Genomic DNA, 72,089 nt, shown 5'->3' with positions numbered 1-72,089 from the left:
ATTTCTGCACAGATGTTTTGGGTTGTGAACAGCATGATACAAGTAAACAGTTAAAAAAAAAAAGAAATAGAAGTGGAAAATGGACACAGGATTTGGCTGACACGTAGCTGGCTAAGATTTTAATAATCCGCTTTGCTCCTTAATAGCAGATATATACACAGTCTTGATTATAATGTATCATACATACATTTATAGCAAGTTAATTCTTTTAAAAACTTAAATTTTAGTTATTTTAGAGTTATGGAAATAGCACATATACTACCTGTCTAAATGTTAGAATATTTTCTATAAAAGTGGCAACTGTTAATATGCAAATACCATCTTTATCTCTTTTGACCTTGCACTAGATTTTAAGAAACCATTTTTAAGAAAATAAACAAACACTCTAGTTTAAAATAGACATATTTGGTGAGACATTCTTTGTTTAGAAAATGAAATAAGTGTGCTACCAAGACAAAGATTTAAAAAATCACAGGCGAAAAGACCACCTTACATAAAAGCATATGAAAATATACACGTTAGAATAAATACTGAGAGGAGCAGAAGTAGACAAAGTGTGGAGAAAAAGAATTTTCAGAAATTGAAAAAAAAAAAAAAAAGCCAGAATGTTGAAAGAACTGAAAATGATATGAAAGGTCAGATGGAAGAAGCCAGAATCCAATTAAAGCAAGGTATCTGAGGGAATGTTTAGAGAAAAGGTAGATGGCAGAGGAAAAATAGCTAATCAACAACTGGAGGTTATAGAGAACAGATTTGTTTGGAAAAGAGTTGAAAAAAGGTCAAATGTAAGTTCAGACATAAAAGTGAGCACAGCGTCTAGAGAAAATAATGAAGAGAATAACAAGGGGAAACTCTTCGTGGGAGCACCAAACAATCCGGCCACCAGCTCAGCCGGCCAGGCCCATTCAAGGATGGAACACAAACGTCCCCTCCGTTATCTGGGAATTAGATGACAACATAATTGCTTGCTCTGCAGATGCAGAGACATTTTTGTAAATGATAATACAGCTACGCTTCCAACTTTCATTTCAGAATTTTAGAAAGGGTAAGTTGAACTTCCATCCTCCATTTATTCTGATTTTCAGCTTATTTATTTGTTAATCATTTTCTATTTATTTTCTAAAAAGTGACAGATGTTCATTTTGCAACAGTTTCCAAGAGAAATATTCCTAGTTGCCGTGATGTAGAGCTACACACGGACCACCTGGAGATCAACGCCCTGCACTGACTGATGGGGGAATAGATACTGGGACATTGCATCTCTGCCTCAAGTGGATACTACAGGAAACACTTATTTAGAAAAAAAAAATAAGTTAATTTCTATGAGGAAAACAAAACAACATTTGAGCAATAAAATGAAAAAGTTGAAGTGGTGCTTCCTTCCCATTTTAGGAAAAAGGAATTTTAAGGAACAAACATTTTCCTCCTCATGTATTTCCTACAACTGAGTAAAATAATGAGGGTAGGCAGCGTTACTGGTGTGAATCCCCATCTGGGTCTGATTTTTCTTTTCAGTTGTCAAAACACACTGGTAATTACTCTCACTATTCACAGAAATGGGTGATCTGCCATTGTGTTTTCTGCAGTCCCATCTCTTGTTTTTAAGTATTATTTCAAGTCTACGTCTTGTCTAATTTTGATCTCCGCTTTATTTATTTTCTTTATTCATAATTATTCTCTGAACTGTCTCTGTGTCATTCTTCTCTTTCTTTCTTTTTTCTTTATCCTCACCGGAGGATATTTTTCCTTTTTTTGTTCAGATAGAATGGGAGGGAGAGAGAGGAAGAGAGAGAGAGAAACATCGACGTGAAAGGGACACATCGAGTGGCTGTCACCCGCACGACCAACCAGGGCCAGGAACAAACTGCAACCGAGGTACGTGCCCTTAGTGGAAACTGAACCCAGGTCTCTCTGGACTGTAGGCCGACGCTCTAACCGCTGAGCAAAACCGGCCAGGGTGTCTCTGTGTCACTCTTGAAATGTTAACTACATGTTAGGAAGGATGCCCATCACAAGATAGCATGTTCTACTATATTATTATTTTTTTTAGAGGAAGAAAGAGGGAGAGAGAGATAGAAACATCGATGAGAGAGAACGTTGATTGGCCGCCTCCTGCATGCCTCCCCACTGGGGATTTGGCCCACAACCTGGGCATGTGTGTTGACTGGGAATTGAACCAGCAACCTCTTGGTGCATGGGTCGATGCTCAACCACTGAACCACACCAGCTAGGCTATTCTACTATATTAAATGGTCAGCATAAACAACTTCCTTGAATGTTAATTCATTTAGACATGAAATAGTACTTTTTACTTTTCATTTAATATTATGGAATTGCATCCTGATTTTTATAACTGAGGAAATCTAAAAATAAATGTTTTTGTTGGAAAATATTATTTTCACAACCTCCCAACGACCTTACCTTTGTTATTGAAAATGTATGTTTTATGAGGTATAAAAATGACATTCATATATATCTCCATGAAATTTAATTGATATATTAAACCTGCATACTTTTGAATCTTTGATTTCAGATATGGGTACAACTTAAGTCTTAATAAAACCACACAGCAGTGTTCGTGTTCATTGTCTCGCAAAATCGAAGAATGAGTTTATGGACCAAGGGTGAATGAAAGGAAAGTTTATTTGAAAGCCAGACAGACTCCCTGCAGCAGGGAGGGCACCCAAGTGGGTTGCCCGTGGGCTCTGTTGTGTACGGGGTAGATGAATACTTTGCGAGCCTCTGATTGGCCCTTTCAAGGAATTCTGCCTTAGCAACATCCATACATTTTAAAGCTTGTGTTTCCCACCTGACTGGGTTCAGCCCTAGGTCATCTATAGGGCCTTAGTGGCTTCCCTTCCTATGATCATTTCAACTTCTCCTGGCTATTAGTGAGGAGGAGGAGGAAAACCCTATGTTTGTTTTTGGTCTCTCCCCCAGATCCATCCTTGGTTTCCTCTAATCCTTCTAAGGTGGCCTGGCTCTCTGCAATAGGAACACACTCTATAGTTGCGCAGCAGAACTCATTCAGCAATCCTGTGGTCTTGCTCCCAGAAACCAGTAGGTATGTTATTAATTGGAATAGGTCAGAATTGCCAGCATTATATGCTTTAACTGTCAATAAATGCCTTTGCAAACCCAGAAAAAGGAACTGTACTCAATCACTGTTGTTCTCCTGTTGGCTGACACCTGCCCTTCTGAATTTTTGGTATGTAATTGACCTGTGCTCCTTCCAGGAACTTCTAATTTGCATTCTATAAATGGGGGCTGGAAGTTTCTGCCCTGTGGCACCATCTCCCATGTTAATTTTATTTTATTCTGAGATCTGTAGAGTCTAAATAAACCTCCAGATGTGCTGTGTCCTGGCTGCTCCCTGTGTGCTGAGCCCCAAGTTCTCTCAAACATCTCTGTGTCTCAGCTTCTCCTCACCGTGGTCCCGCCTCTCACTGCCTGACCTGCCTGTCTCCTCACTAATGCTCGAAGCAATGGAAAATAACTGCATCCAAATTCTACTTGTGTTTTTAATAAACTACAAAATTAGAAAGTGCTGTACACAGTTGCATAACTTACGGTAAGAAAGGTAGGTAGAGATAAAAATATACTCATATTAACAGTAAGACAACAATATACCATTTATTATTAAGATAAATAAAACGTTAGGGTTAGACAAAACTTCATTTTAATAAAATAATATTAATAAAATAATATTTTGAATATTACAGTGTGTAAGATAATTTGATGGATTTCAAAATAATTTCATTAATTTATGTTTTAGTTATCATTCAAAAGCATTACAAACTACATTACTTTGTGTAATTATTTATCAAGTTATACTGAATATCATCTTTCTCAGGTAACATTATTTTAATATACATTCTTTCCATAAATTTCATTTATGGAAAGAATGACCATTAATTACTTCTATGGTCAAATATAAAATACATTTGTCTCTCTCCAATAATGAATACTAATACTCAACAACTCAATATATAAAACAATTAAAAAATATAATGCAGAAATTTTTTTTTATTTCAAAATAAATGACTTCAAACTATCTTGATGCTGAACTACTGTGGATATATTTCATCAGTTATTAACATTCCCTTTTCAGGTTAATATCATGTCATCAAAAATTTGAAATACTCTTGACCCTTTTCCCAATGTGTAAATTAGTAATGTAATGGCAATATTCAAACAGGCAAATATAGACCGAGCTCCCTTTGATGAAAACAACATGAGGTAAAGCTACCCTACTGAGAATCATCTTAGTCTGTGAAATAGTAATTTGGAATGGCTATATCACAAAGTATACTGAAAGAAAGAAAATGTGCAACACCACCAGTAAAACCTGTAGGTATATCTAGTGATTTTATTTCTTTTATATTATATAATTTGAAATACACACAAAGGATAAAGAGTTTCAACAAATTGTCAAAATAATTTTTTGAATTGTTGACAGTATTATAGATATCTCCTGTTCCCTACCTTTTTGCCTCCCTCCACCAAAATATTTTATTTTATCCAAAATATTTTGAGTTTGGTTTTTGGTTTGCTTGCCAAATTTAATTTGAGAAAAAAAAAAGTATTTTGCATGAAAAATAAGAGACGATGTCAGAAAATAACTAAATGACTTAAACAATTGTACAATATAGAGCAAATATTCATAAACATTAAGAATCAGCCCTGGCCGGTTTGGCTCAGCGGTTAGAGCATCAGCTTGCGGTCCGGAGAGTCCCGGGTTCGGTTCCCGCTAAGGGCACGTACCTCGGTTGCAGTTTGTCCCCGGCCCTGGTCGGTCGTTCGGGTGGCAGCCACTCAATGTGTCCCTTTCACATTGATGTTTCTCTCTCCACCCCCCCCCACTCTACCTGAACAAAAAAATGTCCACGGGTGAGGATTAAAAAAAAAAAAGTTTTAAAAAAAAAGAATCAATTTAAAATTTGCAGGTTTGTTTTCTATTATGATCATTTTTAATTAAATGTATTGTGGTGACATTGGTTAATACTATTATATAGGTTTCGAGTGTACAATTCTATGATACATCAACTGTATATTACATTGTGTGTCCACCACTCAAAATCAAAGTTTCCATCACCATATATTTGGCCCCCTTTACCCTGGCTGCTATTAAATTCTACCCTAACTCTCTCATTTCCTTCTCTCTCTTTCATTTTAAGCATAAATTAATGGTTCCCCAAATATCTATGAATGTTTTGAATATAGCATTTTCCAACAATGCCAAATATAATTTAACTCATAAACCAAATATTCATTTCTAAGAAAGTCAATATTTTATATATATTTGAAAACAAAAGAAATCAAAGCATTTAAATTCAGAATATTTGAAAATAATTCCACAAAGTTTTCCTTTTTATAAAACTGTTTTATTTTTTTTTATTTATTTATTTATTTATTTATTTTTTTGTTACGTGTCCCTAGCGGGAACTGAACCTGTGACTCTCTGGTCCACAGGCCGATGCTCCAACTGCTGAGCCAAACCGGCCAGGGAAGTTTTCCTTTTTTTAAAATAATTAAATTGTAAATTTATTTAAGAAACTCTGTATCTATAAATGGCCTATGTATCATCTACAGTAGAGTAAGAAAATATTTTTGAAATAGCAAAGAAATTGTCTAAATAGTCTATCTATAGAAAGAGTGCTTAGAACTATTAAAAATCTGACAATAAGACACAAGTGTTTTTTGAACTATAGAGCTCATATATCAGCATCCCTATATTGACTTTTATTACAGAATAAGTTATTAAATCTTCATTAACCCTCATCAATTTTTTATAGGACGCAGCTTGGAAAAACTAATCCCTTACAGAACACATAAATAATTTTCATAGTTTAGCTGGCAGCATGCTGCTAACAATAGATTTGTAAATTGAAATAATCTGTTATACTGGAAAACATTATAGATACAGATTAGAATAGATGCAGATTAAACAGCATATAATAGAGATGATTAATTAAACAGTTTTATGCCTACTATTTTAATTATATCATCGGTCTAAAATATGTTTATATGGGCCTTGTTCTGTAAATATTTCCTTTATTTCCATATTGTTTTTCAATCTTTTTACAAGTCCAGATAAAAGTTAACTTGAAATTGATGAACTAAAGATAAAAACAAATGGTTGTAAACTTTGAGTTCCAAAAGGCAGGCAGACATTTCTGAAATTATGTATTATATACACAGGTATGTGTCACTTAGCAAGGGGTATACATTCGGAGAAATGCACTGTTAGGCAATTCTGTCATGTAAACATCATAGAGTCACTTACACAAACCTCGGTAGCCTATACGGTACAGCCGTTTGCACCTAGCCTACAACTCTACAGAATTGTGGTACTGAATGCTGTAGGCACCTGTAACACAGCGGTATTTGTGTATCTAAATGTATCTAATCACAGAAAAGGTACAGTAAAAATATGGTATAAAAGATTAAAAGATGGCACACCTTATAGGGCGCTTACTTCAGAGGAAGTTTTATTAACTAGAATAAGCAGATTAGAAGGAATTCTTTTTCATAAAAAAAAGAAGGTATGAGAGTCAGCCTGGAAAGATGATGAGGTTTTAATGAAATGAATTGTGCAGACTCAACAAATAAGGATGGATACCGCTAGGACTCAGAATTGGGAATGGGGTTGTACCAGGACCCAAAAGAGCCTCTTGAATATTTCAATACAGATGGAGGACTAAGTAACTGTGGGCAATGACCCTCCATCCTAGATGCTGAGGAAACAGTTATTGGAATCTTATGGACTTCTAAACTTAGAACTCTGGAACGCTCCTGATTTACATTAATGTATTAATACTGCCGTTGCCCCAGAATAAAACATCTAATACCCATGGCAGGGATCAAAGCTCTTCCGAATACTATCTGTGTTCTCGTGGGAGCGCAGCTGCCCTGCTCTGTGACAGTGGAAACCAGCGAGGGTCAGTAGCAGCCTGAGAACTGAGGCAGGGTAACTAGCTGTAGCCCCAGCTAACTTGGAACTCAGAAATAACCATATCAGCCCTGGCCGGTTTGGCTCAGCGGTTAGAGTGTCGGCCTGCGGTCCTGAGAGACCCGGGTTCGGTTCCCGCAAAGGGCATGTACCTCGGTTGCAGTTTGTCCCCGGCCCTGGTCGGTCGTGCGAGTGGCAGCCACTCGATGTGTCCCTTTCACGTCGATGTTTCTCTCTCTCTCTGTTCCTCTCTCTCCCTTCCGCTCTACCTGAACAAAAAATGGAAAAATGTCCTCGGGTGAGGATAAAAAAAAAAAGAAATAACCATATCATAGTGAACTCTATGGACGGCTATTCATAATAAAATAGGGTATAAACTTCTGGTTACATTCAAAGGCCAACATAGGCAATTCTGTGTACCATGTTTCAGGAAAAGCACATGCTTGATCCCAGTCTGCCCTCATGCAAAGGTTATTATGCAGTCCTTACCTAATGGGGTTTTCCTACTACGCTACCAAGTTGCTTGGCCCTTGAGCTTTGACTTGGGCCCTTTGCCCTTCAGAATAGGAAGGAATCTGACCCCCTCCACGTCAAGACCAGCGCATGCTCTCAAGGTCAGTGCTAGATTTCTATGTACTTTTTGTATTGCCTGTTCATTGAAGCATGGAAGCAGTGTTTTTAAAAATGTTTTCTCCAACTTTTAAAAAACTGTTTTAGTGGTTGGACTAGTTAAGGTTTCTTGTCTGTAGACGTAAAAAGCAAAGATGACTTTCAAAACTAGTCCATTCTTTTGTATTAAGGATATGTGATGTATTATTAATAAAATTAAGATAAAAAGTTTGCATTTGACTTTTAAGGTTACCAACATAAGTCAAATTTCTCAGACGACATGGAGGGACCTGGAGAGCATTATGCTAAGCGAAATAACCAATCAACGAAAGATAAGTACCACATGATCTCACTTATTTGTGGAATATAATGAACAAAATAAGTTGATGAACAAAATAAAGCCAGAGACATAGAAAGGAGTGTGGTTCAGACTGACAAACCTCAGAGGAGAGGGGCGGGTGGGGGGGAGGGTTGAGATAAACCAACTTATATGCATGTATGCATAACCAATGGACATAGACAACAATGCTTGTGGGGTGGGGGTGGGGGGGATAGGGAGGAGGGTGTCTGGGGGGAAAAAGGAAAAACATCTGTAACATAAATTAATTTTTTAAAAAAGTGATATTTCTCCTGGAAGTTTAGTTCATTTCTTTCTGAGTTTTAAATAAATGTGATAATATATTTTCAATGTTTAATATGAAATATTATTAAATCTAATAATCCAATATCAATCTCAATTATTAAGGACATTTTGCCATATGCAACATATGGATCTATTGTAGTTCAATAACATCCAAAACTATGCACATTTTGTTCAAACATTACATTTTCCAGTATTGCAAACCTATATATCTTCTTCATCCCATTAAGAAAAGATTTAAAATTATAGCTAAAGAATTCCCATTGATCTTATAATTATAGTAGATCAAAATATTACTCCAACGTTAATATTGATTTTATAATGAAATGTGAGACTTTAATGAACCTGTTGAGGAAAATTTACAGTTTTCTTTAGCTTTTATATTATATTATATTCAGAATATATGCCAAAATATAGTTGGAATAAATGCTCTCATTTAATATTTTTTACATAAAATGTGTTTTAGATTATAATAAATCCAAAGACACTTAAAGTACATTTTTAAAAGCATGGTTAAGGGTAAACCACATTTAATTATTTCTACACTTCACCTGGATTATCTCAAATAAAGTTATTGTTTATAGTAAAAGTGATTACAATGCACACACACATTTGAGTTGGCAGAGTTTTTTATTTATTAACTCAAAGCTGTCAAATTAAATATGAGTTATCACTAAAATATGTAAAAATAAAGGTTTGTCAGTGATATCAAATGCAGAGTATTCTTACTGAACAAATGTGATTCCCCGTGACAATTTCAGAGTCTCTTTTATTTGTTCCCTATTATCAACAGGGGAAATTTTCTTACTTTCTTTCTCACTAATCATTTTTGACAAATAGTTGGCAAGCTTGACAGTAAAGAGCTGTCCATAGGGTTCTAGGTCAATCTCACCCTTGGGAAGGCACACAGGATGTCTATCAATAAATGCCCTCTAACAGAGGAAGAAGGCAATGTTTTACATAGCATTTGTATAACTTTCTTTTTTTTCAAGTATAATTAGCTAATCTCTTTGTGGTACAATTTGACTGTTATTTCAGATGTTTGACATGACTCAACATTTTTCTTCCTATTAATGAATATGATAGTTTTGCATTATATTGCTCATTATATTATCATCTTTGGTTTGAGTTAGCCTTGGTTGAAAAACAAAAACAAAAATACCTGCTAAACACTATTTTGAATAGTGAAAATATCTTACTGAAAATAGCAGCAATGACTTCATTGTGTGTGTGTGTGAGTATATCTTTGTGTGTGTATGTGCAATTTTTTTTCAATCTAAGGAAAGAAAACGAGAAAGCTTAATCATTTGTGAGAAAAGAAACTAAATAATTCTAGTAAAAGTTATTTACATATTAAATTTCCTAAATGGTTGAAACAGAGTGAATATTTAAATCTGATGACCTATGTGTAGGTTTAATTCAAAGCCCATTCATTATCTGAATTTTTCAACAAGTAATAATTGCACTCAAAATAACTATGATGACAACCCTAAAATTATATATCTTTCTAAATCTAAGTGCAAGTGATTTTGTTCATTCATTCAAAAAATGTATGCAGTATTTAAATTGTAACTATGGGGCTAATCTCAAAATAAATAAAAATAGATACAGTTTGTGACCTCCTGGTCTAATAATACCTGTTACAATGATGAAGTGAACTTCTATTTTGCTTTCTTATTTTTTCTCTCACTGCTAAAAAAAAACAATGAGGAAAAAAAAATTGTTATCAGTCTTTCCATTGATATAATTATTAAGAAAGTATGCATATACTTTTATTATTACAACATGAAATTGAAAGACTTGGGAATAATTGATAATGTTTTTTTCAGAGTATAATGTCTTATATCCATATAAGTGGACACAAAATAGTAAAGGTACTTTTACTGAAAACATACTGGGGATAAAATGCTCTCTATATGAATTATCAACATAGAGTTTATAGCGAGGATAAGTTTTAGTCATTCATTTAAATGAGACAAAAAACAAAACAAATATTAATTAAAATAGAGAAAATTAAGTGGAAAGATGAAGTGGTAAAGAGCTTAGAGAAAATTGCTTGGTTTGCATATAAATTAGGTAATTAGCCTCTCACCTGCCCAGGTAAAAGTTTATAACCCTAATTAAAATAATTATATAAACTTCCAAGGCTCATTAGGAAAATGTTAGAAAATAAGTAAAATGCATTATTGCCCTTTATGTAATTTTACTTGAACTTAGTTCATTAGACTTACATAGATTAAGTTGATTTAAACATTTTCATGCACACAGCCTTTTCATAGTTGAAGATTCTAAGACCTTTACTGAAGAATAAAAGATAAAAATTGTAATCTATATAAAAATGAGAGTAAATAGCATGATAAAAATTTAAAAGACTTTAAGTATTAATTTTATTGTTTACTCCAAATTGCATGTGGTTATCCTACAGTGCTTCTAGGATCCATAATTTTATAAATAGAAATATTGATTTTTAATTCATTCCGAAAAATGAAAATTTTTTGTGGTTAATGTTGTGGGACCTTGAGATTGGGAGATTACCTTGAATCATCAGGGTAGGCCTAAATTAATCAGGATTCCTTAACAACCGAGAACCTTCCTTGGGTGCAGTGAGCGGGAGAACTGTGAGGACAGAAGAGGCAGGAGAAATATGATCTAGGAAGTGGACCCGACCAGCCAGTGTTTGCCTTGAAGGGGGAGGAAAGGACCGTGAACAAGGGATGCAGGGGGCCATGGGCAACAGCATGGCCCGGAAACAGTCCTTCCTAGAGCTGCCAGTAGGGGCATAGTCTTATCAATACCCTGAGTTTAGTCCAGTGAGATGTGTCAGGTTTCCGGCCTACAGAACTGTATGGTGATAAGTCTGTGTTGTTTTAAGATGGTAAATTTGTAGTAATTTGTTGCAAGGTCAATAGAAGACTAGGAGGTCTTTGGAGGCAGAGATCGGTGCCGTGAATGCAGCTCTACACAAAAGACGTTGCTTAGCTGCCTTTGCCCACAGTTTTAATCAGAAATGTGTCTGCAGAGAAGAGGGCAGGCAGGACAGGAGGGAAGGTGAGTGTGAGAGAGTGAGTGAGTGTGAGAGAGGGTGAGTGGCCGTGAAGGTGGACGACCACACCCGAGCAGTGCAGAGCCGCGGAGCAGAAGGTCCCTGTGATGTGGACGGAGCAACGGCTACCACGGTAAGTGGCCCTTCAGGGCCTTCTCCCAGCGCTGCGGGGAGGTCCCACCACTTTGGAAGATCCTGGGTCTTCCCTGGGAGGACGCAGTGGGAGCAGCTAGGGCCCAGCAACCTGAGCCCACCAGTGCACATGGCACCATCGGACCAGTGGACACTCTGTGTCAACACACACAGGTGCACAGTAGTGGAGATCCCAAGGGGCCCATCATGGAAGCTGCAGACAGCCCGGAGCCCAGCACCATCCCCCATAGTAGCAGCCCGATCAGAGTGGAGATATACCCCTAGCAACAGAGGCTGGGGAGCAGACATCCATCCCCAGGCAACAGAAGCACAGACCAGCAGCTGAGACCCATCCCCAAAAACTACAGCAAAAGCTGAGCAGGAGTTGAGCCCCATGGGTCAGCAGCACTCCCCCGCCGCCAGCGGTGGGACCTGGGGCTCCACAGAGGCCTGTGCGGTCCAGCAGCTCACAAGAGCTGTGGGAAGCCAGAGCCCCAGAGAGACTAGTGGGATCCAGCTGTCTGCCCGCATGACCTGCAGGGTGTGGAGGCACCAGAGAGGCCTGTGTGACCCAGCAGGGACTGTGCTATCCAGTTACCCACTGGACCTGTGGGGTGCTGAAGCACCAGAGAGGCCTGTGCCACCCAGCAGGGACTGTGCCACCCAGTAGCCCATAACACAGGCATAAAGCTGGGTACCCAAAAGGACTGTGTGATCCAGTTACCCACTGGACCTGCAGGGTGCAGGGGCACCAGAGAGGCCTGTGTGACCCAGCTGCACACAAGATAGGCTTAAAGGATGTGAAAATGGAGGTGGAGTAACTGGAACCTACACAGACTATCTCCCAGGACCAAACGGGAATTACAGTTAAAATAAAGACAAATCCTTGGGAAAAAGCAACAGAAAACAGCAGGACAGGACCATATAACCAGGACACTGGTAAGATCAGGGGAGGCGCAAGAGGGTGGCAGGCTGGGAGCCCACTGACAGCATCAGTCTTAGCTGTGAGCAGCGCCCTTGGGGAATAAAGACCAAGCCCAATCCACAGCACAGAGAGCCAGGACAGGGCCCTAAAATAGCCACAGCCACTCACCTGGGGGCTACAGCAGAGGGAGGGCAGGCTGGGCTGGAACTCTGTGGGACACCCGGGATTTGGAGGGCACTCAGAGTTTTTGTTGAGTTGCGGCCACAAAGGACAGTGGCCAGTGTGATCCTTCCCAGAACTGTGGGGAAAAGCAGCAGGCCCCCACTCCTCGGAAATTCAGCCTTCCCCAGGTGAGACAGAGAAATGCAAATTGAGGCTCATTAACAACCAGCATCTATCCTACCCTCTGGAAATCCTCTTATGCAGAACACCAGGGCTACATTCCAAGGCACTGAGTAAAAGACTACTAGCCTCCAGGAAAAAGCTAGAGGATAACTGAACCTTTCCTGGGCTTGCAAATCTACCCAGGAAAGTAAGACTTGACAGTGGTGTTTAACATGGGCCCACCCAGGCTCATCCAAACCAGTAGAGGGAGCCACAAACAGCAGAACACCAACACCCACAGGGAAAATTTGGCAGGCTCTAAAACCCACTGAGTTACCCAAAATGGTGAAACTAAGAAACAAATTCCAAATGAAAGAATAGGAGAACTCTATGCAGTTAAGCAAATTATCAGAGGTAGAGTGCAGAGCCATGATCTTGAGGAAGCTCAACAGTATGAGTAAGGACATCAGGACCATGAGTAAAGATATAGAAACATTGAAAACCAACCAAGTGGAAATGAAGAATGACATAGCAGAAATAAAGAACACATTGGAAGAACTAACCAGCAGAGTAGAGGAAGCTAGGACCAGATCAATGAATTAGAAAACAGGGTAGAAAAAATCAACCAATCAGAAAATCAAAAGGAAAAAACAATTAAAAAAACAGGAAGATAGCTTAAGAGAACTGTGGGACAACTGGAAACGGTATAACATTTGCATCATAGGAGTCCCCAAAGAGGAATAAAATGGGCAAGGGTTAGAGAATATATTTGAAGAAATAGTGACAGAAAACTTTCCTAACTTGGCGAAGGAAGAAGGCATTCAAGTTCAAGAAGCACAGAGAGCCCCAAGTAAGAAGAACCCAAACAGGCCCACACCAAGACACATAGTAATTAAAATGCCAAAAATTAAAGAGAAAGAATCCTCAAGGCAGCAAGAGATAAGCAACAGGTTACCTACAAAGGCAACCCCATAAGGCTCTAAGCTGACTTCTCAACAGAAACACTACAGGCCAGAAGGGAATGGCATGAAGTAATCAAGGTCATGAAAAACAAGGATCTGAATCCAAGACTACTCTATCCAGCAAGGCTATCATTCAAAATAGAAGGTCAAATAAAGAGCTTTTCAGATGGAAAAAAAGGCTAAGTGAATATATTAACACCAAACCAGCCCTGCAAGATATGCTAAAAGGACTGCTGTAATTAGTAAAAGAAATAGGAAGAAAAATATAGCCACACAAAACAAAAAAATATATAACTACACTAAACAAAAATGGCAATAAATAAGTACATATCGATTATCACCTTAAATGTGAATGGTTTGAATGCTCCGATAAAAAGACACAGAGTAGCTGACTGGGTAAGAAAGCATGACTCATCTATATGTTGTTTACAAGAGACCAACCTCACATAGGTTGAAAGTGAAGAGATGGAAAAAAAAAAAAACTTGCAAGCAAACAAAAAGAAAAAAAAAAAGCTGGGGTAGCAATACTCATATATGATAGAGTAGATTTCAAAATGAAGACCATAACTAGAGACAAAAAAGGCCACTACATAATATTGAAAAGATCCATCCAACAGGAAGGTATAACCTTGGTAAACATATATGCACCCAATATAGGAGCACCAACATATATTAAAAATCTTCTGGAGGACTTCAAAGGAGAAATCAACACCAATACAATCATAGCAGGGAACTTCAATACCCTGCTGACATTACTGGATAGATCATCTAGAAAAAAAAATTTACAAGGAAACACAGACTCTAAAGGAAGCACTAGATCAAATAGTTTCACAGATTTCTACAGAGAATTATACCCCCAAACTGCAGAATTCACATTCGTCTCAAGTGTACATGGGAAATTCTGAAAGAGAGATGTTGGGGTACAAATTAAGTCTCAACAAGTTCAAGAAGACTGAAATCATATCAAGCATCTTCTCAGATCACAATGGCATGAAACTAGAAATCCATTGCAACAAGAACATGCAAAGACATTTGAAAACATGGAAGCTAAATAGCATGTTATTCAACAATGAATGGGTTACCATGGAGATCAAGGAAGAAATTAAAAACTTCCTGGAAACCCATGAAAATGAACACACAACAACACAAAATCTATGGGATGCAGCGAAAGCAGTTCTGATAAGGAAGTTCATAGCATTACAGGCCTACTGCAAAGAGCAAGAAAAATTTCTAATAGACTATTTAACCTCACAACTTAAAGAACTAGAAAGCAAACAAAAAGAAAACCCCAGAGCAAGTAGAAGGAAGGAAATAGTAAAGATCAGAGCAGAAATAAATGACATGGAGACCCCCCCCAAAAAAACTATACAAAGTATCAATGAAACAAAGAGTTGGTTCTTTGAATAGATAAAAAAGATTGATGGACCTTACCTAGACTCACCAAGAAACAAAGAGAGAGAACCCAAATACACAAAATCAGAAATGAAAGAGGAGAAATAATAATTGACACCACAGAAATACAAAGGATTGTTAACAAATATGAACAATTATACAGCAACAAATTCGACAATCTAAGCGAAATGGACAAATTTCGAGAAACACATAGTCTCCCAAATCTGAAACGGGAAGAGATAGAAAACTTGAACAAACCAATAACAACATAAGAAATTGAAGATGTAATCAAGAGTCTCCCAGCAAACAAAAGCCCAGGCCTGGACAGCTTCAAGGGGGAATTTTACCAAACACTCAAAGAAGAACTAATACCCTCCTCAAACTATTTCAAAAAATTCAAGAAGAAGGAAGACTTCCAAACTCGTTTTATGTGTCCAGCATAATTCTAATTCCAAAACCAGAAAAAGACACTACAAAGAAAGAAAACTTCAGGCCAATATCCTTGATGAACATAGATGCCAAAATTCTGAACAAAATACTAGCAAATCGAATCCAGCAGTGCATCGAAAAAATTATTCACCATGACCAAGTGTGATTCATCCCAGGGATGCAAGGTTGGTACAATATTTGCAAATCAATAAATGTGATACACCACATAAACAAAATTAAAGATAAAAATTGTATGATCACATCAATAGACAGTGAAAGAGCGTGTTCAACAAAATCCAGCACCCATTTCTGATAAAAACGCTCAGCAATCTGGGAATAGAGAGATAATATCTCAACATAATAAAGGCCATATACGACACACCTACAGCCAACATCATACTCAAAGGGCAAAAACTAAAAGCATTTCCTTTAAGAACAGGAACAAGACAAGGATACCCACTTTTGCCACTCTTATTTAACATAGTACTGGAAGTCTTAGCCACAGCAATCAGACAGGAAGAAAAAATAAAAGGGATCCAAATTGTAAAGGAGGAAGTGAAACTATCAGTATTCACAGATGACATGATACTATACACAGAAAACCCCAAAGACTCCATCAAAAATTTACTAGACTTAATAAATGAATTTGGCAAAGTTGCAGGATACAAAATTAACGTCAAGAAATCGATGGCATTCTTATACACCAATGATGAACTCAAAGAAAGAGAAACTAAAAAAACAATCCCATTTACCATAGTGGCAAAAAAATTAAGATACCTAGGAATAAACTTAACCAAAGAAATAAAGGACCTATTCGCAGACATCTACAGGTCATTGAAAAAAGAAATAGAGGAAGATATAAAAAAGTGAAAGCACATACCTTGTTCATGGATTGGAAGAATTAACATCATTAAAATGTCCATACTACCCAAAGCAATCTATAGATTCAATGCAATCCCCATAAAAATACCAACAACATACTTCACAGAACTAGAACAAATACTTCAAAAGTTCATATGGAACCAAAAAAGACCCCAAATAGCCACACCAATCTTGAAAAAGAAGAACAAAGTTGGAGGGATCACATTACCAGATTTCAGTTTATACTACAAAGCCATTGTAATTAAAACAGCCTGGTACTGGCACAACAGGTAGATAGATCAATGGAACAGAATAGAGAACCCAGAAATGGACCCAAGGCAATATGCTCAATTAATATTTGACAAAGGAGGCAAGAGCATACATTGAAGTAAAGACAGCCTCTTTAATAAATGGTGTTGGGAAAATTGGACAGCTACATGCAAAAAAATGAAATTAAACCATCAACTTACACCACACACAAGAATAAACTCAAAATGGATAAAAGACTTAAATGTGACTCATGAATCCAAAAAAGTCCTAGAAGAAAATGTAGGTAACAAAATTTCAGACATCATACGCAGCAGAATTCTCACTGAAACATCACCTAAGGCAACAGAAACAAAGAAAAAATGAACACATGGGACTACATCAAACTCAAAAGCTTGTGTAGAGCAAAAGAAACCACCACCAAAATGGAAAGGCAACCCACTATATGGGAGAACATCATTGCCAATGATACATCAGATAATGGGTTAATTTCCAATATATATGTAGAGTGCTCATACAGCTCAACAAAAGGAAGACAAAGAACCCAATTAAAAAATGGGCAGAGGAACTAAATAGACACCTCTCCAAACAGGACATACTAATGGCTAAGAGACTTATGAAGAAATGCTCAATGTCACTAATCATCAGAGAGATGGAAATTAAAACAACAATGATGTATCACCTCACACCTGTCAGAATGGCCGCCATCAACAAATCATCAAACAACAAGTGTTGGCGAGGGTGTGGAGAAAGGGGGACTAGTACTCTGCCGGTGGGAATGCAGACTGGTGCAGCCACTATGGAAAACAATATGGTGTTACCTCAAAACATTAAAAATTGAACTGCCGTTTGACTCAGTGATCCCACTTCTAGGAATATACCCTAAGAAGCCTGAAACAACAATCAGACAGAATATATGCACCCCCATGTTCATAGCAGCACTATTTACAATAGCTAAGATCTGGAAACAGCCCAAGTGTCCATCAGTAGACAAATGGATAAAAAGCGGTGGTACATATACACAATGGAGTACTATGCAGCTGTAAGAAAGATAGATCTCTTATTCTTTGAGACGACATGGAAGGACCTGGAGAGTATTACCCTAAGCGAAACAAGCCAAGAAGAGAAAGACAAATATCACATGATCTCACTTATTAGTGGAATATAATGAACATAACAGTCTGAGGAACAGGGCAGTTCCAGAGATGTGGAAGTGGGGTACAGACTGACAATCCCCAATAAAGGGAGTGGGGGGGAGAGAAAAACCACAGAACTTATATGCATGTATGCATGAACAATGGACATGGACAACAAAGCTGGAGACAAAGCAGGAAGGGTTGGGGAGGGGGTCTCAGTGGGGGAAAAAGAAGAAACATCTGTTAACAAAAATTAATTAATTAATTTAAAAAATGTATTTGCAACATATAAAGTTTAAAAATATATATGCTTATAATTATGTAGTCTCTAGTGTAATTAGTGATACTTTTATTACTAGTGTTATTAATTTATATCTTCTCTCATATCTTATTGATGAGTATGCTTAGAATTTTTTTCATTTTTTAATAACCTAGGTTTTGATTTCATTCATATCCTGTATTAGTCTTGTGTTAATTTCTTATTAATATTTACAATCTTATTTTTATTATAACATCCCTCTGTTTACTGTGGTTTTAATTTGCATAGGTCATTGATTTGATTTTTTTATTGGTTTTCTAACTGTTACAGACTTGTGATCCCCCAAAACTGATACGTTGATGTCCTAACCCCCAATGTGACAGTGTTTGCAGATAGGACCTTCAAGGACCTCGTCAGGATGAATGAGTGATAAAGATGAGGACCTAATCCAGTAGGCTGGTGTCCTCATAAGAAGAAGAAGACAAGCCAGAGAGCTCCCCCTCTCTGAACACCTGCATGGAGGAAGTCATGTGAGGTCATGTCGTTGTCTGCAAGCCAGGAAGAGAGTCCTCCCTAAAAATGGAGTGAGGTAGCCCCTCAACATGGGACTTCTTGCCTACAGAACTGTGAGAAAATACATTTTTGTTGTTTAAGCCATCTAGTCTGTGGTATTTTTTATGTCAAGCAAAGAAGACTGATATATTAATATAAGCAAATATTGCATTCAAATCTAATCAAAGCTTCCATGAATTTTTAATATGGTGTATGTTCATTTTAATTCATCTCAAAATAATCTCTAATTTCACTTGTAATTCTCACTTGAACCTTAGATTATTTAAAAATGTACAGGACAATTTCCAAAACCTTGAATATTTTCCAACTTGCATTCTATTATTGATTTATGTTTTAATTTTGTTGGTGGAAAGCGAATATACTTAGCTAATCAAAAATATGTAATGATTGACTGACTTATTTTAGGAACCAAAAAGGTTACCCAACAAGGTAAATGTTTATTGTACTTTTGAAAAAAAATGCATATTCTGCTGTTATTTCTTTAATTACTCTACAGATGTCAATTGGTAAAATTGTTTAGTAGTGTTTTCAAAACTTATTTTCTTTAGTTATTTTCTGTTTTTTGATTATTGAGAAAGAAATGTTGAAGTCTCATATTGTATTTTTATATATAATTATTTTTTGTTTTAATTCAATACTTTTTGCTTTGTGTATTTTGAATGACTGTTTTAAGATAATTACACAATTAGGATTGTTTTATCACATAATTATATAATTTATATTATATAAATAGTAGTTTCTTGCTTTTTCTTTCTTTCTTTATTTAAATTTTTTTTTTATCCTTACCTGAGGACATTTTTGCATTTTTATCTTCAGATAGAGAGGGAGGGAGACAGGGAGGAAGAGAGAGAGAGGGAAACATCAATGTGAAAGAGACTCATCGAGTGGTTGCCACCCACACAACCCCAACTGGGGCCGGGGACAAACTGCAACCAAGGCACATGCCCTTAGAGGGAATTGAACCCAGGTCTCTCTGGACCACGAGCCAATGCTCTAACCAGTGGGAAAAACTGGTCAGGGCTCTTTATTTATTTTAAAGAGGAAGGGAGAGGGAGAGAGCGATAGAAACATCAATGAGAGAAAAACATCAATTGGCCACCTCCTGCATGCCCCCCACTGGGATTTGGCCCACAACCTGGGCGTGTGATCTGACCAGGAATCAAACCAGCGACCTCTTGGTGTAGGGGTCTATGCTCAGTCACTGAGCCTCACAAGCCAGGAAGCTCTTTTTCTTTCTTTCTTTACATATTTAAATGGAAGAAGGAAGAGCTGCTTTCCCATGGAATGCTAATCAATAAATGGAGAATAAATGATGATATACTTAAAAAATTGCTAGTAGACAAATATCATAGTAATATTTAATTTAATCAAGAAACATGAATAAATACTAAACCTAGAGGGTAAATGTTGGATGAGGAATGGGATATTTTCATTTTCATTGTCTCAAAGTATCTCCCTACTAAATAATTATATATTACTTAATTATATAACTATATATTATAATGATATATCATATGTTATATTATACATTATTTATATAAACAATACTTAATTATATAGGAAATAAAGAGCAACTTTATGATGGAGAAACCTGGAAGACATCACCTTTCCAATGTGCACAGTTAAAATCACTGCTGTTGAGACCCTTGGATTTCATATGCAACTGGATGGGATGCAGTAAGTATTGCACAGTACTGTGTTGACTTTATTGCCCAAAATGCATGGCTTTGGGTGGTGGGCACACAAAACAATATACACATTATGTATCATTGAACTGTACACTTAAAATCTATATAATAGTAACCAATGTCACCTCAACAAATTTAATTTCAAAAAATGAAATAAAATAATTGCTGGAAAAAAATGCAGATCCTGAAACCTAATTACAAGAAAACACAACACAAAGACAGGCAGGAACATTCTGAAAGAAATAATAACCCACCCTTTAATCTTCAAAAATATTTTGGATGCTGTGAAGGTCAAAAACCTTGGAACTCATCTGTATGGAAGGTACTAGAAAGATGTAGAACCGGGAGCAACACATTCTCCTGGAGTGGACTCTTTTCCCATACAAGTTTTGAGGCTGTCTGTGAACTTCCAAAGATTCTCTGGGTGATAATAACATGAACGTTTTTGTATTGCTTTACCAACTTTTTTAAAGGGCGCCGATTTGATTTCTATTCCAGAGAACTTATTAGAGTGACACTGGTTGACAAAATTATGAGGTTTCAGGTGCACAATCCTACATCACATCATCTGTACACTGTAGTGTGTTCACCACCCACATCAAGTCTCTATCACCATGCATCCCCCATACCCTCCTCCACCTCCCTCCATATTAAATTTAAAATTTTAATATTTAATATATTAATTTCATCCATGCCATAATTGGTGGAAATTAACTCTTGGTTCTATAAACTAGTACTTAGTCATTTTTCAGTCCTGTTTTGCCATTTTATTTTCTTCCTTTTTTTCTGTTTTTTAGTAAATTGGATTAAGTTCGGTTAACCGACTAAACCATGTAGTTTTATATCAAATATCAAATGCATCTATATGGTTTTGTCTTAGATTTCAGAATAAATGCTTTTTAAAAAAAAAAGAGAGAGAGAATTCTAAGTAGTTTTTCTAAAATAAAACCCACTTGATTAAGAAAGAAAAAAATGAAAACTTGCTTGATGTGGTTTTTCCTTCCAAAAATGACTACTCCTCGAGTTCTTGGGAATACGCAATGCTGCTCCATAAAACTGCATTTCAGCAGATCTGCACGTTGAGCATCTCAACTAGAGCAAGTTTCTGAAAACAGGTTCAATTTGTGGCTTGTGGTGATGCCTTCATAAGCAGTTTTCAATTAACCCTCTGGAAAGTATCTCTGAATATCTAATTTTGCAGTATTTTTTAAAGCGGCTATCTAATTTTAAAGTGCAATGAACATAATATAAATAAATAAAGCAAACACAGAGCTCCTTCAAATATTTTTATTTTCTAGTAGTTCATTCTTTTAATAAAAATGCAGAAAGAACTGCTAGTCATTTCATTTTTCATGGTTGAGTTGATTCAGAGAAGCTTCATGAAGCGTTCTTATGTTTCAATTATCAACCCCTTTAACAAGGTAAAGAAAATCTATCATATGCTATAAGTCATCAGTTTTTTAAATCAATTTAACATATGTATACAATTGAAATATTTTTCTCCTATTAAATTTTAGGATTTATTGAAATTTTTCTTTTCTTTTTTTTAGCTCTGAATACACTCACTAAGTTTATGTCTGTACGAAACATGCTAGTAGTGAGAGTTCAAATACTTATGACCTTGAAATTACGTATGTTCTTAGGGGATCTCAAAATATCCCTTTCATTTCACTAATAATTAATTTATCAAAAACTAAATGCTGTTGCCTTCCATATCTATATTTTTATATATTCAATTGCTTACTATATATTTTCCATTTGATATTCGATAGCAAATTCAAGCAAAACCATTTCACATGTACAATATACTTTTATTTCTGATTTTCTCTGTCAGGAAACCATTCACATCTTGGTCTAAATATGAAATATACCTCTACCAATTCTAATTCCTATCTACTATTTCCTTAGTTACTGAAACAAATTTATGTCATTTTCTGAAATACTCTCTGTATGGAGTGCTCCCTTCAGTTTCTTCTCTTCCAACCAATTTCATGAGTTACAATTATGAGGGTGAGACTTTTCCAAGAGGAAAAGTCTTGACTCCTACAAATAAGCATTTGGTTCCTTCTCAAAATCATTTATTTAAGGGTTACCTATTCAATACTGTGCTAGGTTCTGGAAATGCAGTGGTAAAACCGTGCAGGACGTCCTTGTTATCATGAAACATATTTAGTCATCACTGGCAAATTTTACAGTGCTTAGCTTTTGACATGCAAAGACATTGACCTTGGTTGCATGTTTACCTCTCTGACACTAAGTGTTAGCACTTTCACCATTCATATTTCACCGACACAGGAATTCTCCCAGACCTCTGTGTTGTTCCTACTCTCCTGGCTCTGAGTTTTGGGACAACGTTGACAGCACAGAGATAATAGCAACAGCATCATCAAGAACAACAAAGGAATAATGAAGAAAATTGCTAGATGCTTGCTTGTTTCCATCATTATGGTATTTTATTTTATGAACCTATTTTATAAACTCTCCATTTTATATTAATTTTATCATTCATATTTTCTATTTACTTTTAACTTTAAATTTCTTTAACTTCTTCAATCTGCTTTGTAGAACCAGTAGTACTTTTTCCATATTCATATTATAGCACATAGACTATATGATTCTAGAATTATTTATTTATTTATTTTTTTATCCTCACCCAAGGATATTTTTCCATTTTTTGTACTGATAGAGTGGGAGGGAGAGAGAGGAAGAGAGAGTGAGAGAAACATCGACGTGAAGGGACACATCGAGTGGCTGCCACCCGCACGACCAACCAGGGCCGGGGACAAACTGCAACCGAGATACGTGCCCTTAGTGGGAACCGAACCCGGGTCTCCGGACCACAGGCCGACGCTCTAACTGCTGAGCCAAACCGGCCAGGGGCTGATTCTAGAATTATTGATATCATCATTTCCCAAATACATAGCACGGTGCTGCATGTTTCATACACATTTATTGAATGGGAAGCTCTTTACTGAGTAAGAAACATTATCTCAGTTTGGGTCTTCTGAGAACCAGATGCCATTATAGAACTGCACATGCAAGAGGGTAATTGGAGAAAATACCTCTGAAAGAAAAAGAGAAGGAAGGAGAAAGCAGAAGCTAAAAGTGTCTCCAGATCATGTTGCAAATCTGGCACCTGTGAAAGGAGAGATACCAGGAAGGATGATTGGGAAGGAGGAACTTCAGACAGCATCGAAGATCTGAGAAATTCTCAGCCAGACTGAAACTGCCCAGAGCAAACATTTCATATAGACAAGTCCTGTGTTGGGCAAGCCCTGGTCAACCTGTCTTGCTCAGCCTTTGGCAGGGTGCACCCTGGGTAGAGCATGTCATCTGCACTAACAATGTGGTAGCTCTAAATTAGGACATCTGATAGTAGCCCACCAACTACCCTCCTCAGAGGAACTGTTCTTGCATTAATATCTGAGAGGAGCAACTTCTTGTCTACCAAATACTATTTCAAATTCTCAATAATAAAGAGTATTCATTATCTAGCATAATAATCAGGCAAGAAGTGAAAGAGGCCAAAGACTTTGGGTATTCACCTAATAAATGACATCATCGGTTTTCTGATTGCTTCTAGCTATTCTCTGCTGTTGTCTGTTTCACTTCCATCCTCAATACTGTGGCAAAAATACCTGCAGGAGTTTGGAAGCATCATTTCCAGATAAACAATGTCCAGAAGACTAAGAGCATGTTTTCTCACGTCTCTCTGAGGAGTCTGTAAGGAGATTTCCCCTCATTTATCTTTATACTGAATTGAGTCATATGCCTCTTTTTGTTTTAATCACTGGCAAAGAGAATTGGACTACATTTAGGTTAATCACATTAAACCTGAGTCTGGGGATGGGACAGCCAACCTTGAGGAGTGAAGATGCATCGGGAGTCTGGGATATTCTGAACATGTTTTCCATTAAAGAGAAAAAGGAAGGCAATGGATGCTGGCAGCCAACCAATAGCATATACCACTTAAGACACACGACAGAGTCATTTGAGATTATTTTTAGGAATTTTATTATAACCTGTTAGCTGAACACAAAATCGTTTCTCTTCTTCAGCATAGAATGTGGACTATATTTGCTAGACTCTTACGTTTTGGTGTAGAAATGTAGGTTACACACTATGAAATATATATAGAAATGATTCATAAAAACCTCCTATTCACAATTTTTCATGCTTTTATCCATCCTTCTGGTTGGCTACGATCAGAACAATAACCAGAGTAATTAACATAGCTACGTGTTAAGAATGGCAAGGCCACATAAGAAAGGATGGGTCCTTAAATTTCTCTGCAGGAAACCACAGCTCATATTCATATTAGATAATCAAAAAATTACTTTGCTTTCTTTAAGATTTGGAGGATTAGTTACTTCAGCACTACTTTTGCTTTAATTTTTACCTGAAATGAAAACATGGTGAGAAGTTTATGAAACAAGGGATACTGACAACTATGAAGCCGTTTCTTTCCCCCAATATCACATCTCAAAAACTTTATTTTTTTTACCCCAAACTTCTCTCCACATTTATCCTAAAGCACTACACCTTGTCCTTTATATTCTCTATGGATCTAATCTACAGTTTAAATGCACTACATTTAATAAATTCTTGTTCCAGATCGCAGAGGAAAGCTTTCATCATTGATTATGATGTTGGCTGTAGGCTTTTTCTAAATGCCTTTATTATGTCAAAAAAGTTCTTTATTATAGTTATTTTGTTGAGAGTTTTACCATGAATGGGTGTTGAACTTTGCCAAATGCTTTTTCTGCCTCTATTGAGATAACAATGTGGTTTTTATCTTTTATTCTAGAAGACAAAAGTATCAGCTCCCACCACTTTTATTTAACATTGAACTGGCAGTCCTAGCCAGAGCAATGAGGCAAGAAAAATAAATAAAAGGCATGCAAATTCAGAAATAAAGAAGCAAAACTGTCTCTATTTGCAGATAATATCAAATTGTATGTAGAAAACTTTAAATATTACGCACAAAAAACCTATTAGAACTATAAAAAAATTCAGTAAAATTCCAGGATACAAAATACACATACAAAAATCAGTTGTATTTCTTTCACCAACAATCTGAGGAGGAATTCAAGAAATATTTATATTTATAATTGCATAAAAATAAATAGGAATAAATTTAACCAAGGTTCTGAATGACTCATACACTGAAAACTATAAAATATTGATGAAAGAAATTGAAGAAGAAATGACTAAAGAGAAATGGATCCTATGATTGTGGATTACAATAATTAATATTACTAAAATGTCCATACTACTAAAAGCAATATACAGATTCAATGCAATCGCTATCAAAAGTCCAATGGCAGTTTTTCACACAAATAGCAAAAACAATTCAAAAAATTCACATGGAACCACTAAATAGCCAAAGCAAGCTTGAAAAAAAAGAATAGAGTTGGAGGTATCATGCTTCCTGACCTCAAATTATCTTAACAAAACTATAATAATTAAATGGTGTGGTACCAGCTTGAAAACTCTTGTACCAGTGGAACAAAATTGAGAACCCAGAAATAAATTTAAGCCTCTGTGGTTAACTATTTTTCAACAAAAGCAGCAATAATACACAATGGTAAAGAATATCTTCAACAAATAGAGCTGAGGAAACTGGATATCCACATACAAAGGAATGAAACTGGACCTTATCTGTTATCATATACAAAAATCAATTCACGGTGGATTACACTTACACATAAGGCCTGAAACCCTAAAACTACAACAACGACGAAAACATATGTATATATGGAAAAAGTTCTTTGACATTGGCCTTGGCAATGATATATAAATAAATTTTTGGATATGACTCCAAATGCACTGGAACAAAAGTGAGAACACACAAGTGACCCTACATTGAACTAAAATGTTTCTGCACATCAAAGCAAATGATCAACAAAATAAACAGGCAAACCTAAAAAAATGGAGAAAATATTTGCAAACTATACAACTGATAAAGTAATAATCTTTGAAATATATATATTTTAAAATCTCATAATTTCATACAACCTAATATCATGAAAACAAATAGCCCAATTTGAAAACTGGGCAAAAAACAAACAAACAAACAAACAAACAAAAAACCTAAGCATACATTTTTCCAAAGAAACATATATATGGCCAACAGGTATATGCAAAGGTGCTCAATATCACTAAACATCAGGAAAGTGTAAATTCAAACCACAATATTACACCTCTCACCTGTTAGTATGGCTATTGCAAAAACAAACAAACAAGAAACAAAAGGTAAATGTTGGTGAGAATGTGGAGAAAAATGAATCCTAGTTAATGGGAATGTAAAATGGCAGAGCAATTATGGAAGAGAGTATGGAGGGTCCTGAAAACATTAAAAATAGTCCTACCATCTGATCCACCAATCCCTCTTCGGGGTATGTACCCAGAGGAAACAAAATTCAAAGAGATCCCAGTGCTCCCATGTTAAATGCAGAATTATTCACAAGGGCCAAGATATGGAGAAAACCTGGATGTGCTGATAAATAAATGGATAAAGTAATTGTGATTTTGCATAATCTATATCTATATATATAGATATAGATATCACATTATACATATGTATGTATATATATATATAATGAGATATTACTCAGCTTTAAAAAAATGAAGACTACCTGCCATTGTTACAATATGGCTGAGCTGGAGGATATTATGATAAATAAATCAGACACAGAAAGAAAAATACTGCATGATCTCACTTGTATGTAGAATCTAAAAAAGATGATGAATATAGAGTAGAATGGTTGTTATGACTGAGGAGGTGGAGGGAATTGGAGAATGTTGGTCAAAGGGTACAAAGCAGTTATGTAGGAGGAATAAGTCTAGACATGTAATGCACACTATGGTGACTATAGTTAACAATACTGTATTGATTACTGGAAATTTGGTAAGAGTAGATTTTAGGTGGTCTTACCACACAAAAAAATAAATTTAACTTGACTGTAGTAATATCTTCAGTAGGTGTGTGTATGTATGTGTACATATGTCAGACATCTTGTTTTACAACTTAAATATATAGACTTTTATTAAAAATTTTAAAGTAGTGAATGTATGCAATTAAGATTCAGCTTTGCATTTCAGTCTTCTTATGTATCTATTAAAGTAACATTAAATTCTATTAACACATTCACCAAAATATTTCTCCATATATTTGTTTCTAATTTTTCTACTTGTTTTGCATTATCTTAGTAGAGAACTGTTTCAACTCTTTTATGGACGATTTCATATGGATTTTATCTATACAGTATGTATTTACAAACTTAAATGTTATCTGTATCATATCCTCACTATTCCTTTGATAGTCTTTTAGGCAGTGGGCATAAATACCGCATTTTTGTGGTCCCTTGTATAACTTTATCATGCACAATTTGAGGCACGTAGCAGAAAATCAATAAAACATATTTAATTGAATTAAAAATTGAAAGACCTTAAGTTGTACGAATATTGATATTTATAATTTTATAGACCCAACTCTGAAATGATGATCCATAATAAGTTGATGTCTTTTTTTATCAGTCACTATTAATAGTCATTGTTCAACATAAAGTGTAATATATTTCAGATTGATAAATATTTCAGAACTCAAGGCAAGGAAGCCATTAAGAAAATCCCACAATTTTTATTGCTTCTAAAGCTAATATAATAATTTAGGGTTATGAACAGCGTTTGTTCTCAGCAGAAAGACACATCACCAAACCATAAATATCATTACAATTAATCTTGTTAATATATAATAAAATAATTATTTTTTTTAAACTTTGGGATTTTTTAAAAAATTACTAAAACTACAATGAATCAATTAAAATTACATCTATGGCCCAGCTGGTGTGGCTCAGTGGTTGAGCATTGACCCATGCACCAAAAGGTTGCCAGTAGATTCTTGGTCAGGGTACATGCCCAGGTTATGGGCCCAGTCCCCAGTGGGGGGCATGCAGGAGGCGACCAATCAATGTTCTCTCCCATCAATGCTTCTATCTCTCTCTCCCTCTCCCTTCCTTTCTCCCTAAAAGCAATAAAGGAAAAAAAATTACATCTATGACCCTGGCCAGCGTGGCTCAGTTGGTTGTGCATCATCCTTGTACCCAAAGCTCGCCATTTCAATTCTGGGTCAGGGCTCTATCCCCAGTGTGGGGTACACAGCAGGTAGCTCTGATCAATGTTGACCTCACATCAATGTTTATCTCTCGCTCCCTCTCCCTTCCTCTCTCTCTCTCTAAAAAAAAAATCAATAAAAATATTTTTAAAATACATTTATGTTCTTTGAAGTTTCAAAATGCAATATATAAAAATAAGCTATGTTTAAAATTTTTTAGTATCCAGTAAAACTTAGTTATCAAAACATAGTAATTGGGGACTATTATTATTGGCTAATTTTAATATAATAAAACTTTTACTCATCTGACGTATAGGCAATTTTTATATACAATTTCAAATCATTTCTCTTCATTTGTTGTGTATGTTAACCCTCCTTATTCTGATATACATTCTCTGCTCTTACAAGATCTAGAATTGATATCACAATTGCTACTTGATGAAATTATTCCTTATTGATTTACTTCAACATGAGCCATTTACATATTCAAGGTACTACTTGGGCTCAAAATACCTTAAAGACATGTAAAATAGAATTGTGTTATTGCTCAAGTAGCTGGTAAATGCTTCCTTTTTTATTCATTTCTAGCAGTTAAGAAATCTGAATTACATTTGTATGAAGACTATAAAATATGTAAAGAATAATATTTTTATTTTAGAATGTACTGTATCCGAGAACTAGTGGAAAATATTCCAGCAATGGTACATAAAACAAGAAAATTATAATATAAAATATATATCCTGAATTCTCGCAAGCAATTAGTCCATGGAGTATGATACTATAGTCCCTGACAGAAGCACTGCCATCAAGGAGAGATCAAAGAAAGGAGTAATCAGACAAGAATTAGGAATATTCTCCCTTTGGGAATGCACACGGATACTTGGGAATTAAAGTGACAGACACTTCTAATTTCCATTCTTCTCTATCATCTTAATACATGCCCTTATATTTTGCAGGGACACTTGGCAAACCAAAATCTACATTAATCAGCTCCTCGCCATTTGATGAATGTTCCTAGAAGCGATCCATCTAATTTCTGGACGATGGCATGTGAGTCAGAAGCAGTATAGGCAACATCCATTGGAGTCCTTAAAAGAAATATGTGTCCTTTATCCCTGTTACTACTGTAAAGAATTCATGGCCTGTTTTGAGTTATCTCATACACGAAGAGGAGGATATGAGTCTAGGATTATGAAAGCAACAAAATAAAACAATTTATGGAGTTACTATAATATCACTGGCTTTTAAAGTCTCTTAAGCTCTCTTCATTTTTCCATGGAATCTAAAATGTCATTAACCACTACTTTATGTATGACTACAAAACATTTTAAAAGTGTTTCCAGCCCTGGCTAGTTTGGCTCAGGGGTTAGAACATCAGCCCGTGGACCAAAGAGTCTCAGGTTTGATTCCGGTCAAGGGCACGTACCTCAGTTGTGGTTTGGTACCTGGCCCTTGTCAGGATCATGTGGGAGGCAATCAATCAATGCCACCACCCCCCCTCCCTCCCTCCCTCCGACAATAAATGAAAAAATGTCCTCAGGTGAGGATTAAAAAAAATGCTTCCAATTAAATGATGTCACACTGGTAAACATTTTTCCTTGTTGCATAAAACAAGAATAAAATTCATCAATGTTTAATTCACATGCATAATTACTTATCTCAAATTTCCTGTAAATTAATATAAAAATGTTTTGTTCAAATCCCTGCCTCTTTATATTTAAATTTAACATATTATTTTAACACAATTATTTATTATAATAATTCAAGGACCTTTAGGATTAGAATATTTCCAATCGTTCTTGAATACTGTATATTGAATTGGAATTCCTGTTACTATTTTTTAAATAAAATATGATGTATAATATACATTTAGCCCTGGCTGGTTTGGCTCAGTGGTTAGAGTGTTGGCCTGCGGTCTGGAGAGACCCGGGTTCGGTTCCCGCTAAGGGAAAGGATAAACCTCGGTTGCAGTTTGTCCCCAGCCCTGGCTGGGTTGTGTGGGTGGCAGTCACTCAATGTGTCCTTTCACGTCAATGTTTCTCTCTCTCCCCCTCCCACTCTATCTGAACAAAATATCAAAAAAAAAAAAAAAAAATGTCCTCGGGTGAGGATTAAAAATATAAATACATCTATAAGGAATACAGATTTTCAGCTATAGTATACATTTTTGCAGTGTAAAATGCCCTTGTTAGCACAGTCCAGATACATATACTCTGAGTATTAATAGAATCCAGAAGTCCCTTTGTGAACCCCCTTGTCCTTCCTATAGGCAACCACTATTCCAGCACACACCTCATGCGTCAGGCTTGCTGATACTGAATTTCATATGAATGGAATCATACCATAGACAAAAGTTTCAGTCTGTTATATTTTTTTAAATTATTGACTCTATTACACATGTCCCTCATTTATTTTCAGATGTCCCTTTGCCTCCTTCCACTCTGCCCCCAACCCCCATAGGCTTTCTGCACTATTATCTGTGTCCATGGGCTGTGCATGTGTGCATATCTAAACTCTGGTAGATCTCCTCTCGCATTCTCCACCTCCTCCCCTCTGAGAGCTGTCAGTCTGTTCCACGGATCCATGTCTCTGGCCCTAGTTTGTTCATCAGTTTATTTGGTTCTTTAGATTCACACATAAGTGAGATCATGTAATGTTTGTCTTTCACTGAGTAGCTTATTTCGCTTAGCATAATAATTTCCATGTCCACTCATGCTGTTGCAAAGGGTAAGAGTTCCTTCTCTTTTACAGCTGTATAGTACTCCACTGTGTATATGCACCACAGCTTTTTTATCCACTCATCTACTGATGGGCACTTGGGCTGTTTCCAGATCTTAGCTATTGTAAGTAGTGTTGCTATGAACATAGGGATACATATATTCTTTCTGATTGGTGTTTGGGATTTTTTGGTATATACCCAGAAGTGGGATCACTGGGTCATAAGGCAGTTCTATTTTTTGTTTTTGAAGAAACTCCATACTGTTTTCCATAGTAGCTGCACTGGTCTGCATTCCCACCAACAGTGCACTAGGGTTCCCTTTTCTTCAATCCTCTCCAGCACTTGTTTATTGATTTATTGATATTGTCAGTCTGGGGAAGGTGCTTACCTGTCAATCTAACCTGGAAAAAGATAACTGGCTAGAGAGGGTGGAACTACCGCCACTTTGCAAAATCCTGAAAGATTCATTGGTTTTAAAGACACAGTCAGCAGTATGGGTAGGACTAGGGTGCCTGGACTTATTCTGGGCTGTACTAATGGTATCAACAGGAACAGTAGAAACAACTGTGTTTTCAGAAGCTTCATGAAGTCCATAAAGCTTGGGGCACTCCAGTTGAGTGAGTGGTTCATGTGAAATTGTGGGGACAAAAATACACCACTTTCTCCCTCTTGTTCTTCCAGTTTAGGGGTTATCATGGCTTCCTTGAGTTACTCATCATCTGGAGGCATTCCACAAGCTCCTTGTACTATTTTTTGGCCTTCCCAGAATTTTTGTGATCATCCCTATATTATACTGACTGTCCTTGGAAAACTTCAAGAAGTCTTGGTTTTCTGGACTGGCATAAAATCTATTTTTCAATCCATGGGTTGACACTATAGGTCATCCTTCATTCATATATCAATCCAAATCCCTCTTCTAGGGCTCTAGAGTCTTCTTCTCAATATCGTTCGTTCATTATTCTTATGCCATAACTGGCTAGCTAGTTTAATTTCAGGAAAGGAGCAAAGGGAGACCAGACACTATAAACATAGTCATCTGGGCAGCTTCACCAGGAAGCTGCAACTTTCCACTCCCCAGGGCACCACCCGTCCATTCCCTGCAGATCACTGGGGACAGAGGTTCAACAAAGGGGGAGATGGACAAATGTGCAGTGAAGTTGGGAAGGTGCTTGCCTCTCAGTCTAACCTGGAGATAACTGGCTAGAGAGGGTGGAACTACCGCCACTTTGCAAAATCCTGAAAGATTCATTGGATAAATTCCTAGTTAAAATTCCTGGAGACAAAATAATTCTCTCTGTCTTGTTCCTCTTGCTTCACTCCTGCTTCCTTGCACTGGTGCATGTGCTAGCCTGCCATGCAACCCTGGAAGCCACATGACCCAAGGCCATGAGAACCCTACACGCAGAGGACTACGGCTGGGAGCACAAGCTAACCTAGCCAGGTGTGCACTGGGTTGTGCAAATATGGAGCGGAAACTCTGGGCCATGGCTTTGATCTTAGCCCTGCTGAGCACGAAATGGGACTTTTTCCATGGTGGGACAGAAGGATATGGGACCTTGGAGACTCAGGGCTTTAATTCCACAAAAACAAAGCTTCCCATGATACCTCATTCTCCCATGGTGGTGTCAGAAAATTCTTTTCCCCAAGGCACCCCAAGAAGCCCACTCCCACCAGCAACACCCCACCGATAGCATTACCATCATTATCCTCATTATTATATATTATATATATGCATGTGTGTGTGCAAATACATATATTATATATAAAGTATATATGACTGTATATTAAATAAAAATGTATTCTCTATATATTTATATACTACATACATAAATATGTCTTAAGTGTAGAAAAGATTTTAACATCTCCATTCTCCATTACTAATCCCATGTTTTCTGAATCTGTTAATGTGACACTGGTCAGAGTTATAGCACTGATCAGGGAGCATCCGCTTGATCAGCCTCGTAACCAGGTCCCAACGTGCAGTACCAGCCCTCAGGATTAATTTTGTATTCTGATTCTCTCTCCTTGCCATTTCTATCTTTGTAATCTGTGTAATAACCCCATTCTTCTAGAACAAATTGCTTACCTGCTATAGCGGTTATTTTCTCTCTTCCTCTTTTTTAAAAGTAATACCTGCCAAATAGAAATCCCTTTCAGTACATTTATCAGAGCGACACTTCCTCTTTTGATCTGACTCAATTTATGTAATGGGCTTAGATGCATGCCCTGTCCCTATGACGCTGTCCCATCTTTTTTATAGCTAATTGGAACATACCCAGTCATGTTCTGAAATCTTTAGATTTAACCAAGCAGATCTTATTGATTTGTTTTTATCAGTTTTTAAATATGCATCACCCTTGCAAATTTCCTATTTTTAAATCATCTTCTCATATGTATGCCCTGCTCAAAATTCTCTGAGTTGCCTCATCAAAGCAAAATATTCTAATCAAATTATAAATATTTTTTCATTGATGTGCAAAATTTTACATATTAATGGAGTGCTGTGGACCGTGTTGTAAATGACATTGCTTTAAGTAGGGCAGTCCTGTAAGTGGAAGTTAGCTGCTGTCATTTAAAAAAAATTTATTAAAACAATTTATATGTACAGTAAAATTATTTTTAATCTTTGAAAAAATGTTTAACTGGAAATTGTGTCAGTAAATAAATATAAAGATACATTTTTTAAATGAATGTGTTTATATCATGTCTAGAAAAACCTTTCTTTTAAAAATGAAGATGAAAAATGAAACATCATGCTCTGATAGAAATGCACTCATAGTCACAACACTGCATCAGTTTGGGCAACTCATCAAATGATCATCTCGTATCAGTTAACTATGGGGAAGTGATTACTGCTTATGTTAAGAAAAAAATAAAAAAAGGAAAATCAGCAGTCTCCAGTATTTTAATAGAAAAAGAAGGTTGATAAGATGCCCAAGCACAACCAATAAGAATTAAGTAAGGGTATACAATATAGAACTAGAATGTGTCAAAGTCAATAAGTGAAGAAACAGTCAATGATAGGAATATTTAGTAGAAGCAGCATATGGATTTGCTTAGAAAAACAGTGTAATTTATTTTCTATAGAGTTTTGCTCACCTATTTCTGACATTTCTTGGTAGGACTAGCATCCTGACAACATGCAGTTATTTTTATTTTTATAGATAATTTAAAAATGACACTTTCTTCCAAATATCTCAGTTCAAATTCAGAGCTGTTAAAGAAAGCTAAATTGATCAAATAAAACATTGGTCATTTCAAAAGAGAAAGCAAATATTTTGTAAATCGGTGTAAAAAATCTTTTTCAGCCTTATGTCTGCAAGTAATTTGTCAATAGTTGTGTCATGCACAGTTATGTTAAGTGGGATTTGAGGCTGTTGAAATAGAGAAATAAAGAAGTTAGTTTTTCATTATGCTGTGAGTGATGACCAGAAACATATTTACTTGATATTTTATCTATTGTTTAATGTTGTGCCCCATGAATTACTTATGGAGAGAGATCTTTGAAAGTACTACAGATAATTATATAACTCGGCTAGGAAGTCCCTTGTTCATTTGCCAACATTATTATATTCTATGAAAAGTAAATAGCAAAAGTAATTTCTAACTGCTATACGTATGGAATTCTTAGTCTTCAACCATCTCAAATATCTCGATTTTCTCAGTCATTACCCTATTGATTTCATCAGAGGCTTGGAAATGAGTATTCCAGTACAAGATTAAAGAGTATCCTCCTGCTTCACACCTCCAGTCTTCCTAGTTAGTTACTAAAAGTCTGAATAACCCATGAATACAGAGGCATTTGGTGCCCAATGCCAAAATGTAATTCCCTCCTTCAAGCTCGAGACATAAACACACTAAAAGCCGTCTCTTGGCCATCATTGGGTAAGGTTATCTATAATACTTGATTCCATAAAAATAATTACTTGCCAGGCATTAGTTGAATCAGATAATTCATCTACTTTTTTGAGTTTTAGGCAGGCAACCAAATACCAAGGGCTCAGAAACATTTATTAAGATGGTGACTTTATTCATCTGGGTTTAACACAGTATTCATATGCTTTTACTGAAAAAGTAAAATAAAATAGATGTTATAAATATTACTCAGGAAACATTTAATCATAGTGTATTAAAGAGCATAAATGATCAAATTACAAACAAATTTTGAAAAACTCCTTGAAACAATTTTAAACCATTGCAAATAGTAAGAAGATGAGCAGGATGAGTATTTAAAAGTTGAGGTCAAGAAAGGTAGAGAGCCCGGGCCGGTTTGGCTCAGCGGTTAGAGCATCGGTCTGCGGTCCAGAGAGACCCGGGTTCGGTTCCCGCCAAGGGCATGTACCTCGGTTGCAGTGTGTCCCCGGCCCTGGTTGGTTGTGCGGGTGGCAGCCACTCGATGTGTCCCTTTCACATTGATGTTTCTCTCTCTCTCTCTTCCTCTCCCTCCCACTCTATCTGTACAAAAAATGGAAAAAGTGTCCTCGGGTGAGGATAAACAAACAAACAAACAAAAAAAAAAAAAGAAAGGTAGAGAGCCCGGCCAGTGTGGCTCAGTGGTTGAGTGTCAATCCATGTACCAAGAGGTCACTGGTTTGATTCCTGGTCAGGCACATGCCCAGGTTGTGGGCCAGATCCCCAGTGAGGGGCATGTAGGAGGAAGCTAATCAATGTTCCCTCTCATCAATGTTTCTCTCTCTCTCTCCTTTCCTCTCTCTCTCTCCTTTCCTCTCTCTCTCTCTCTCTCTCTCTCTCTCTCTCTCTCTCCTTTCCTCTCTCTCTAAAAATATCAATAAAACATTAGGAAAAAAATTCTTTTTTAAAAAAGGCAGAGATATGAAGTAGCTACCAATGAAGTGTAAATCTACAAATGAAATTATTTACAGCAGTATTCCATTGCCATTCTAGCCAAAAAGAAATACATTATAAATGAACTGACATTAATTAAAGGTGTAAAAAATTAAAATTTGAGCACAAAAATTAAGTACTTAAAATAAAGACAGAACTGAGACTTGTGAAAATATCCCATACTTTGGTGCCCTATACATTTTGACCTGAAGGATTAAGGATTTGAAATGTAGGATCATGACTTGGATCAGTCATTCATTAAAATTAAATCAAAGCAGCCATGGCCAAGTGGCACAGTTGGTTGAGGCACAGTCCTATAAACCAAAAAGGGTGAGGGTTCAATTCCCAGTCACAACACATACCTAGGTTGCGGGTTCAATCTCCAGTTGGGGCATGTATAAGAGGCAACCAATCTATGATTCTCTCTCTCTCTCTCTCTCTCTCAAATCAATATACATATCCTTGGGTGAAGATAAAATAATTAAATCAGAGCATTAATAGCTAAACAGTTTTTTGAAAATGCACATTTATTTCAAATATTTGGATCTAAAGTGATATTTTTCAAGACTCTTCAGGAAGAAGAAAATATATTAAGAGAGCTCTCTTACTAGTATTCTTAGTATAACTATAAGCACTGGTTCCATAAATCTGTTTCATATATTATTACCTCGGTATAGACCCACAGTAGGATACAGACCTTTCCAGTCTTGGGAATTGATGGCTACCTTTTTTAGGGTGGTAGAGTTGTCCCTCCTCCTGTCTTGTCCCTTCATTCCTGTAAGGGCCTTTACAAGCTGTAACAATCTTGTTTAAGTCAACTCTATTAATGTTTATCAAATTACTATTTCTATCATCAATATTAGAGATCAGATTGAGGTAGAACGGAAGTTGTTTTCCCAAAACACCAGTGATTTTAATGAACTTATTATTTCCTCATAACAGGGTAATTCTAAAAATTTAATTTTATGTAAGATCTACACACATTCTTCATAACAATTCATATCATAAAGCAATATTTCATATTGCTATCAATATCCATTTTGCCTTGGACTTTCTTCTCTATGAGCTCCTCATTTCTAAACGCTCCTAGACGGATAAGAATTTTCTTTTTCACAGCAATAGTTTGAGTTTAAATTGCTTTGACCTAATTTTCTCTAAAATAAAATTACCAATTCTTTTCACACTGTGGTGAGCTGACAAATACAAATGTATTCAGAATGCGTTTCTCTGATATTCACTGGTGGAAGCCACCATCCTCCCAGTCTCTCGATTCCTATTTTATAATTATTTATCCACTCAGCTACTCAACAAATTAGAGACCTTGTTTGTTGGACTTTTAATATTCATGCTTATTCATTTTACTTTGAATGTGCACACAAGTGTTCTCCGACATGTCTCTTAAAGATGTTTGTTAGCTGCCCCTTTCTCCAGACTTCATACTTGGGAAAACATTAACAGATCCGGGTCAGCTGTGCTAATGGTAGCCAGGCTCTCTACGGACAAGAGAGGCAAACAACGTTTTTTCTTTGCCCATAAAGGGTCAAGGCAGCTGTACCCCGTCCTGAAAGTGCCTCTTCCTCCTCCCAACCATTAGAGTGTAAATTCTGAAAGAGAGCCTTCGTCTCCCTGAGACCCAGTGCTTTAACCTACGATCTCATAACTAGAGTCAGTAATTTAAAGGTTGTAAAAAATGTGACCCTTTAGGGAGGTGAGAGAAATGTTATTGTCCTTTCAGGTCAGAGTGATCATGCAGACAAATGGCTGCAGAGCTCATTCCCAGGATACATGGGGAGTCCCAGGAGGCCAGGGCCTGCGCAGGAGCACCCGGAACCCAGGGATGTTCTGTTTCTACACAGTGCTGTTTGCAAGCCTGGTACCAGGTAAACGGGAAATTAAAACAGTAGTTTGTGTTAAATACTTTTGTTTTCTTAAATCTATGGCTTTGTAAAATCTTTTAATGTGGCAAAATATATATTCTGGATGTCTTTAATCATGTTTTTGTTTTTGTTTTTTCCAAAACAGAATAGCTTATTTTGAGTTTTCATTATAACCTGAACTAACACTAATAACCAATTTTTCCCAGACCTTAATCTCAGTACTTGATATAATTCACACATTTGGAAATTTTTATAAACTCATGAGAAAATTGTATTTTTTTGTGTTATGTTTTGATTAGATTCTTGTGACTATTTTCACTAAAATTCATTTGATAATATTCTGATATTCTGCCAAAGCATTCTACATATACATTGGATATCTTAGTAAACAGAAAAAAAATTCAGCCACAAGATATTTCTGATACCAACACTTGTTTTGAAAAATTAAGCATGACAAGTCATATAAAAACAAATGAATTATTATTCAGACACCCACTTATGGTTTGGATATACATTCTGACAGGACATGTGAAAAATGCCTCCAAGGGCCTTCACTTCAGGACATAAAATCACTTTGTTATTTGTCTAAAAGCTATTTTTAAAAATGTCAACATCTTTTTAAAGTCATCCACATGTAGATTGGCAAGAATGTCTATTGATGTCTGAAAGTAAAATTATAAACAATGCATTTAACATTTAGGGATAGTTTGACTTAGTTACTCTTAGATATCTGATAGTTGGCATCAATACCTGAAAGTTAACAAATATTTATACCTTACTTTAGAAGGTTGTTTATCTCAAAACTTACTATACTTGTTTTGCTTTTAATTGTGTAAAAAAGGTTAATATTTTTAAAGTGTGTTTCTGGCAAAAAAAATTCAGGCTGAATCAAACATATACAAACAAGAAGTTGTGTATGTCAAAAACACCTAATCAGATGAAAAGATATTTGCTAGTCAGTTAATTGCCTGTGAATCAGTAGCATCCACTGAGCTGTGAAGTTTATGTTCGGTGAAATGAGAAGTTGTGAGCACGTCCTAGCACCGTAGACACCTTGCTAATTGATTTCACTTACTTCATGATTGACAGGCTAATGGCTACATAGCTCACATAAAATACAGTAAGCATTTTCATAGATCTCAGGAAGGAGTTAAAAGCCAATTTTCATTAACAGTTCCTGTATGTCTTTCCATAAAGAAAAATGAATGATTCCTTATTTAAGAACCACTGCACCTGCTATATTAAAAAACCTGAAGAAGCAATGAGCAGAAAACCGAGCCCCCTAAAGCATCTGATTATGGTTATAAAACATAGCCTCCGAGTTCTCCAACTCTCGTTCCACTGAGAGGTGGGGTCTACAGCCCCTGACCTTGAATCTGGGAGGACCTATGACTTCTCCGAGGAATACAATAGAAAATCAGCAATGCTATGTGGCTTTTGAGGTCTGATCAGAATGGGCCGAGGGACCTCTGTTTAGTATCTCAGGAGACTCACTCTCAGGGAAGTCCTCTGTTGCCAGGCTGGAGAATCCCAAGCTACCGGGAGAAACCTTGCAGTAGAGTCTGGCTGGCAGGTTCAGTCTAGTGCATCCCTTGCTTCAAATGCTCAAACCCCAGTGCCAGATATGTGCCTAAAGAAGTCATCTTGGAAATGAACCATCCTGTCCCAGCTGTCCCAGCCCCCAACTATTTGAGTCACATCCAGGCATGTATACATTTCCAGCTAAAAACCCATCACTGAGGAGCAGAAAAAGCCCTTCCCACCATGCCCGTTCTGAAATCCTGCTCCATAGAATCTGTGGCCGTAGGTTTACTGTTTTACGCCAATAACTTTGAGGTGGGTTTATCATGCAGCAATACTACTGAAATATATAGAAAATCATTATTTTCTACAAGCCGCGACATAATCTGGCATCTATTTACCTTTTCAATATTTGTTCCAATCTCCTTCTCACTCCTCATAATCTAACAAATCAAGTTTTCTTTTCTGATCTCAATAAATATGCATTTTTACACATTAGGTAAATCACACTATTAATTTTAAGAAGGAATGCCATTACCAAGAGATTGTACAAAGTTAGACCCTTCTAATTCTTTCAGTTTCAAAAATCCGTCTTCGAATATCACCCATTAGATAACATTTTATCGACCACCTTTTCATAATCACCTCTTCATCTGCTCCTACCCTTCCATTCCTTTCTGCCATAATTATCTTATTTTCAGAACCAGTCAAAATCTTCAGTTATGTATTTATGTACTTGCTTTGAGTTGTCTCTGCTTGTTTGGATAGAAGTCCCAAGAGTTACAGGTCATATCTTCAGTTTACCACATTATTCCAGCAGTTTAAATATCACATTGCTCATACAAGTCACTCAAAAATATTTGTTATTAAATGAACGGAACTGGGTACCTAAACTAATATAACCTCCAGACTAAATCTATGACATAAGTAGTCATGGTGGTTTCAGTTAGGATAAGGTTTGGCTGTAAATAACATAAAATGCATATAAAAGTAGCCTTAATGTACAAGGGCATTCTTTTCTCCTCCAAGAGAAGCAGGGAGGTCAGTCTAGGCCTGGGAGAAACAGTGCCACAGTGACATTGAGGACTGAGTCACCGCCATGCAATGACATTGTTGGCATGTCTTTGGTGGAAGGTGTCACACATGCCTAGTTGCTTGATGTCTGTAGCACCTTTGCGGCAAGATGTCCACGTTGTAGGCAAGGAAAGAGGGGAGGTTGAAGCAGCAAAGGTCAAAGGGTCAAGGACATGTAAGATAGTCTGTGCTGTCCCAAAGGCTTTCCTAGAAACCTCACCTTGTGCCATCCACTTACATGGCACCTACATGACAACCAACACATGAATATGTTCGCTTACTAGATGAAAAAAATAAGCAAGAGAACAAGTTTATCAAGTTTTTTATGTAGTCTATTGCATAGCCTATCAACAATGTCGGCCAAAAAGGTCCAATGTTTTTCACAGGAAATGAGCGCACCAAGTAGCTAACTTGCTCTCAAAACATGTTTTTTCCTCTCAGGTGTGTCTCTGTGAAGGTAACCTCCGCGTCTAGAAAATAGTAATGACAACGATATCTGTGATTCATTGAACTTTCCCCTATGGCGTAGCATATAGAAGCTTATTAATGTCCTTTGATCCATCCATCTATAGAGTCAATATTAACAATAAATTAATAAATACATGCATTTATAAATGCACTGTGTGTATTTGGGGAAAGTATATACCAAACTGGAAACAATGATCATCTCTGAATAAGAGACTGAATTTGGGTAATACTCAAATAAGGCTTTAAGTGTATTCTGAATGTTTTAATTTTCTATAATGAAATGTATACTTATGCAATCAAAAGAATTTACCCATTAAACTTTGAGTGGGCAATTAAATGCTGTTAAAATAGACAAAGATGGGCAATACAGGGGTAGGAATATATTCAGGTAATAATAGATCATGATCTCCTTCAGATGTCTAGGCGTAGTAACCTTTTAGGCGGTACAGTTCTGGGTGAGATGATAATTCTTAAGCTAATTACTAAAAGTCTAGTTCTAACACAGAAAGCATATTCATTTTTCAAAGCTTCCATTGTAAGTTATCCACAAAATCATGTAACCTGGTTTCCATTTTGTTTCAGTGTTCTGGTTACAAGCAAGAAATCTTTTTCTTTTTATTTACTCTTCAGTGATCTAATGCCAATATACCAGCCTATAGAAACAACAGTTTACTATAACCAAAAACACATTACAGAGTCAAACATCACCATGTCGTAGACATAAAAACACCTTATTAACATTTTTATAACACTTCCAACTAAAATAAACAGACCACTCTCAATTTTAACATCTGGTTCCAACAATTCTTATTTGGGTGAGAACTTCAAAAGAAAAAAACATACACACACCAAAAAAACAAATGCTGGGCATCTTCATCAAGTAACAGCTGCTCCTTTCGAACAAAATGTACACATGCTGGAAGTGTTACCGATGCTCACTTCTGTTTGGTTCTGCGTGAAAAGCTTTACATTGGGTGCAATTCAGAAAGACAAATGGCCTCAGATGTTTTGAATGGATGCCATAGCACTAGTCTGAATGTTGTTTCCTGTGATTTTTAGAATATTTTCAGCCACAGTTCTTACATTCCAATTTTATATTCAAAGAATAGATGCAAGAACACATTCTTCTTTGGGACAAAGGCGTTTCCGCTTTCCTGTGCTCTTGGGCATCTTTAGGTCATGCATTATATCAATCATTTGTCTTCATAAAGTATTTGGCTTTGAATGATTATTTATGACATCAAAGCATAGCCAATATTCATGAAGAAAATGGATATGGTTCTTCTGTGCTTGAATGCATTTTCACCATAGTCCCTTAGGATAATTTCTGTTTCAACTTAGGCTATAAAATTTTTGCTGAATTGAAATCACCTCATCGTGTTGGAACATGTGGAGACAAATACCCACAGATGTTTGCCTCAAGGTTCAGGCATATTTAAAAGCAACTTAATTATAAGACACTATGAAGTTCTCCCAATTAATTTGGGGCTAAATAATCTACATCTGCTTAGTCTTTTAAACACTTAACTAATATTTATTTTTCACATAATTATGGATTTGGTCATAGGTTAATGATGATGTATTTGGTAACTGATGTATGTTGTGATATTACAACTAAATTAAAAATTTTGTTTTAATAGTGTTTATGATAACTTAAAAAATACAAGTCTCTGTTAATATGTTCTATTTATTTCCTATTACATTTGTATACATGCCTGAACTTCTTAGAAATAAGCTCTTAGGAACTTTTTAGAGCATCTTAGAAATAACACTGAGTTTGAGCAATGAAATTCAAATGGTGATTTTTAACGCCAAAGATGCACAGCTTACTCCTTTGGTTAGATGATCTTTGTGAATGACAAAAACTCTGTGTCTGTGTCACTTTTCCATATCATTACTTTAAAATATTTGACTTTCTGGTAAATTGTTTTCTCTCTTTTCTGCACATTTAATATTCTAAACATTCACTAACTTTTCCCGTACTCCCAACTACACTTGATTCTCCTATTCTTGGCGGAAGGGTGTCTTCTATCTCACAGAAAGTTCATTTCCTCGTTTACAGGTGCTGAGCTCCACCTGCAACAGTTCTTAGCTTTTCCTTTTGCACCTCATGGAAAGAACTGACACAGGAAAGCTTGACCCCTGTGTTCAAAAATACATCTCCTTATATGACCACTGGGGCTTTATTCTGTTACTTATATTTTCCTCTTCTATATCTTTTAGTTTTATTTCTCTTTTTTGAGCACATGGGGAAATTGAAAACTAAATCAATCCTAGTCATGACCAGGGGCAGGCTCATCAAGCCAGAGGTAAGCACTATACAGACAAAGACCCAGATTATTTGCCACCTGTTTCTGTAAAGAAAATTTCGTTGGAACACAGCCACACTTGTTTGTTTACATGCTGCCTGGGCTGCTTAAGCACTACAAATGCAGAACTGAGTAGTTATAACATAGACATAGACGTTATGACCCACACACCTAATATATCTACTATCCAGGTCTTTACAAAATATGTTTACCAGCCCTGTCCTTTCATCCTAAGCTGATGGAGTTTCTTACCGTATAATTCTCTCTCATTACTATTCTCTGCCAACACACTTGTTTCTTGAATGGCTAGGCTTCTCCAAAAAATCTTAAATATTTACTCTCCCTTGTAAAGTGATGTTTATTCCTCTAGCCATGTAGAATTCTCTTCTGGGTCCTGCACTCAATTCACAATTACTGACGGCTAATTAATTTATCTTTTTACCTGATTTACTATAGCTCACTGCATAAAACTCAGTCCTTCTATTCATTTTCCATCACTTTTATTTCCTAGTTCTCCTCATACATTTGTAAGTCATATGGGAACTCAATTTCTCATCCACTCTGACTCCTAAATGTTGAAACCTTTCCAAGTTTCTGGATTCAGTCCTTTCCATGAACACAATTCCTTGAGATAATAACAAATAATTGAATTGTGAAGTTAGACTTGCATGAATCTGAGCCCTTACAGAATATCAAGCTTTACTGGTAATTTAAAAATTTTAGGTAATCATTAGTCTCCAGCAAAGCAGCGGTTCAGACATCTATCATAGTCTGATTCTGCAGGTCCTGGGACTTTCATCAGATCCTCTCTTACCCAAGCAGATAGATGAGATTTCTTGGGACGATTGGCCACTTCACTTACACAGAGGGACCTTATCAGACATAAAATATCCTCGTTCTTTTCCCATGGAGACCATAGCATATTGACATTTTCCAAAGAATCATGTCCCATAAACACACTAACCCCTGCTGTGCTAACCATGAGCAATCTTAAACAACCAGCCACATTCTGCTGAAAAGCATTTCATAGATCATCACTATCCTGCTGGAATAAAAAAACAAAAACAGATTGATTACTGGCAGCTCTGTTATTACTGTGTTAGAACAATCACACTGGGTCGCATGTCTTCTCTGTGGACTAAGAGGGTCTCTTCCCAGTAACAGGAGTAAAACCACTGACTAGCCGTTAGACCCTTTACTTCCTAATTCACTCTCTCACATTGGTCAGCACTTCAATGCCAAATATTTCTGGTATGTTTTCACTGTTTGTCTTAAAATGTTTTCTGTAATACTGAATGTAAGCAGAATAACTCTGACTTTGATATGAATCATCCAGTAGAGAATATAAATTCCTTCTACAAAGTATGTTCTTTATTAATATCTTCCTTTATTTTTTTTTAATATGTTTTATTGAATTTTTTTTTTTTTAGTGAGAGAGGGAGAGAGATAGAAACACTGATGAGAGAGAACATCTATCAGCTGCCTCCTGCATGCCCTCCACTGGGAATCGGCCCATAACCCAGGCATGTGCCCTGACCGGGAATTGAACCAGCAACCTCCTGGTGTAGGAGTCGATGCTCACAAACTGAGTCATCGGGGGAACCTGCTCAACAACTGAGCCACACTGGCCCGGTGAGAGCATTTAACTGAATACATACTTTTCTCTTATAATTTTTCTCTGACAAATTAGTTTCCGTTTATTTCACAGTAATTAAAGGTCTTCATATGAAGCTCCCATAACATTTTCTCATTCAGGGGTAATCCTCTACATAAAACTAGTGTGTATTTAGTTCTCTCAATGAAATCACAAACCCTTATATATCTGCAACAAAATATTATATTAATGTTTGTGAAAACTATATCTCTGCCCTGTAAAAATATAATTTTTCTTTTTTCTTTTTTAATATGTTTTTATTGATTTTTTTTTAGAGAGAAAGGAAGGGAGAGAGATGGAAACATAGATGTAAGAGAAAAACATCAATCACCTGCCTCCTGCACGCCCCCTCCTGGGGATCGAGCCCACAACTCAGGCATGTGCCCTGACCGGGAATCGAACAGGGACCTCTCAGTCCATCGGATGACACTCAATCCACTGAGTCACACCAGCCTGGCAATAGCTTTTTCTTATAAATTATATATTCCCAGTGACTAGAGTGGTGGTTAAAAGTCCATATTCAGTAAACCCTGTATTATATTTATATGATCCATAGACATAACCACATATTAGATATATTCCAGCCTTTTACAGACTCAGGTTTTCATCAGGTACTCTGTAACAAAGTCCATCTATGCGCCATCCACACCCTATGGATGTAAGAGAATTATTCATTATCCAAGTTCAACCAATTCCGTAACATGGAAGACAAGCTCCTTCTTGATTCACGTGACCTGGGCTGTTAGAGAACAATGCTAAAGGTTGTAATGCTTAGCAATATGCAGCTGTAACTTATGCTAAACATGCTTTACCCATGATTTTACTTCTTTAACTTGGCTCTCTGAATTTCTGACACTAAATTTTAAAACCATAATATTCCGTAGTGATTAGAACATCGAACAGTCTTCCTGGGTGAAGGTGCAAGCTTACTCTGCATTGTTGATGAGTATGAAAGAGCCACTATTCATCTGGTACATTCAATTAGAGCTTGACTTCCACCCACTGTGATTTCTAGCAGCAGCTTGTCTTCTGAAAATGAGCTCCCTCTAGTGTCCCTGTTTAAACTACCAAGTGTTTTGCATCATAATGAAGGGGCTCTGGAATAATATTTCAAGTAGGTTTAATACCCCCATGATCAACTCTTATAATTTCTGCTAGATCCTTGGCACAGGGAGAGCAGTTCTGATTAATATGCCACATATGTTGTTGGCCTTATACATGAATTAAATGTGTATAGTTTTGTCTGCATCAAAAAATATTGTGCTTCATGAGACTCCCAATCATGTATATTCCACTTACAAACAGAATATGGTTGTGCCATAAGGCTTCCCATAAATGCCCTCTGTGTATCTCTGGAGAGGAGTTATTTGTAATTTCAGATCAATTAATCAAACCGAAAGCCACATTCCCTAAGCTTTCTGGGTTCCATTTGTTGAATACTTTAAATGAATTTCATCCACATTCACAAGATATGATTAAAGGAACAGATGACATCAAGCTGTGACATGCCAAACAGGCCACCGTATCTGCTTTCCATCATTCCAAGGAGCTGTCTCAGCAATGGATCATCTTGATTTATGGCCACATGAGGCACAGAGACTGCTGCGGAGCATCCCGTGTTCCATACAATTTATGGGTAGTATTTTTTCTGGGAAAAAAATCCTAAAATGGTAAACAAAGCCTAGAAATTGAATAACAACTGTAGTCAACTGCCCATAAACTGAGTCATCAGGGAGAACTTTGTCATTTACGCGACCTACATTGTACAGGTAGAACATTCAAATCAGGAGGAGTCCAATTCTCCTCTTGCTGAAAGCTGGCCATGAGATTTCTACCAACATTTGCTACTTGTTTGAACAAGAAGGGAGAAAGACAGACAAATATTATACCCTTGCTCTGAGCTGCTTCTGTGGAAATATTGGCATGGCTTCTATCCATGGGAATGTAATCTCCTTGTAAACTTCTCTCCCATCTGCTAGGATGTTGCCCTGTTTCCAAACACTTCCTCCCGGTCTGAGGCTTTCTAGCTCATCCCACGTAATGTTTACACACATGGACAATACCGTGAGCCTTGCTAGAACACACAAACAAATGCTGGAGGGTTCAACGGACCAAGGCCCTCAGGAGTGTCTCCTCTGCTTGGTACATGAAGTTGCATTCCCCTTGTTTGGTTACATGGGGAGAAAATCAACCATGAATTACCTTGCAGAATATGCACGATGAAGTTTAATGTCATAGGTATCATGTCTAGGGTACTACTGGAACCTTCCTGTGGATTACAAAGACTTGCCTCTGGGTTTGGGATCACCATGAGAACCAGTCTAAGGGGAAGATATTGTTTTCAAGGTGGAAAGGTATAAAGTGACTATTGCACTGTCCCTCACCCCTTCATTACTTCTCATATTAATCTCAGGGCCCAGTGATTTAACCAAATCCACTCTTAATAATGTTTGAGCAAGAGGCCCTGCATCTTCAGTTGCAATTGTGAATTGAGTGCAGGACCCAGAAGAGAATTCTACATGGCTAGAGGAATAAACATCACTTTACAAGGGAGCTTCGTCCAAATGATCACATATGGTCTTAGATCCCCATCTGGGGGTTGTTAAGATCTCCGGGCCTTATTCAGTCTTTTTTCCGATGTTACGGCTTTAACTAAGGAGGTAAATCCAGCCACCTGTTCAAGTAGATTCCAAAGGGCGGACATGGCGCTTCAGTATCCCTCTCCTCCCATTCAAAGGTTGATAGTGCCTTTTAGCTTCTTATGGGAAAGTCTATGGAGGTCTGCTTTCTTAATCTTATTTACCTTTTCTTCAAATGCAAATGCATCCAGGTGAGCTTGCTTTTATTTCCTCCTGTTATTTTAAATTTTTTTCCCATTGTGCTTATGACAGGGAAGTTTATTTCACTGTATAGTCCCATGTGTAGTAACTAAGCTCCTACATCTACCACTGCCTTTTGATTTAGCGGGGCGGGGGTGGGGTGGGGTGGAAACAATGTTCCTGGGAATCATGACCCTAATATTACTGATTCCTGGTTTATCATAAGCAATTCTAGACAACCCTGCAAAGTCTGCTAAAAAAGGTTTTATAGATAAAGACTCTTCTGCTACCAAAGACTATTTAGTGTATTTTCTAGAATCCCTGAGTTAGTAGGCTCACAAAAAGATCAGACCAGAACACCTGCTTGCTTTGTTTTCTGAGAGCTTCTCCCCCACACCTGTCCCCATCAGGGGAGAGGGTTGACCAGAGGCAGCAACCTCCTTCTGTCCACTCTTGAATCTATATCTTCTGTACAGAACTCTTTTACATGGTCTACCAATGTGTTTAAGGTTGAATATTTTATTTCTACTCATTTTTCTTCTATGTTGAAAACTGCATAATTACATATATATAGACAAGAAATCACAAATCCTTATTAAACATGAGATATAATGAAGCTCAAAGCCCAGTTGATGCCACCCAATCAATTTCTCTTTAATCCCTGTCCTCATCTATACTCCTGTTGTCATTGTTACAGTAAAGGCTTTCAAAAACTCACACCCAGACCAATGCATTAAGTTATAAACTAGCTTCCTTCTATTTTGGACTTAAATTCTTCAACCTTTTCTTCACTTTAGTGCAATTCTGATTATTCTAAAATGATAATGTGATCATTGAGCCCAGATTCAGCATATTTACTCTCTGCTCATTTCATAAATACAAATTGAATTCACAGTTATTGTTGCTCTACAAAAAGATAATTTGCTGTTTAATGAATATGTTTCATTATTTTATACATTCGGTGCTTCAAATATTTTGTTCCATCTTTGGTCATCAGATACATTTTTTATCCGCTAACCATGACTCACTTGGCAAAACTCCATCCTTGTTTTCACACATTTCTCCACTAATCCTGGAATCGCTTTAATGCATCTGAATGCAGTTGGAGAAAAACACACAACTAAATCAAGCTGATTGCTATCTCTTTAAAACGATGACCTTGAAAATTAAGTGTGCCTTTCATGCTACACAAAAAGCCCATTATTTTTCCATAAACCATCACGCTCTTTAGCTCATAGAAGATGAATTTATAGATTCTTTTCTCATTTCAAATCTCTCACATCTTCCTCTGCAATCTCACTGTCAGCTAATGATCTTGTTTCTTATGTCACTGAAAAATTAAAGCCATCAGGAGAAGAGCTCAGAGTCCCGCTGCTACGGATTCTTGATTCCAGCATCTTGGCTTACATACGATTCGTCTTGCATATTACAATACAGCAATTTCCCTACTTTGCTTTTATTGATACATGGAGCCAAACAATGTTCTGTTGGGTGACTGGCAGTGGGGTTGTGAGCTGTCCCATGCTTTGTGGGATGTGTATCTGCATCCCTGGCCTCTCCTATTTGAAGTTGGTATCATGCTCTTTGCCATCCCCATTTGTGACAACTGAACATGTCTCAGAACACTGCCAATTTCTGCAAAATTGCCTTCTGTTGAGAACCATTTGCAGAAGACAAATGTTTACGGCCCTCACCGAGGCCAACCCCTTTGCTTGTTCATCGACTCTCTCTGGCTACACACAGACCCCTTCCCTCTCTTTTACATAATCAATTTTTTCCTCTTTACTGGGTCATTTCACAACCATACAAATATGTCATTATTTTTCTCATCTTAGAAAACAAAAGCAAATAAGCAACTAAAAACCTTTGCATATCAAATTTTCCTTGCCAGATACCACCAGGAAATTTAATCTTTTTTTTTAAACCAAAAACCCCTCAAAAGAATCATTTAGACCCACTGTCTCCATATTTGCTTATTTCATCTTTTCTTAAATCTCCTTCATACAGAGTTTTGCCCATCGAGTTAAGCTTCTCCTCCACCGTTAATGGTTCTTTCTTTTTCTCACCTGACAATCTATTAGCAGCATTTGATATCCACTACCTTATTCTTCATTTGCTCTCCTGGTTTTCCTGTTATTTCTCTAGTCTTTCTTTTCTTTTCTTTTTTTCTCATTTTATTTGTTTCCACCTCTTTTCCTGGAACTCTTGATGTTGGAATGTCTCAGGTCTTGATGCTCGATTTCGTCCCCTCATTTTTTTTTTTACACTTGCTTCCTCAGTGATTTCATTCAATCTCATGGCTTTGTATGCAATCTAAATGCTAATGACTCCCAAATTTGTATTTCCATGCCACATCTCTATCCCGAATTCCACACTCATAATTTCAATTGCATTTTTTACACTTCGACTTGAATGCTGTGATTATAATGGGTCTATTTTCCTTCATATGTATTCCTCACTCTCTTCTGCTCAATTCATAACACAGAGGAGCTGACTATTGTAGGTTTCGTATCTCAAGATTTCCTGAAAACTGGCTACCAGTGGGATCAAACCACAGGAGACACATGTAGAAAGATGAGAAACAGGAGGAAGGGGGATCCCAGTGCCCTCTCAACCGCTCTGACTTGCTGTCATCCTGGTAATACAGGCATTCCTCCCACGGCTGCAGCTCCTCTTACACAGAACACCGTGGTTCCAGTTTCCAGGGCAAGCCCTGTCCTCGGCTCCAGCAAGGCAGCCTGCCCTCCTTAGCCCCATCTGAAGGTGGTAGCAGCCTCCTGCTGATGCTAAATTCTCCGTTCATCTCCCTCTCCCGACTGGCTTTTTGTAAAGCTATTTTTGACCATCAATTACCTGCACTCAAAAAATTAAAGATGGAACTACCTTATGACCCAGCCATTCCGCATCTGGGAATTTATCCAAAGGAAGCTGAAACAGTAATTGCAAAGAACACGTGCACCCCTGTGTTCACTGCAGCATTATTTACAATAGCCAAGATTTGGAAGCAGCCCAAGTGTTCATCAGTAGATGAGTGGATAAAATAGCTGTGGTACATTTACACAATGAAATACTACTCGGCCATTAAAAAAAAAGGAAATCTTACCCTTTGTGACAGCATGGATGGACCTGGAGAGCAGTATGCTAAGTAAAATAAGCCAGTTAGAGAGAAAGATAAATACCATGCAATTTCACTAATATGTGGAATTTAATGAACAAAATAAGCTAACAAACAAAACAGAAATGGACTCCTAGATACAGAACAGACTGACAGCTGTCAGAGGGGAGGGACGTTGTGGAGCTGGGTGAAAAAGGTGAAGGGATGAAGCAAAACAACAACAATAAATAAAAACAACTAATAATAGTATGGTAATTACCAGAGGGAAAGGAGGTAGGTATAATAGGGTACAGGGGGGATAAATGGTGATTGAAGGAGACTTGGGGTGATGAACACAAATGTAATATATTGTTGATATATTACACAACTGTACACCTGCAATCTATATTATTTTATTAAATAGTGTCACCCTTATACATTCAATACATTTTTAAAAATTAAATAAGACTGTTGAATAAGATTTGCAAAAAATTGTATAAAAGGAAAAAAATAAATATATCAACCACCATACAAAATACCTGCATGAATTCTATTTTAAATTCTCAATGAATTCCATTTTCTAGTAGTTGCCACATCATCAGATACCCAGCAGAAAAGTCCTAATAAAGACGCCTCAAAATAAATTGCTATTCTCCATCCCATTGAATGGAAATTCCATTTTTCCAGGTGCCTAAACTCACAAGGTAAAACCTAACTGCGTCTCCCCACCTCCAGTGGGGCCTGAACCACCCCCTCCCTCTCCCTCCTGAGTAACTCCCACACTTAGTTCAGGCCCCTTTCTAAAACGACCTCTTGCAATCAGTCACAGACACAGGACCTGTAGTGATCCTCTCACGAGAAAAGGCAGAACATGCCATTTCTCTTCTTAGAAACACCATTCACAGCCGAAGTCAAGCTTAAAATAGCCACTCATCTCTGTCCCCACCGGATGCACGTCTACAGGACCCAGACCCCAAGCGTTTTAGGCCTTCGCACCGCCTGCCCCTCTGGCTGGGCTCGGTCTTCCAGGACCCTCTCCAGTCTCGCTCCACTAGCGAGGTTGCAGTCAAGGCGGGACCCCACACACCACGGTGGGCTCGTTGCCGGGCCGTGGGGCTCCACCCGGGGCCGTGGGGCTCCACCCGGGCCTGCTGAGCTTCCCCCAGCTCTCCCCTCTGTAAACCAGCGTTACAACTGTTCTTAAGATTGTCAGACGCCCTTCAACGACAGCCTTAGGAAACTTTTAAGGAAGAGAAAAGAGCTTATTACTTACAGACCTGGAGCATTCAGTGTGCCAGAGCGAGCGGTGAGTGGAGCGGCCCTGCGCACGCATGGGCTGGCTCCTGCCCTTATTGAGGGGGGTGGGGGTGGGGGCCTAGTGGGGGTGGGGACCTAGTGGGGGAGGGGCCTAGCATTGGAGAGTTGAGAACCTGAGAGCGGGAATTTAAAGCGCAGGAAGAGAAAAGAACAAGTAGCCCAAATGGTCAGTTGTCCGAAACAACCAAGGTCTCTGAAATGAAGGCGCCTCAGTGGGGGAGGCGGTGGGGCCTCTACTGGGTCCTGAGCTGGGTGCTGTGTTCCAGACCCCGAGCTGGGGCACGGGTGCCTGGCAGGCAAAGCTTAACGCAGGCACTTGCATCACCGAAGGAAAAGACAGCTTTCAGGACTCCCTGCAGTTCCTCGTGTTTGGGTGATGCTGCCATAAGCAAACCTACAGCACAGTCCTCCTGCACCAGCACGAGGGCCGGGCGCCGTCCAGGCCGGACAGGTGCGCCCATCCACGGTGCTCACGTGGTGCCCAACCACACAGGTCTAGAACCAGCCGGTCTGCAGCGGGGCTCGGCTGGACATGCTGAGTCTCGCAGCACTTTCACGTGTTTTGCTTAATGCTCCCTTTTGAAGGATGCTTACTGTGGACTTCCAGCTCAATGCTGCAGCCTTCCCAGTGGGTCAGGACTAGAAACTAAATATGAGGGTGTGAACGAGATAGATTTGCTCCTGCCCTCAGAGTAGTAAGGATCTACGGGGAGATCAAATAATGAACTCATACATCATTGCGGTATTTTCCATCTGTCCAAAGAAATAATACAAATACTTTAAAGTTTACATTGGGAAGCACACGGTATGAGTAGATGAATGATGTCAATCTCTAACAGCAATGCGACCTTAGACAGCTTCTGTTTCATTTCTGAAATGAGACTTTTTATAGTCTATAGGCACATACCCAAGATGAAGACAGCATTGAATTCAAATAAAAGTTCTACCAAACACTGGCTACTCTGAATCACTACATCTCTGTTCTCACCAGCAAAATTGAACTAATAATACTATTAGCTTCTTATTCAAAGAATAAATGAGATAAAATATGAAAAATTTACAGTACATTGCCCAGTACAGACTAAATATTCAATATTTTCCATTTTTGTAATACCTATCATTACTACTATTGTTAATGAAAAAATAATCATTTTCAATGACTCATAGTACTAGCTGTTAACTCATTCTGTTTATTATATTTATAATTGACTGAGACAAAGTAGACCTCGTTTTTAAAAAAACTATTAAGTTCGACTTATAAATATGACAATGGGATGAAGAAACAAGGTGTGGGTTCTTTAAGAAAGGAAATATTTAGGATAAGATTAAGGAAAATGACATTTAAAATTAACACCTACTGCGTGGTAATGCCTAATAGCATCATATGTGTTCTACATGACAAACTTTAAAAGTATTTATGGATCATCATTACCATTTTACAGGTAAGGAAATTGAAGTTTAAAGTAGTTAAACAATTTGCCAAAGTTACACAAACCAGAGAATTAGACCCAGACCTCTATAACATATTTTTCAACTTTTATAAGAAATAAATTCCAAAACTTTGGAAGATTCTTACATATCTATGGGTACAGGAGTCAAATCAGTAGAATAATAGATATTAAGAAGAAAGAAAAAAAAATTAATCCTGACACTAATGTAAAACACCTAACATTTTTAGAGGAAAGTATTTGTAAATAACATCAGAACAATTTGAAAACTATGTGAATTATCTTGAGTAATGATACTAGATGTGAATTAAGAAAACATTTTACAATAACTGCAGAAATCTGTAGTCTTTGTCTGCAATAATCAGTGATATAAATCTCATAAAATCATTGTGATACTGAAACTGATTCTTTTTTTTAAAACCATAATCCATGGCTGATTTTCTTTTTTTATTAATTGCAAGAAATTTGCTCTTTAATATTCTCAACATTTTGCTGTGGTTTCTTCCCCTTTGCTCTCTAACAACTAGTTTAACATCTTCACATGGCTCCCGCTTAGTGGTAATTTCTTGTTCTCTAGCATCACTAAGAGTTCATTTCAACATATCCTTAGGCTTACATTCAATTGTACTAAAAAGACACTTCTATGTGCATATCTCACAGTCATCTCAATCTGGACACATTCCAAGTTTACCCCCTTGTTGCTCCTCCAACGATCCGAACTTCAATCCTTTCCATTAGTCAGAATACACTAAGCTGTCTTTAGTAGTCAATATTCCTTCAAAGCACACACTAAATCTCCATTACTCACTTGTGTGATATGGATCAGGAACACTCCCGCATCTGAAGCCTGTGACCCTCAAAGTTAGTAGAGCAGAGAAAGACAGGCGTAGAGAATTGTGTGGGATATTTAGAGAATGGGTCTCACAATGGGCTATGGCTCTTCTGTCCAATTTAACTGGATGAAGTTCAGACGCATGGTTCTAATCTAAGTGACAAGAGTTTGGGAAGTATCATCTTTTTGTGTGCCCAGGATGAGAATTTCTGGTGACATCAGAACACTGTCCCTCCTACCAGCTATTCTACTGATAACCAAATCACTTCATTCTTCACTTAAAAAAATTTTTTTTTCTTTATTGATTTTAGAGAGAGAGGAAGGGAGAGGGAGAGATAGAAACATCAATGAGAGAGAACATCGACTGGCCACCTCCTGCATGCCCCCCACTGGAGATTTGGCCCACAACCTGGGCATGTGCCCTGACCAGGAATCGAACCAGCAACCTCTTGGTGCATGGGTCAGTGTTCAACCACTGAGCCACCCCAGCTGGCTCATTCTTTACTTTTCATGTGGATACCCATCATCATTTTTCCAAGGAACAAAACCTAGATTTTCATCTATTCGATGTCCAGCAAAATATCTCAGATTTCTAGGTGATGCAGAATAGCCCATATCAGATTGATGTACCACATGTCCCAGGATATTACTTTCCATATCTTACATGAATGAGAAAAACAAGAATGAGAAAATCACAACCAAAAAAAAAAGTCTCATTCAGAAAAACAAGGATGGGAGTTACATAGCAGCTACTGGCCTTTGATAATTAATTACGGTTGTGCCTTACAGTACCCAGCCCTTCCTTCTGTGGGGAGAGTAGAGACTTTTCATCATGGTCTATGACCTTCATTTCCTCCCTACTTACTTCCTGACTGCTAAGATATTGCCACTCATTTTAGCTTTTGGGTGCAACATCATCCCAATTCTTCTAATGACTTGGTATTAGTCAACGTGGGCAATGATAACAAATAACTCTTAAAAATCTCCACGTATGCCATGGGAAGTTTTTAAGAGGAGAGCTTAAAAATTTCAATTTTTAAGCTAGTATGAACTAGCTAGTATGAACTCCATTTACAATCTATTGGCCAGATGTGCTCGCTGAACCTGAACATAACTGCATGCATCATTGTTATTCTACATTACCCAAGCCAGATACCATGGCACACTCTTGGACGTTTTCCTCTACCTAACACACCACCTGGTCGCCAATTTTGATTCAGCCTACCTGAGTAAGTAGCTCTGACCTCCATCCAATTCTTACTTCGATTACTGCTAAAGACTTTCACTTACCTCTTTACCTTCAGGGCCAAACTTCTTTGATCTATTCTCTAAATAATGGCTAAATTATCCTTGAAATTTTCCAATCTTATCATATCAATCCCCTACTTAAAAATAGCTGTTATAGCTCTAGACATAAGTTCAATTTCTTTATCTGTAGTTTATATGAAGTAGCCTCCTATCTACTCTATGTCCTGTTCTTTTTTGGTCTCCTACTCTATGTCCTTATCCTCATCTTTCATTTGTTACCATAGCTCCTGCCTCATGCAACAGAAACGTACTTAGCTCCCTAACAGGTATACACGTATTTGCTGTATTTTCTCAAAGCTCCCTATATTTAATTTAATAGTAATTGCCACACTTTATTTGCTAATATTGCTTTCCATGTATATTCGCTTCATACCCTGTGCTGTTAGAAGGCACACCCTTGTTCACTGCTATAGCAATAAAACCTAAGAAAAGAAGAAAATGCGAAAATAATGTAAATTGATAATTCTGCTTCCAATTCATTGATTATGTGTCTATCAATTCAAGGTTTTTATATTTCTCTTTTTCTGTGAAATCTATACTAGATTTTCCACCTTTGTTATTCTTCTATTATACACTATAAGATATATATATTTACTTCTATATATTGTTATATTATTATTATATTAGATGTTCCGCTTTTATTTCTACAATCAATCATAAGATCTATTTTATTATTTTTATTGCACTTGATTATAGATGGGATTGAAATGAAGAAACGTGTACTTGAAACCAACAACCGATCTTCGAAGTATTTCAAAACCTAAAAATAACGTGAGATACCTTAGTAAAAGAAAGAGAGATGTTGGTGTCATTTTAGTACAATAGTTGAGCAGGTAAAATTATTCCTTGATCATATACTTTGTGTCAGATTATTCTTCAAAATCATATTCTCAAAAATATAATAAAATATATATGCTAAGGATGGCTTATTAAAAATAAACATATGTGCACATAAGCATTTAATTTAGACTGCTTTGATAATATTAACATTGATTTTTGCATAATCCTAATTTAATTTTTAAAACTCAGCTGAAAAGGAGAAGTTAAAATATTTTTTAAAATTTCACTAGTAGATATTTTTATGTTTTGTAATCATAATGCTTAATTTGTGCTGTTCTCAGAACTTTAATTATAAAGCTAAATTGTACTAATACTCATTAGGTACTTCTTAATTGAAGGCACATCATATGTCTGATGTGGCAGTACTAATTGGTGTAATTAAATCCTAATATGCATCAGTAGCCTAATTTTAAAAAGTGAATAAAAAGCAGATAGAAATAAGTCAGTTCTTGAAACTACATAGCTGTAAAATACATAAACTTACTTGCATTGTAACATACACATTTGTTCAGAACAGACCCCATCCATTATATTTCAAATGAATCTCACCAGATAGCATGAAATAGAAAGTAAGAAGGATCCGTCAGGTACAATGCATGCGACGTCAAAAGGAAGTTATAAAGTTGGAGGAGAACGCTTTTCTTTATTGCAAATTCTTATGTAGGTCAAACCCTGTGAGAGGTCCTTATTGTAGGAAGTTTAGAGTGAAATTACAACCCACTTGCAAATCATATTATTGATGTTCAAGCAGGAGGTAAATCAGTGGTGAGCTCCTGCTCTGCTAAAACAGTCTATCAAAACAGCAAAAAAACTATTTTTCACACGTTCAAAAGTGTTCATTCATTTTGCTCTCAGATCTTATTTGTTCCATGTAATATATATATAGTTAGAAAATAGAGTAATTTTGATTATACATTTTATCTTGATATTTTGACTGAAATAAATGACTGAAATGAATAATGGAATATATATATTTGTTTAATTAATTATATGGCCTTAAAATATGAAAGTAAATTATAAATCATTTTAATTTTCTTATTTTATGAGTCCTTAGGAAAAAATGTTTTTTATTTTAAAAAATTAATTTAAATAGACCTTTTTTTTTTTGAGATGTAAACCGAGATTATGAGCACAAATCTCAATATTATAGCCAATTTAATTCATAATCATTCAGATCACTGAGTCCATACATGCAGTGCCTCTGCCCGGTTATTCAGTTTTCAGCATCTCTAAGATTTGCATCTCTGGATCGGGGTTCGGGGCAGGCTTCATGCTTGTGTGCCCTGTGCAACCACACAGGACTCCATGTGTATGATGACCCTGCATTTGGTTTAACGCTCTGCTGTTATATCTTGAAATTCTTAATAGTTTTTGAACACGGCACAACCCTCATTTTCATTTTGCACTGGGCCCTGCAAATTATGTAGCCGGTCCTGTATGGTCCCAGTATTTCTTTTTTAAAATTTTTATTGAACATATTCTGGCGACATTGGTTAATAATATTATATAGGTTTCAGATGTACAATTCCATAATCCACCATCTGTATATTGTGTGTTCACCACCACAAGTCAAGTCTCCTCCCATCACCAGTGTTTTCTTACAACCAGATGTTTTAGTGTACTTAAGACATGGAATACTGTTTGCAAATTCCAAAGGAGAATTTTAAAGGGGATTTTACTTTGCAAAGGTAGTAAAAAAAAAGTAAAACTTAAAGGATGATACAACCATTCTTACAGTCATTTCATATTGTTAATTTTGGAAGTACATCATTTCATTTTCATAGAGTTTGCAGGGAGAAGCACTGTTCATTTACTTTGCTACTGCACTTGGAATCACTGACAAGAATACATTTCAAAAGGAGATCTTTAAGCATTTTAGGTGTTACTGAAAGTTATTAGTTCTCTCACAGATACTTGGAAGAAATATATATTTTTAGTTTATTTCAAAAATATCAAAATGTTTGTAAACTCTTCAGCGTTTTGATATTGGTCTGAACAAATTATTGGAATCCACAAATCACCAAAGCACCAAACAAAATAATCCTATCACAACTTAGTATTATCAGTGACTTGTGAAATTCTGGAAAATGTAAAATGATCCTTTTTAATGGCCAGATATTTGAAAATGATAAGGGTAAAAAAAAAAGCATGCTTATGCACAGCTAATATTAAATTTTAAAAATAAATACATATCATAAACAATCAGTACAATTACTGGGTAGGGCTATCTCGGTAGTTGATTGTTTCACTATTGTTAATTATTTATAATCCAGCCATTTCATAAATATATGAAGGTAACATTCACAAAGATAACTTTGGATGAATAAATCAATCCACTAATACATTAATGAGTTGAAGTCAGAGCAATGATAAGGTGTTGATAGAAAAATAATTTGAAGACAGAAAAAAATGAATACTGATAATATGGTTTTATTTTTGTTTTGTTTTGCACTTTAAAAAGTGGTTCAGAGTGTAATAGAAAATCTTATCAAAGTTCTCTAATACTTTTCAAACTTAAAAAAAATATTAGATTCAATAAAGGAGGTAAATGTGCACATTTCAGAGATGGGAAATTCAAGATACAGATTGGAATTAAACACAAGTTTAAAGAAGATTGGACACAGGATTTCATCTTTGACTAGAACACTTTTTTCAATAGGCTAGAGATTTTCACAATTTTCAATTTTCCTAACACATTTTTACAAACTATATTTAGCCCAGCAGCAGAAACAAATAAAAGACAAAATTACAGCTAATTTGGTTGAATCTGGGTAGGCTCCATAGAGTACAGTTAAGAAATTAAGCTAAACATATGCAGAATTCCTGTGAATTTCAATGCAGTAGACAAAATCAATAAACAATGTTAAACAGATATAACAATTGAGAAAAATATATGTTTATTGTCTGTTTAACAGACTATCCTCTATTAAGTCTTCTAATGCAATAAAATTTCATTTTAAAAATAACTTTAAAAAGCAATATATTTTACTAAGAAAAATTATAAATGTAGCAAATAGATGAGAAAAATACCTGCCATCATAACTCCCAAGTACATCAGTATGGGTATATATAATTCTAGACAGTTTCCCTTGTGTCCAAAAATTGAGACTTTTTATTAAATAAAATAATCATAAGCTCTTTACCCTGATAATATTCCAGAAAGTGGCATTTCCTTAGTCACCAGAACAACTTTTGAAGTCACTGAAAATATTAAGTGAAGAAATTTAAAAGACACTATTTTTCTTCCTCCTTAAAGAGACTATCAGGAATGCAACCTCATGCCTCAGGTTCTTGTGTATCTCTAACTTTCTAGTCTTCTATTATCATACTTGAATCACCATATGGTCATGCATCTCCACCAGAAGCAATGTTCTACCCTTCTGCAAACAGACAAACAAATATTGCCAATAAACTACCCCATGCTGTTTAGGACATTCATCTATGTCAAACTTCCCACTTCTGAGTGCTCTTTCAAACCTTTTGGTCTCTTCCCACTACGACAACTTTTGCTTTGGTTTTCAAGACATTCTCTCAACTGAAATGCCTATCGTTATTCTCCACTGCTTTGGCCTCAAACTGATAATGCTTCAATCTTAGCCCTCCGTTTCTTGGCCACCAGATGTGTCATAACTTTCCTTCTGCCTTATTTAGAGGGAAATTCTTTCTTGGTATTTAAAAATTAATTTAAAATATCTTTGATCATCTCTACTGCCCATTTCACTTGTTCAAGACCCAAGCTAGCACAGGTTTGAGCCTCTTAAAGATTGCCAAGCTATGGACTCCACTATCTTTTCTCTTTCTCTTAATCTTGTTGCTTCTCTTCCTTATTTGTCCAGAAAAAAATTGCACATTCTATCATTATAATTACCTGAATGATAGAATTTTTAAAAAGTGAATGGTTGTTGAATGTACGTGATTAATGAGGAAATGTTACTAAATCCAATGGTTTATTCCAGTCATTTTCATGTTTATTTCGCCAAAGTAACTTGTACTTTAGAATCTGTGAATCTATGCCAAACTACTAAATATAATTCCTCAATGTACTTTTCATCAAATGCAGTGAAACAAGCGTGAATTGCCTACTCATTCCAGTTCAATCCAATCCTAATATTAGCTACCGATATTGTACTGAAACTTTTTTAATATTTCTAGGTTTTAGCTTTCACCATTCTGTACTATTTATTCTTGACATGTTTGTTACCGCTGTGGGAATATACCAGCTGTTCATCCTCTCAGAACAATATCCAGACCCTGCAAAAAAGTGTGTAACTTTTGAGATGAATGCTTCTTTTTTTCATAGAAAAATTTTATGTATTTTAAGTTTATTTGCAATATAACCCACGAACATGGCCAAAATCTTTAGGAAGAATGAAGTCTTAATTGTATTATTTGTGATGATGTCACAATAAAATCAGACAGAAAAATTTACACAGTTTTATTTCAATTTTCAAATATAAAATTGCAAAGAATTGCTATTTGCATTCAACCTTCTACTTACCACTAACTCAAATAAAATGTTCTATTTTAACATTGGCATCATTTCATAAATCTTTACAACATTTATTTAACCAGAAAATATTTTCAGCCAAATTGAGAGGCTCTAGAATCCACATGCTATCACTTTCATTCAGTATTTTAGAGCAAAAAGAACTATAAGCATTTGTTTTAGCATATATTCAAGGTCATTTCAAAGCATGTACAGATGTAGAAACAAAAGATTTGTCTGAATCTGCCTTCCTTGTTAATATTTTAAGTGACTTGAGAATGGTAATTAAAATCTCATTTTAACTCAATTTGAAAAATCCTGTAAGGTGACATTAATTATGTTTTGACCATGGTGACTGTTGATTTCTTTGGAAGTTTTCAAGATAATTTTCAGAAGGCCATTGAAAAATATAATGTTTGAGAGAAAAAAATTAATCTTAAAGTTTTATGCTATTTCTTACATACAAAATTAGATATTTAAGGACTTTTCCTTAAATTGATTTTTTTTTTTTTACTTCAAGGCCATCAGCATAACTTTTTATGTTCTATTCTCTAAGCTACTGTTTTTATTTTTTTTTATTTATTTATTTATTTATTTATTTATTTATTTATTTATTTATTTATTTTATCCTCATCCGAGGACATTTTTTGATATTTTGTTCAGATAGAGTGAGAGGGGGAGAGAGAGAGAGAAACATCGACGTGAGAGCGACACATCGAGTGGTTGCCACCCACACGACCCAACCAGGGCTGGGGACAAACTGCAACCGAGGTACGTGCCCTTAGCGGGAACCAAACTCAGGTCTCTCCGGACCGCAGGCCAACGCTCTAACCGCTGAGCCAAACCGGCCAGGGCTGTTTTGATTTTTAGATCAACAATTAGCATGGATTTCATTTCATGATGCTATGTGTTAGAAACCATGGTTGGCTAATATGATTTTCTACTGTAATTCATGAATTGCTATTATAAAATTATATTCAGCTGCCCAAAATCTTAACTTCTCTAAATCTTACTATATAAAATAAAAGATCAAATATCCATCAACAAATTAATATCCCAAGTCAGTTATAGAATGTTTCCAAGGAATTACAATTAATTTTTACAATAGAACCTGTTCATTGGTACAATATTTTTCAATTTACTTGTGTGTTTTGTTTTTTGTTTATTTTTATGACCTCCTCAGATGTCTTCTTTTATAACCAAACGTGAGGAAAGTAGGTATCTCCTAGAACTACAGCATAAAAATTTATGCTGTATGATTTGGTCAAATACTTTTATGTTGAGTTAAAAGAAGACAGAAAGTGGAAAAATGCAAAATGAACTCAAGAACTCCAAGTAGAGTGTTCTAAGTGTCTAATTATGTCAACACTTTAATGTTAAGTTCGCCTTTCGTGGTAAGATTCCAAGCAAGGCTGAATAGACAGCAGAAACTAGGGAATTAATAGTCTTCAGGTCATGTAATGTTTAGGCTGTTGACTCAAGAATCAGCATACGGGCAGGTTGTGAGGTAGACAATAATAATTAATCATATGAATATTAGCTTGTAATTTTATATTCCGACAAGGAGGCGTTGGGGAAACGTGTTGGTCTGAATATTCGCTTCCTGCAGCAAAGAGAAGCAATAGCATGTAGGCACTGCTTTTCTTCTGCTTCTTGCTCAGAACAGACTCAAATCCCTTTGAAATAAGGGAACTCTAGAGATATTAAAACTATTAAATCTGTGTATACATCTCAAAAGGGAGTTAATGAGGAATTGACTAGGAATAGGTCATAGGAGAAAGCAGACCCAGAGGTCTGATTAGGTATGTTTACATGTTGGTATTATTTTCAGGTTGAAAGAAAAGTCTATACTGCTAAATAAAATGGCTTTATGTTTTTTATCCACTTTATCTTTACCTGAATTTATTTTACTTCTAAATCTGATTTGATTTTTTAATCAGTTGCAGAAGTTATCTCACAGTTGAATTATCCTTTCTCTTTCTAGAAATGTTCTCTGCCAGTCAAACTATATATATGATTCAGTTACTATCTAGATTTCACTTATAATATTTTGGCAGTGTGCTCTCTAAAATTCAATATTCAAAATATTTATATCAATGCTGAATACATAAAATAATACCGAATAGATTACAAATTTTTTCTCCAGATAATCAAAAGCAATTTAAGTGTAGTTCCTATTTAGTCTTAACCATAAAACCTTAAAAATGTTCACAGAACATGTTGATTTTTTAATTTAAAATTAATAGATATTTCATTATTATTATGTTTTTGAAAACAGGGCATTGTAAAATGAGCTTTATTTATATATAATTTGCATATCAAATGTTTGAAAATTTTAAGAACATATAAAATTATTTTGTGCATAACCTTTGAATAGGATTCCAGTCTACATACAGATTTGGTATGATTTTTATGTACAAATATTGTAAAATATTCAGAAAAAAATTTAAATAGATCATTCTTTTTCCTTAGCTTTCAATGTTCTAGGACAAGTATAGTACACATATTCTATTCTATTTATGCATCTCTAAGTGTTGATAAGTAATTTATGATACAACCAGGAGACTTGATTTTTCTTACTTTGCATTTATAATAAATTTGTGTCAGTGTTCACTCCAAATTAAGTGAAAAATTATTTCATTTTTACTTTTATTCTTAACTTTGAACTTTACTCAATATTGTGTTTATGTGATAACTTCTGGGAAGATACACATCCATTTTCTCTCATTTAATGCTACACAATTGAGAGAAACAAGAATCAAACATCATTTAATTACAATACATAAAGGTATTTATAGATGATGGAAATGTGTTCTTTGTTTTCACAAATCTAAATATAAACCATATTGTTTGGTTTATTTCAAGTTTTTAAATACAAGCTATTGCAATAACCTATTTGGAATATTTTTAATTAGTAATTCTTCTTAATATACAATCTCATACATAAGAGGATCCACCTGTTAAAAAGAAACAAAATAAGAATTTCAGCTTATGAACTTTTCATTATATACTTTTTCAGATATACTTTCTGAAGGCAAACTGTAGAATTTTTTTGGAAAACTGATCACAAATTTCCAGTGGGGAGAAAGTTGGGTATAAACTAAACTGTAAGAAAACGATGTGTGTTTCAGTAACTGAAACCCTTGGAACAGAATTAAGCTGTAACTGATTTGCTCATGTGGACACTGTCTAAATATACTTTTACTTACAGAAGTAGAAATAGGAGTGAAACAATGTTATAAAATGTCCTAAATAAACATATAATGTATTAACATTTAGATAGTTTTGAAAGTTAATTTTCAACCAATCAAGGCAGAGAGAATTTTAATTAATTTACAAAAATCCATCATATCTCATCAGATACACTGTCTTTTAAAAGATGGAGTGTTTCTTTTCTTTTTGTTTTAAATTAGATGAGAAAGCAAATATTTGCAAATTTTAAATCTACCTTTTATCAAAATATATATTTTGAATTTGTATTGTTGAAATAATACACAATTTGAATTAGAGGTTGTCCTAGGAAGGAAATGTATTTCTTCAAGGCTATGACATGCTTATCTTGCATACAATATAACCAGATAAATATGGTTACTGATGATGAATTTTTACCTAATTATTCAATATAATTCTTGCTCTCAAAAGAAGAATGATTAAATGAATTAAACAACAGTTAAGCAATTTGATTCAGTATGAACATTATGTGCCCTTTGTGCTTACTTTTGAATTTTTAAGGTCAATCATTGCATAGAAAAAAATCAATTATTCCTTTAGAAGATAAAATTATAGTTCTTAATTCTGAATAAATTTGTTAATAACTAGGATATATTAAATAATATATTTCAAAAAGTAGTTCAGTCACCTTTGAACATGCCTGTAAGAGGTTTTCTTCAGGATAGCGCAAAAAGAAAAATAAGTTAAAAATTAAGCCCTGGCCGGTTTGGCTCAGCGGTTAGAGAATCCGCCTGCGGTCCAGAGAGACCCGGGTTCGGTTCCCGCTAAGGGCACGTACTTCGGTTGCAGTTTGTCCCCGGCCCTGGTTGGTCGTGCGGATGGCAGCCACTCGATGTGTCCCTTTCACGTCGATGTTTCTCTCTCTCTCTCTTCCTCTCTCTCCCTCCCACTCTATCTGTACAAAAAATGGAAAAATGTCCTCGGGTGAGGATAAAAAAAAAAAAAAAAAAAAATTAAAAACATTCCAAACCAACACCAAAAAACCCAAAATGGTAATACCAAAAACATGCCAAAATATTTCTGCCTCTATTCTAATTGAAAACAATAAAAGTAAAAACAGACTTGGTATTGCTTTTCATGGGTTTATTATCATTGTTGATTTCGCTGGGTAGAGTAATTACATGTCTTAGCTTTTTTAAATTTTTTTTCCAAGAGTACCCTGATTTTCCAACCTCAGACTTAGTACCAGTTACTCACAATAGACACATCCCCCACTTATAATCCTCTGAATGTTTTATTCCTTTTCAGATACCCCTATGTGCTTTTGTACTTTGCCATTTTCTAGAATTTCTTTTCCCATCTTTTCACTTATAATAAATATTTTTTTAAATATAGTGTATTGATAGAAAATCTAAGACCAAAAGACCATAGAGAAGACAGTTTATGACTCAGTTCCCAAGAGGAGGGAGTATTCCGCCCACAGGACCACGTGGGGATGCAGCTGGGTCAATCCCAAGGCAGAGGGGAGGGAGAAAGGAGCAACAGCCTTTATTCAGTGTAGTAAACAGGGCTAAGATTGGCTGGTCTGAATGATTTCAGTGGGTTCTGGAGCTTGGGGCGGACTCCATTGTCTGTACCTGGCCCTCAGGTGATGACGGCAAGGGTGCAGTGAATCAGAATGTGACAGCTTGATGGGAGAGGTGGTTGGGGACTGGTTGGTTTGTACTTACAAAGTAAACCCCAGGAAGGAGGCAGATGAGTGAGGGCTGGTGGCCAGGGAGGCAAGGAGTCTCAGTTATATTACTGGGTCGTCCAGCATGAGGTGTGCCTCAGTATGCATGTGGCAGAAATTAAAACGAGTCTACAGAAGCTAGAAACGTGCTTAAGGCAGTTACCGCACTACATGTTACGTAAGCTTCTGCATAGCTGGTGGTCATGCCAGATCATTTATAGAGTTTAACCCTTCTAGCCTGTGGTTTCCTCCCTCTCTCTGCGCTGCCAGCAGATGCTCAAAACTCCTACTTGAAAATAAGAAGTGATATGGTCATGCCCGCATTTGTACGGTATATTACACACAACATTTAAAATCACTTAGACATGGTCATATCCTTGCCTTTCGTGATACAATAAAAAAGAGTCTGTTCAATTTTTTATTTAATGACTATCCCTTATCTTGAACTGGTCCTCTACTAACATCTTATGATTTATTTCTCCCTCATTTAAATTGAATACGTCCACCTCAACTGCACTTCTCATTGACATTTCTCTTTTGAACTGCATTTTAAAACTGAAGAATAGCATATATAAGAAAAGTACACAGAGCATAAATGTACAACTTGATTAAATATCAAGTGGACCAAATTTTCACTACACAGTCAAGAAACATGATATTACCAGCATCTGAGAATTCCCTCTTATGCCCTAAAAATAAACTAAGTTATTGTATGAGTATTCCCACTTAACTACATTCTTTTTAACACTTGATACTTTCAAGAATTGTCAGTCTGTTGTGATTCCCATTTTCAGTCCTTTAATTTCTAAAGCCATTTGGCATGTTTTCATATGTTTGACAGCCTTTTGAACTTATTTATGTGCCCAGATAAACACTTGTTCAAAACTGTTTAGAGCAGATTCATTTTCAGTATCCTAAAAGTTAAAACAACCCAGTCATCCCTCAACAGAAGACTGGACAAACAAATTGCATATATTTATATAATGAAACCCTACTGAGAACTAACAACAGTGACAACAAATCAACTGGCGATATAACTAGGCAGTCCATGTATTGGACAGAGTTATAAAAAAAAACAAAACAAAGAGAAACACTCCTGATGGCACAATTAAATCAGTTCAATATGGGGGAGGGGGATGTATTGCAGACATTTTACAAAGTTGTTGACGGGTGAGCAGAAACACGAGAGAGATTGCAGTAGCCTTTGGTTAGTGAGAGGAGAGACTGTTACCACCCCGGGGGTGCAAGGGCCATTGGCCCAAATACAGGAGAGATGAGCACCATTTTGAGGGGAAAATAATCTGTGCTTTAAGGACAAAGCCAGTCACTCGTTAGAAGCCAGAGTAAAAAATACCTTGATATACTACAGAATTGCACACTTGAAACCAGGACAATTTAAAAAACTATAATAAAAATATTTAACATGCCCCGATCTTGCTCTCTGCCTTGCCTGAAATCCAGATTATTTGCTTTATCCCATGAATTCTCCCAGCGGCCTGAGGAAAAGGGGGCCCTTGCTGGTGGATCCCCCACAAGCAGCTTCCAAGGCAGAAAGTACAGGCAGAGCCGAGAAGGGCAAGCGGGTGTCCAAATGAAGGAGATGTGTGCTGTTCGTCTGCCCGCATTTATTTTCCTGTGAGTTCACGTGGAAGGACATGCGGGCTCTTTGTCGCCATAAATCCGATTAGTCATCATTGTATCGTGAGAGGATCATGGATACATCATTTATCTCAATGACCTTATATCTAGCTCTCCTCTGTTATGTTTCTGGGGGTGCGATAGCTCCTGGCATCCCTCTGGAGATATTAATTATACTGATTCAGAAATTCCCTTATTGCTCTTACTGCCTTTTTTCTCCTAATGTATAGATTTTCCATTTGTCCACTTTATTTTATTTTAATATTTGCCCTCTGTACTTATGACAGTGACACTTCTCTAAATGACTATTGATTTTTTTTTACTTTGCATTCATCTTCTCAGAGGTGCGTTTCTGCTAGGCTCCTTGTTTTTACTGAGCAGCCCGGGGGGCGTGTCTCTCCGCTGAGAGAGTGGGACTCACTGTAGCTCACACTTTCCTTCGTTAATTTGACTCTATGGAGTTTAATGTCTTCTCTACTGGTACACGGACTGTAAACAGATTTCAAAGATAATTGACTAATTATAAGAAAATATTTAAAACTCATGTAGCAAAAGTTATAGTAGGAAACCTACGAATATTTTAGGAAAATGAAAATATCTGATTAGAAAAATGGTAAAAGTATGTGAGTAGACATTTACTGAAAGACTAAAAAGCAGATATCCAGAGACCTATACATTCATTCATAATCAGAAAAAGCAAATTTAACTGACAGTGAACATTTTATTTTGAGATATAAAATAATGAAGAAGACACATTTGTGAAACTTAAGTAATAATTTTAAAACCAATCTGTGTAAAACAAACTACACTACAAATTAGAATATCATCAGCACCCCCGGAACTTCTATGAGTCCCTTGCTGGGAGAAGTACCTATTACCTTATCTTTTAGGATAATTTCATTACTGTAATTGGAAAGGTATACCATGAATGCACCTCTAAGCAATACACCTTTGTTTCTCCAGCTTTGTCAATTTACATAAATTTTTTGTGACACACCTCTTTTTTTCAACATGTATTTATGAGAGAGAGCCCTATTATTACAAGAGCTATAGTTTATTTATTTTCACTGCTTCATAGTTTTCTACCATTTATATAAATGACAATTTTTATTCTACTTTTATATACTCTTAGGTTGTTTACAACTTGGAGCACTTAGAAGCAAAGTAGATATAAAAATACTTAGACATATGATTCTGAGGTATCTGTGGGTAAGTTTATCTGGGGCATATGACTGTCCAAGGGATTTTAGAGGTAAAGATATGCAGATATTTATTTAGAGGCTGACAAATGATTTTTTTCCCTAAATAACATATCAATTTACACTTCTGTCTGCAGTGTATGACATTTCAGAAAGTCATATCTTCCATCCATCAGTGTAGCAAAAATATTGAAAGTTTAATATCAAATTGCCATCTACAATGTAAAACTACTTTAGATGTCCATTTTTTTAGATCTATTCAATTTTGTAATATGTATATCTTAAAAATGCAACTTCCTTTAAGTCACCTTCTGTCATAGAGAAATACTAACATATGTATCCATAAAGTGTTTTACAAGGATATCTATTGCAACATTTTTTTGTAATGCTCAAGTCCTTATAAATATAGTAAATGTCCATCAGTAGAGAAATAGCTAATCTATAGCATAATGAAGGGTTAACAGCATGATAGAGATTAGTATGTACTGAATCAATAAGTTCCAGAGAACATATTAAATTGAAAAATAAAAACATTTTATAGTAAATCACACACACACACACGCACACATGCATGCACACACAAAGTTTTGGCCTATAAAATCAGACTAATATGCACCAGAGATCTTTTGCAAACTTAATTTCCAAGATACAACTCACTGGCAGTCCGGCCGGTGTGGCTCAGTGCTTGAGTGTTGACCCCTCACAACACTGCCAGTTCAATTCCCGGTTCGATTCCCGGTCAGGGCACATGTCCAGGTTGTGGACCAAATCCCCAGTGGGGGGCAGGCAGGAGGCAGCCAATCGATGCTCTCTCTCATCGATGTTTCCATCTCTTTGTCCCTTTCACTTCCTCTCTCTCTAAACTCAATAAAGGAAAAATAAAAATTAAAAACAACAACAACAACAACAACTGGCAGGCCCAGGTGAAGCAGGATGACGTCAGGTTACACTGGGAGGCTCTCGGGCCACTTCTCACATCAGACGGGCTTTGGCCCAGGATAACGGATGTTATTTCTGGGTAGAGTGAGCCCTCACCTCGCTTACAAAGGGGAGACATTTAGATCCCGAGATATCCTTCTGTCTTCAGAAGGCCCATAAAACGATGCCGCACCAGTCCAGGATCTTAGTCTTGTCTACCACAAACAATCCGAGAAACAAATGTACATTCTGCTGAAAGCTTCCCAGGCTGAAGGCATTCTGTCTTGGAGATCATCAGGTGGTTTGCCCAGAGGTCTGTCAGTTACACAATTCTAGAAAACGGCCTTCTTCGTCTCCAGTATGCTTCCTCTTCGAGGGAGCAAGCGAGCTGTCGAACTGTTGTTTATCCGTTTACTTTCTAGATGATTCACAAGCAAAGCGTGTGATAGTGCGTTTGCCCATAAATGTGTGTGAGTGCGTTGGAAAACGTCTGGGTCTGCAAACCACCCTGGAAATAGGGACCGGGATGCTCTAACACACAAGAGCTTTGCTCGTAATTCTTTTACTTTTATCCAAGGATAATAACTCCCTCTATGGGTTGTACACTTAAAATGTATTTAATACAATGTCCGCATGCGATGATGATATTGTGTTCACACAAGACGTTGCCCTTGCTTTTAGGAGACAGAAGTATTTGCAGGTGAGGCACAGGGAGGGGCACAGTGGCCCCCCACTCTGGCCTGCTGCTTCCTTCAGGCAGCCTGCAAAGGAGATGTGTACGTTTTTAAAAGGCTAAGAATGAATCATCAGAAGAAGCCTATTTCATCACACATAAAAATGATATGGAACTAGTTTAGTTTATCCCACCACGTTCATTCATTAAAATATTGTCTATGGCTGCTTTGGTGCTTCATCAGACTAAAATGTATACTGTGTTGCCCTCTGTATCAATAATTTTCTGACCCTTGATGAATCATCATGATATTTACAAGTCATGGTGAAGCAGTGTAACAAAATTCATACACACACATTCTTAGACTGAATCACAAGTATGTGAATGTCTATTATTCTTGCAAATTTTCAGGTACTTTCTGAAAATTTCTGACATATTTTCTAAATTGTAGTTGGGGAAACTTTGTAACCCACGAATAGCTAGATAACAGTCTTGATCATTTTAGACAGGGGTTTGCGAAAGTAGGTTTACAGCTGTGAGTACGTGACACATGGTTTATTCTTGCATTGTTATTTCGTAGTTATTGTATTATTTATTTGTATTACAACCATACACCTAGTTTTGTCCAGCCCTGCATATTAGCTTTTGGTGTTCATGCAGTCATAAAATCTTATAACGGAACCTAGCCCTAGGAGATGAGTACTTGACAAAGGAGTGGTGGGGAGGTAGAAACAACACAAAGTACAAGACAAAATAAAACGTCCAGTGTCATCATTGGGTCAAGGTTTGGAAAGGTTCCAAAAATTATTTTGGTAAAAAGGCAGACATATTTTTCTTAAAATCCAACTGGATTTTAATTCTGTTTTATTTTAAACTCATAACCAGAGCATTTTCCAACCTTTATTCCAATAATTTTTTTCAAACTTTTTATGACGATTTTAAGCTATATGGATTCTGTTTAGCATGTAGGTTAAATTTTAATTTATTTGAAGGTAAGAACTATCATACTCCGTTATTTTTCAGAATTGGGAACATACTTGAAAGTCATTACCCATGTGGTACTTGAGTTTGAAGTCAAAGGGACCTTAGATAATACAGAATGAGTGGACTATGTATCTTCAAACTTAGCGGAGACTAAAAAAAAAAGACTAGTGAAAATGTAGGCGGGCTCATAATTAACATCAAGATAATTGATTTGAGACAATAAGGAATATATTATTTAATTAGTTTTTATATTCTAACTAATTACTAGTTCAGCACCATGTAAAATGCATATTCTTTTGAGTACTTACTGAATAAATTATAGAAAGTTATTTCGGGATAAATTCAGAAGGAGATAAATTAGAGGAACCCAGTGTGAAGAAGATGAATTTAATTGACATACAGTGCTTTCAAGTGGACAATATGAAACACTGAGCTAAAAAATAAATGTCAAATAATTTTAAGTGATAGAAATACAACTTTTTTCCTCTTTTTGTTTTTTAAACGCTCACCTGAGGATGTTTTTCCATTTATCTTCAGACAGAGTGAGAAGGCAAGAGAGAGAGAAATATCGATGTGAGAAAGACACATCAATTTGTTGCCTCCTGCACAACCCCAACCAGGGCTGGGAACCAAACCGAAACCAAGGTACATGCCCTTGACCGGAATTGAACCCATGACCCTTTGGTACGTGGGCCTATGCTCTAAATGCTGAGCCAAACCGGCCAGGGTTTTCTTCTTTTTGAAGTACTACTTTAAAAAATAACTTTCTAGTTTTTCTTTTGTACCTCCACAAAACTCAAACGACTGTGGTATTTTTTGTTTGTTTTTAATCCTTACCCAAGGATATTTTTTCAT

Source organism: Molossus molossus, unplaced genomic scaffold (genome assembly GCF_014108415.1).
Source record: "Molossus molossus isolate mMolMol1 unplaced genomic scaffold, mMolMol1.p scaffold_m16_p_4, whole genome shotgun sequence".
NCBI classification, from domain to species: domain Eukaryota; kingdom Metazoa; phylum Chordata; class Mammalia; order Chiroptera; family Molossidae; genus Molossus; species Molossus molossus.
This window is presented reverse-complemented; position numbering follows the sequence as displayed.